This window comes from Miscanthus floridulus, chromosome 13, assembly GCF_019320115.1.
Source record: "Miscanthus floridulus cultivar M001 chromosome 13, ASM1932011v1, whole genome shotgun sequence".
NCBI classification, from domain to species: Eukaryota; Viridiplantae; Streptophyta; class Magnoliopsida; order Poales; family Poaceae; genus Miscanthus; species Miscanthus floridulus.
The window spans coordinates 72,018,975-72,090,476 of NC_089592.1; the positions used below are offsets into that span (position 1 = coordinate 72,018,975).

Consider the following 71,502-nt stretch of genomic DNA (forward strand, 5'->3'; position numbering starts at 1 on the left):
ATTTCATGGCAGGAAACCTCTGAGGGACACGTCAAAAGCATCTCCGTGGAGGAGACTACCCCGAGAGGCAACTACGGCAGTGCAATCCGAGAGGGGGACAGTGGCCCCACCTCACATTGGGGTGGAGCAGCTAAGAGCCTAAAAGTGGGAAATAGACAAAGCCAGACAACAGCTTGTTCGGGAGTACGTGAAGGTCGATGAGGAGATCAGGCGCCACGGAGATGGAGGGCATGCATGTGTCGTGGCCCACGACATAAACTGAAGGATCATCGCTGACAATGAAACCCTTCCCCACTTTGCTCGGGCAAGCCAAAACATCGCCACCGCAACGGCCTTGCTCCGTGGCCTTCTAGAGGCCGCAACGCCAGGCCTACCATGAAATCAACACGCTACTTGAGCGCGCGGCAGCATAGCAGGCGGAGAGCTCGTTGTCTCGGCGACACGAGCCCGACACCAGCTAGCATACGCCCTCAGTACGCCCCACTAGGGACGCATCCGTCCACCAAGCGCCACAAGGCGATTTGTAGCGCGCTACAATCTCGGTGCATCAACGTCTCGGCCATAACCGCGACACATGTAGCACCCTCGACGCCCACAGACATGCCTACAGTGACCCAAGGGAAGGAGCCCACTGTGGCTATCATCCTCAATGTGGTGGATGCCATGATAGCGCCAAGGACTGGAGCCCGAGCCCTAGCCTCTTAGGGCCTTAGGCCTTCAGCCGGCATATCCTCAACGCTGCATTCCCGCCAAGGTATCGACCACCTACTAATATCCCTAAGTACTCTAGGGAGACAAACCCTGGGCTTTGGCTTAAAGACTATCGGCTTGCCTGTTATGCTGGTGGTGCAGATAATGATGACTTCATTATCCGCAACCTTCCACTATTCTTGGCTGATTCGGCTCGGGCATGGTTGGAACACCTACCGTCCAACACAATCCAGAGTTGGGCGGATCTGAAGGAGATCTTCATGGGAAACTTCCAAGGCACGTACAAACATCCTAGGAACCCATGGGACCTCAAGAACTATCACCAAAAGGTTGGTGAGACCCTTCATGGGTACATCCGATGCTTCTCCTGGTAGTACAATGAGCTTCCCAACGTCGCCGACGCCGACGTGATAGGAGCCTTCCTATCCAGAATGACCTACGAGTCCTTGGTTCATAAGCTGAGATGCAAGGGACCACAGACCACCAAGGAGCTCCTTGACATCGCCACCAGCCATGCCTCAAGAGAAGAGGCGGTCGAAGCGATCTTTGATCGCCTCAAGGGCAAGGCAAGGCGGGATGAGGGTGCCAGTGAAGGCACCTCCAATCATTCCACCAAAAGGAAAAACAAGAAGCAATGGCGTGAGGACCCACTCGTGGCTGCTATTGACCGTAAGGATGGTTAGAAGCCTGTGGAGGGCGCTCCAAACAACTTCAAGAAAATGCTCGAGGGGTCGTGCCCGAACCATGCCTTCCCCATAAAGCATCCGCTCAAGGACTGCAGCCTCATGCGGAAGTTCTTGTCTGGAGGCTCCAACAAAGGGGAACTGGGGAAGGAACCTGCCCCCGCTACAGACGACGCCAAGGAGAAGGATGATGACTTTCCAATGCTAGACGGCTGCCTCATGATCTTCAGGGGATCAATGGACTAAGACTCCAAATGTCGTCAGAAGGTCGCACGTCGCCAAGTCTACACGGCCTAGCCGGTCACACCTCCTTTTCTTTAGTGGTCGGAGTCCGCCATAACCTTCGATTGGACCGACCATCTGGATGTCGTCCTGCACCTGGGAAGGTATCTGCTTGTCATCGACCTGATCATCGGCCCAACGCACCTCACCAAAGTTCTGATGGATGGAGGCAGCGGCCTCAACATCATGTACGCAAAGACGCTCGACGTAATGGGCGTCGACCGAACGCACCTCTGCCCAATCCGAGCGCCTTTCCATGGTGTCGTCCTTGGGAAGCAGGCCATGCCACTTGGACAGATCGATCTGCCCGTTACCTTTGGGGATCATTTCAATTATTGGACTGAGACCCTCACCTTCAAGGTAGTGGGGTTCCCCAAAATCTTCCATGCCATCCTAGGACATCCATGCTATGCGAAGTTCATGGCCATCCCCAACTACATGTACCTCAAGCTGAAGATGCCAGCCCCCACAGGGTCATCACCATTGGCACCTCCTTCCAGCATGCCTACGAGTGCGAGGTTGAGTGTTGTGGCCACGCCACGGCAATCGTCGCCTCCGGGGAGCTCGCCGCCCTTAGGGAGGAGGTCTCCAAAGGAGCACCCGACGCAAAGAGGTCGACTAGTCATTTGAATCGGCCGAGGGCTCCAAGGAGGTCCTCATAGATCCCAGCAGCTTCGAGGGTAAAACGGTACGTTTTGGTACTATGCTCTCCTCCAAACAGGAAAGCGCGCTTATCGACTTCCTCCACGACAACAAATACATCTTTGCGTGGAAACCCTTGGATATACCAGGCATTCTGAGGGAGGTCACCAAGCATACCCTAAAAATCCATCTAGGCTCCAAGCCAGTGAAGCAATGCCTACACTGCTTTAATGAGGAAAAGCGTAGGGCCATCGGTGAGGAGATAGCAAAACTGTCGGCCACCAGATTCATCAGGGAGGTACACCACCTAGACTAGTTAGCCAATCCCGTCCTTGTACGAAAGAAGAGTAGGAAATGGAGGATGTGTGTTGACTATATGGGCCTCAACAAGGCATGCCCAAAGGACCCATTTCCTTTGTCGTGCATAGACCAAATAGTTGACTCTACCTCTAGGTGCGAAACCCTCTGCTTCCTTGATGCATACTCCGGCTACCACCAAATCACGATGAGAGAGTCTGACCAGCTCATGACGTCTTTTATCACCCCCTTTGGATCGTTCTGCTACATCTCAATGCCGTTCGGTCTGAAAAACGCTGGGGCCACTTACCAGCATTGTATGCTCAACTGCTTCGAGGACCTCATCGGGCGGACCATTGAGGCCTACGTCGATGACATCATAGTTAAGTCCAAACAGGTTGCCGCTTTGTCGTCGATCTTGAGCAAACCTTTGCAAAACTCCGAGCAAATTGCATCAAACTCAATCCCAAGAAGTGTGTTTTCGGGGTCCTGAGGGGCATGCTGCTCGGCTTCATCGTCTCCAAGTGTGGCATCAAAGCCAACCTAGAGAAAATCTCAGCCATCACAAGGATAGGCCCGATCTAGAACATAAAGGGGGTTCAACGGGTCGTAGGATGCCTCGCCGCCCTCAATCGATTCATCTCGCGCCTCGATGAATGAGGACTCCCCCTTTATCAACTCCTAAAGAAAGCCAATCCGCTTTGAGTGGACAGCCGAGGCCCAAGAGGCGCTTGACATTGTCAAACTACTTCTGACAAAAACCCCGATCCTAGTTCCTCCAAGCGACGGAGAATCCCTCTTGCTATACATAGTGGCCACCACACAAGTGATCAGTGCTACCCTGGTAGTAGAGCGGGAAGAAGAGGGGCACGCCCTCAAGGTGCAGCGCCCTGTGCACTTCAGCAGCGAGGTACTGTCTGACTCCAAAACCCGCTACTCCTAAATCCAGAAGCTCCTATACGCCATCCTCATCACCAAGAGGAAGCAACGCCATTACTTCAAGTCACACCCTGTGACAGTACTGACGTCATCCCCCCTCAGAGAGGTCATCCATAGCCAGGATGCCATAGGAAGAATCACAAAGTGAGCACTCAAGCTGATGGATCAAGGCATCATGTATGCTCCCCGAACGGCGATCAAGTCCTAGGTGTTGGCTAACTTCATCACAGAGTGGACCGAGGTCCAGACACCACTGGCGGTCATCAATCAAGAGTACTGGATGATGTACTTTGATGGATCGCTGATGAAGAAGGGCACTGGCACGGGGCTAGTCTTCATATCACCCCTCAGGGTCCGCATGAGGTACATGGTTTGGCTCCATTTCCCCTCATCAAATAATGTGGCCGAATACAAAGCACTTGTCAACGGCCTACGCATCGCTATCGAGTTGGGCATCCAACGCCTTGACATTCGGGGCGACTCTTAGCTGGTCATTAACCAAGTCATGATAGAGTCAAGCTGCCACAACGCCAAGATGGCTGCGTACTGCCAAGAAGTCTGACGATTGTAGGACAAGTTCGATGGCCTCGAACTCAATCACATCCCAAGGTGCCTCAACAAGGCGGCCGACGCACTCACAAATGCGGCATTCGGTCGAGAACCAGTGCCAACGGCGTCGTCGCCAGCGACTAGCACAAACCCTTGGTGTGCTACGAAGGGTTAGAGTGGGCCGATGATGGCCCATCTAAACCAGCCCTAGGGGTTGACCAACTAACGGCTTCGCCCGGTCCTAATGTCATGGAACTTGAAGAGGATCCAACAACAGAGCCCAACCCTCTAGATGACTGGAGAATGCTCTACCTCGACTACCTCCTCCATGACACACTACCGATGGACATGACGGAGGCTCGATGGCTCACACATTGCGCCAAATCCTTCGTTCTTGTAGAGGGAGAACTCTTCAAATAGAGCCACATCGGGATCCTGCAGCTCTGTATCCCCGTCGATGCATGAACTCATTCGGTGGAAAGGAAGGAGAAGAGGTAGCGGCTTAGAAGTAGGCGAAGGAGTGGGGCGAGAACTCCCCTCCCACTCCCTATTTATGGAAGAGGCATAGCAACTGGGGAAAGGCGAAAGGTTGGGACAAAAAACTCTCTGCCTTCCCCTATTAAATACAGGTGGGAGATCAATGCTGATGGGAATCCAAGGGGACATGTCTAGACCGATAGGACGTGCTTTGATCGACAAGATGTCGCCTAGTCAAATAGGACGTTGCCTAGGAGTGGCCTGCCACTAATGCATGCCGGGCATGAGAACCAGGGCACACTCACATGCAGACGACTCTCCGCTTCCCCAGGCAGGACCATGGAATGACCCAACGGAGGAGCTCCCGTTGGGCCTCCTGGGTCAATCGAATGGCCTAGGCGAAATGACGAACGAACGGCCGTAGAAAGATAAGCACCTCTATTTCCTTGCTTTGCGCATTAATTTCATTACCGAGTTTCCAACCCCAGCAACGACAGGGGCACGAACATCGCTTGGGGGCTACCGAGAGTGTCTACCTATTTAGACATCCTCCTCACCCGACCCCTCCTTACGTTTAAAACCGGAAGCACGACGTGTGGGTATAAAACTTTGAATACAACTGGAAAAAACCGCTAGACCCTACGCCCCGACGGCTATGGTGTTTTTGTCCACCAGCATAATTGAATTCATAGTTCCCCACACCACAAGCTTCGGCTCCTGCCTTCCCGAGAGGGGTTTGGGGGGCCCTCCTACAGAATCTCCTTCGAGGAGAAGCCGTCAGGTCGCCTAAAATCAATCGAACGACTCAGATCACCACCGAGAGACAAAAACGAAAAATGGCAATGTTTATGCAGGTTACACCGACCTCGTCGCAGACATCGGACCCGAACCCTGCACTAACATATTTGGTAAAAGCTTCCCGTCACTCACACCACTAGGGTAACGTTATCAACCCTCATCTTTCATTTCAATTAAATTATATGCTAAATCCATACATCCAAACGTTGCATATGCAAATCCCTGCATCTCAACGCTTCGTGTCGCGTCACGAAGCGGCAGCCACCTCATTCAATATGAGCGGCAATCGAACGAGGTTCAAAGGCCAGCCTGTGAAGGGCATGAGGCCACCTCACGTCAAACAGAGCCAGGGGAGAAAAACAGAGATGAGCCCTAGCGGCCTTGCCCAATCCCGCTTAGAAGCAGACAGGGACATCTTGACCTTTCTTGTTCGATTCTAACCCTGAGCCAAACCCACAGAATCTCTATCGAGGAGAGGCCAACGGGCCACCTGAGCCAATCGAACGGCTTGGGCATTTGTCGAGAGGCGGGTTAAGAAGTAGTGAAATGCCACATAAGGGCTCTACCGACCCCATCAGCGAATGATGGACCTAGATTTCACACGAACATACCCGTTAGTGAGCTCATTGAGCGCGACACTCGAGCCATCAAGGCAAGTATCATCAACTCAGCCCCTCCGGTTGTGGAAACCGAGGATGAGGTAACACGCAAAACACAGTTGACCCCTATCAAACCCTAAGGGGCTTGGGTGCTCGAGCCGCTCGATCTAAGATCGAGAGACCGAGGTTCAAAGGCTAACCCGCGAAGGGTCCGAGGCCGCCTCGCGTCGTACAAGAGCCAGGAGAGAAAATGCAGATGAGCCTCAACGGCCTTTGCCCAACCCACATTGAGGCTGGTAGGGTCATCTTAACCTTCTAGTTTAATCCAGCCTCTAGCCGAGCCCATAGAATCCCCATTGAGGGGGAATTCATTAGAAGGCGAGCCAAGGAGCAATGGAACGCCACTCGAGGGCTTTTGCTGACCCTGTCGCAAAGCAAATGGGATCGGATTCCGTCTGAACATCCCCGTTAGCGAGCTCATAAAGCATGTCACTCGAGCCATCGAGGCAAGTGACGTCGCCTCAACCCCTCCAGTTGCAAAAAAACTGCTGATGGGGCGACAGTCGCAAAACAAGCTGGCCCTTGACCGAATCCCCACCACGCGTGGGGGCTCGAGGAAGGCTGGACCAGCGATAAGGCCAAATGCACGGTCATGCAGCGATCGCCAAAGTCCTAAGTAAGGGGTACGTATGAATACAAATGTAAGTTCGCTACCCTTGCTCTGGTCTCCAGTAACATCTGACCCTAGACACCACAAGGGGTCGGACCTCACTCTGGTCGAGACTGGTGGCAAAGGTATGAGTACCTCCTTTCTTTTTTCAAAACAGTCATTACATCAGACCTACTCCTCGTGTCGAGACTAGCGGCAAGGTTCAAGGGAATAGATAGGTAAGACTGCAAAAAGCCCACGCCCTAGACGGCTACGGTAATTTTGCTCACCAGCACAATTAAAACTTTCCCTAAATACCTTAGGCCCTACAGTCTTAACAAATGGTAGGGTCGGATCGCATAAATCTTTCCTCATTGCAAAAAAAGAAGAAGGTAAGATCAAACAAACGAAATGAAATTGCAAAACAAAGTCATGAATCCGTTTTTAGACACAAAAGTACCGACACTTGTTCACATATTACGGAATAAATGTTTATCAAACTTATTCAACTAACTACTTCCGTGGAGGGAGAACCGTTTCTTTTAGCCTATTCGCCAGGTTCCACGCAAGGGGAGTCACCGCCCTCTCAATCTCGTCTAGCTCAGGGTCTTCATAGACACACATGAAGCCTTGGCTCATTACCTCCAAGTTGATCTCTCGATCATAATGAGCATGGGCAACAGCGAAGGCTTGGGTGATCCTAGTGTGAAAGGCGTCCTCCTCAAGCTGGCCCACCCGCGCCATGATACCAGTGGCACAAATCGGGAGGGAGTCGATCCCCTCTCCTTGCACCACCTATAGGTCGTCATAGACCACCACAACAGTAGCACGCAGAAGATCGTGCTGATCGCTTTTGGCCCGAAGGATCCCCCGCACCTCGGCGAGTTCCATGCCTAGCCCGGTAGAAACTTCCTTGGCCTCCAGCCTTCGGGCCACCGTGTCTCTAAGATCCGCCCAGAGGGCCATGGCCTCCTGACGCACCTCGCTGCGCTCTCAGATGGCCTGGTCGCGCTCCTCGCTGGCCGTGCTGTGCTCCGAGCGAAGTCTTTCTTCGGTCCGGCGTAGCTCATCCTGCTCCCCGCACAGCTAGGAGATCACCTCGGCATCCTAGTTCGCCCTCTGCTGTAGGGCCCCGAACCTTTCCTCGGCCTTCCACTAGAGATCCTGCTCTGTCTCCAGCTTAGCCAGGACCTCGACGGCCCACTGACTAGCCTCGACATCCTTCTAGAGCAGCTCGTCCTGCTCCTTTCGGATCCTGGTGGCCGCCCCCTCGTCCAGCTTCACCCTCACTGATAGGTCTTCAAACATCCCATGGATCTCCTCCGTGTCCCGACGTGCCTCGGCCTCCCACTGCTGGGCGGCAGCGAGCTGCGTGCCCACATCTCCTCGCGGCCGGGCCTCCTCAGTAAGGCGATCCCTTTTCGCTTTTTGCTCATAGAGGAACTAGGATTTGTTCCGACTACGAGCAATGATACACTAAAAAGAGGACCGGTATCAAAAATACAAAAACACAAGAATACGTGAAGAAAAGAGAAAATGAGGGAGAAGATTAAGTGGATACCCGGCTAGTAGGAACGAGGATTTCGCGCAGGACGCCACTGGCCTGGCTCAAGGCATCCATCATAGCCGAGAACCCAATGTCAAGATTCTCCCGCTCCATGCTCTCGGCAGCATCGTCAAGTAAGAAAAGAGCCGACATTGGGTCCTCAGCGGCCATCCACTTGAGCAGTGGCTCGCCCCGCACGGGGAAGCGGCTGCCCCCTGACAACAGGGCCGAGGGCGACCTCCTGTTGATCCTCTCCACCACCACCACAATGCCTAGAGACCCTTCAGTCGTGTCCTCCTCCATCTGGCCCACCTCGGGCACCGCAGCCTAGGCCGCAGGTGGCGTAGATTGCTCCGCCCCCTCGGATGCCACCATGGCAACATCTAGCCCCGTCGGGCTTGTCGCGGTGGCGGTCACCTCCACCTAGGCCTCCGGTGGCATGGACTGCGCCGCTCCATCGGACGCCACAGCTACTGCATCCGACTGTGCCTGGCTCATTAGGGTTGGGGGCGATCGGGCCACGTCCTCCTCCGTTCGGCCCGCGTCGGGCACCATCGATTGGGCCACCGGAGGCACGATTTGTGCCGCACCCTCTGACACCACCATGGCGGCGTCTGGCTACTCCTGGCTTGGAGTAGTCTCAGCCACCACCACCGGCAACACCGAACCCTCGACTAGTGGTGTCGCGCTCACCACGGAAGACGCCCCTGCTCAGCGACCACTGAGGGCGCGGGCGCCGCCGGATCGGCCAACGAGGCCACAGCATTAGCGCTGCTCCTGCCCAAAATAGGGGCGATGTCAGGCAGTGCTATCCGTCCTGCCTAAAGGGCAAGGCTCTTCTTGGGCGCCAGCCCCAGAGAGCGGCCCCGCCGCAAGAATCTGCAAGAGGGAAAAAGGCATAAGGTCGAAAGAGAAGAATAAAAAGGGGGAAAATAGGGGAATCAGTGGCCTACTCCGACACCTTAGGGCAGCGGGAATGTTTCGGGGATGAACCCTTAGACCCCTGCCCCGACTCGTCTAGGCAGGACCACTTCGAGCCTACTCCCTGCTCCCGGGCAGGGGGCTCGCCTCCCTTATCTCTAAGGGCACGACGATGGAGCCGCCCCTCTTCGTCGATGCCTCGGGGGCGGTGGCCGATCCGCCTCCCATCCACCGATCCTCCAATGGCACCCCAGGTGACGGGCAGATTCTCTAGCTCCCACCGGCCCTGCGGATGGGCCGATGGTCCAACCCACCTCCACTGATCTCATGGACTCGCTTCCCTCCACATGGAACAGGAAGGGTCCTAGCATGGGTCGATGGGCGTCTATCAGCATATCCTCATCTGCCAGGATGTCCCAATCCATGCCGGTGGCTACCTCATTATCGTCATCATTGTCATCACTGCTTGTCTCCTCTCCTCGATCACACGCTTGCCGCTTCTATAACAGCTTCTTCTTCCTAAGATCCCTCGACTTTTTGTCCCACTCGGCCGCGATACGGTTTGCTTTCGCCAGGGTCCGATCCTTCTACAATGGAGTTGGGCTATCCTTGAAGAATAGTCCCTCGGCTGGTCCCACCATCCCCAGGGTCAGCTTCAAGGGGTCGGAAAATTCAAGTAAAAAAGGAGTACGGAGAAGGAAAACTTACAAAGTCAATAAACCCCGGTTCCAGCCGCATTAGGGGATGCCCTGGCACCGGGAACACAAAATCGAGGACGATGCCAGCGGTGTCCTTCAAAGGCTCCATTGTCTCCTTGATACGCTGTGCCACCTCGAACAGAGGCAATGCCTCATCGATAAGCACCGTCCCTTCGGACGGCGCTCCGGGCACCATCTGGTGTAGGGGAAGCATGCGCGCCATCAGTGGCGCCACCCTCCTTGCATGGTAGGCGCCGATGATCCCCGAACCCTTCACGCCCCCTATCCTTCAAAGTTTGGAGGGCAGCGAGAAGGTCGTCGATGTTCTTCTTCTCCTTGATCGGGATGCCCCACCTCCATGACCCTAGGGCCTCCTTGATGACGCACTCAGAGAAGACTGGCAAGGGGACGGCGGTGTCATCCTTGACATAGAACCATTGTGAATTCCACCCCTTGTTGGAGGTGGACAGACGCATTAACGGGTACGCATCTACCTGGTTGTTGCGGAGGTGAATGCCAACGTATCCCACTAGCGTGGGTAGCTCCTGCTTCCTGACCCGCCTCTTCAGAAGCTTGATGGCGAAGATATGCCACCATAGGTCGAAGTGGGGATCAATCCCCAAGAACCCTCACACAGGGCGATGAACGCCACAATGTGCTGGATCCTATTGGGGGTAAGGTGCTGCAACTCCACCAGATAGTAATCCAATAGCCCCCGAAGGAACGGGTGAGCCGGTATGGTGAATCCCCACTCATGGAAGTGAGCGAAGGACACAACATACCCTTCGGGCACCGACGGCTCATCCCCATCACTGGGAAGCCGCCACTCCTTAGCGGCAGTCAGCGGGCGAAGGAGGCCACGGCGAACGAGGCCCTCTAGGCACTAAGGGGTGATGCTAGATCTGCCCATGGCTCCATTAAAATGATTAGGAGGGGGTGGATACGAGTTCAACGGTGGTTACGAGCTTGACAGCGGCCGCGATGCGAGTATGGGAGGCTCTGGCGATTGGCGGCGGAGGTTGACGATGCGAAGGTGAAAAGGCAAAGTACATAACCCTAGGAGTAAACCCCGTGGTTTTATAGGGGCGATGGACACGAGAAGAGCAACCGTCTATCTCGATCTCCGAGCCTGCCATGACACACCGTCGTGTCACGCCGCGAGATACGCGCCAGCGATCCCTATCCCTTCCCACCAAAATCATGCCAGACGGTTTGTCATCCCGAGCGGATCGAACTCTTTTCCCACAGAGGGGACACGGGTCAGAAGATTTCCCCTCCAGCCTATATAGGCCTAGAAAGCCCAAGGGTCGGCCCAATAGTCTCGATGGCCATCCCAACGAGGGACAGGACCACGAGCGACTAAGATGTAGGTACGTGAGCATTAGTAGGGCCTTGTTCCACGATCGAGCCCCAGCCAGGTAGACCCTAGATGAAATCCCCGCGAATGGGATACCGGGGTTCCCTTAAAACTTTCCAGTTGACAAAAACCAAATCTCACAGCCTTACCCACGAAGGGTCCGAAATCACCCCCCAGACGATTCTATTCGAATCACCTGGGGGCTCAAGGGCTACTGTCGGGGACCTAATACCAGGGTACCCAATGAGGTGGGACTAATGACCATCGAATGTTAACGCTTCTAGTCAGACAAAGGGTAGTACTATGCTTCTTGCCTAAACGACGGAAGACTGGTTCCGCCTCGCCCGATGGCTAAGGGCTAGCTCCGCCTCGCCCGATGTTCGAGAGCAGGCTCCGCCATGCCCGACCCTCGAGGGTCGGCTCCTCCTCGCCCAACGTCTAAGGGTGGGCTCTGCCTTGTCCAACCCCTAAGGGCTAGACTCTGCCTCGCCCGACGGCTAAGGGCTGGCTCCGCCTCGCCCGATGATCGCACCCTACTCCTTCACGAGGACGAGCACAGGATACGACAGGACATTCTAGTCAACTATGATATCGAGGGCCATGCCCTGTGCACCTGTAGGAAGGTACCATCAGGATACGATGGGATGGGCGCTTTAGGTCCTTTCCGACGTAACAGTGCCTAAATAGTGTTGAAGGCGCCGACTTTTGTCCAATAGTGTAGTAGGCGCCGCCTTCAGTCCTCGGGCGCGAATACTAACACAGACATACGATAACCATTATGGTCCAAGATAGAAATCACATCATCTACAGTGATGGACGTATGGTCACTTCCCCTGTTACTCCCCAAGGGGTCACGGCGTGGCTCTCCGAACGCGCCGCACCGTCCACCAGCGTAGGATGGGACGCACCCACTTGCTAAATAAGGCTAGGGCATGACCTACGAAGATCAGTGAATACGCCATCTCTAACACGGTCTGCCATGTTAAGCAGGGCAGGCATAGGGAAAAAGGAAGACCTGGCTCTCTCGAAGGACCTTCGATACCTTTGGTATTTTCCTCTTTCTCCGATCTGTAACCCCTGCTCCCCCTTGGTCTATAAAAGGGAGGGCAGGCCCCCCCACCAAAGGGACCGACGTAGGATGGATAAGTTCAACACACATGACACTTCACACACGGCTGAGCAGCGACCAAGCTCTCGACGACCTTTTCGATCATTCCATCAGAGACTTGGGACTCGTCCCTCTCTCGACCGTTTGTACCTCTACTACGAACCATTTTCGATACTAATAACACGAGCAACAGTAGACTAGACATAGGGATGTTCAGCCTGAACCAGTATAAACCTCATGTCCTTTAGTGCACCATCTGGGCCTAATACACAATAATCATAAATTTACTAGCCGGTGTTTGTTCGAAACACCGACAGTTAGAAACTTCACCGGTGGAGTGTCCGCCCATAGAGTGCAGACAGCCAGACGGTGCCACTGACGCCCTATACAAAAAAGACTGGGTCTCACAGAGTAGACCAGACGCTGGCCTCAACTGGACCGGCGCATCCGGTCAGTAGAAACAATGAAGACGCTGGCTTCGGTCTTCGACCGGACGCTGGGTCACTTCGTGACCGGACGCTGAGTGGGTGCGTCCGGTCCCGCTGACGTGCAGCGCACAGAGGAGACGTTGAGTGACTGGACGCTGGGTGAGGCTGGCCGGGCATCATGAATTTTTGCGAATGGAACCTTACTGGAAATGATCGGACGCTGGGGTCCTGCGTCCGATCACTTTGAGCAGCGCGTCCGGTCACTACTTAAATGTACTGATGACCATTGAGATCGAGCGATCAGCATTTGAAGCCGATGACACGTGGCAAGCATCGGGCGACCAGACACTAGGGTCCTATGTCCGGTCGATATGACCGGAGCGTCCGGTCACCCCGTGTTGTGTCCAGTAAAGGGGTACAATGGCTCTATTTCGTGGGGGCTTCTATTTAAGCCCTATGGTAGGGTCTAGCTCACTCTCTTGGCCATTTGCATTGATATAGCAACCTTATGAGCTTAGCCAAAGCCCTCCCACTCATCTTCATAATAGATTCAACATCTTTGTGAGATTGGGAGTGAATCTAAGTGCATTGCTTGAGTGTTTGTATCTAGAGGCACTTGGTGTTCGTGTTTCACTATGGGATTCGCTGGTTACTCTTAATGGTTGCCGCCACCTAGACGGCTTGGAGCAGTGAGGATCATCGAGCTGAGGTTGGTGATTGTCTCCGGCTTCGATCGTGGTGATTGTGAGGGGTTCTTGATCTTTTCCCGGCGAAGAGCCAAAAGGTACTCTAGTGTATTGCTCGTGGCTTGTGTGATCCTCATCTTGTGTTGGTTGTGCGGCACCCTATTGAGGGTTTAGCGTGTGATGCCAATTAGCGCGTGAACCTTCAAGCGAGTGAATCGCCACAACGAGGACTAGCTTGCCGGCAAGCAAGTGAACCTCGGTAAAAATCATTGTGTCATCATTTAATTCTAAGGTGATTGGTCTTCATTGATATTGATTCTTGTGATTGATTGGTTCATTCCTCAACACGGTGGTATAACCATCTTACTCTCTCTCTCTGTACATTACCGCAAACTAGTTATCAAGCTCTTTAGTGTAGCTAGTTGTGAGAGCTTGTTAGTTTGGTTAGTGTGGCTCTTTAGTTAGCCTTTGAGTGCACACTAACTTAGTGTAGTGACATAGCCATTGTGTGGAAAGAAACTATAGAAACTAGAATTGTGGTAGGTGGCTTGCATTTTTAGTAGGCTAGCGCAATACTTGCTTTGCCTCATAATTGTCTAACCGGTTTGTTAAGTGTTGTTGTAGAAATTTTTAATAGGCTATTCACCTCCCTCTAGCCATTAGGACCTTTCAGTAGCATTGTCATTTGCCTTGTTTGGATCCTTATAGGTAGAAGTTATCTGCTAATAATTATTTCTTTCAGGTCTAAATAGGTATAGATAATAGACTAGCTAATTGATAACAACTAGCCCACTAGCTGATCAAATCAGACAATAAGTTATTGGTCAACTAGTTATTATCAGATACTGAATCAAACAGGCCTTAGCCCCCACACTGATTCTCCCCTGCTATATTTGCTTGCCACGAGATGTTTATAGAGGGCTCAAACGTTTGAGATATCACAAACTAGCCGGCTATCTACTGTAGCTGTCGTTAGGTCGAGCTAAAAGACACCTACGACATACGTGGTCCCTAGAAGGATCTGATGTAGGTTGTAACTGTTTTATTAGGTTGTGTTTATTTCCTCTTTTTTGTCGAAACTTTTACTATTTTAGCCCATCTTTTGACAAAATAGATCTAAAAATGCATGGAAAAAAGCAAAACCTGAGCTACTAAACTTTTGGCAAAACCTGGCTACTGAGGAGGGGTAGGGCACGCCGGTGAGGCCGCTGTTTGCCCCTCACGCACGCCGATGTGCACGAGCTCGGCGTACGGACGAGCAGAGGAAGAAGATGATGAGGGCAAAGCAGTCTTTGTTTGGTACAATGCTAAAGTTTTGTCATACATCTAAACACCGAGATATAAAGTTTGAACGCCTAAAGATTTGCAGCCAAAAGGTTAGGACCAAAAGTTTTGCCATTCCAAAAGCATCTAATCATCCTCTAAGTTAGATGGTTAGATAGCTACTAGGTTATAAACCGACAGGTTTGATTAGCTAGAGTTTTTAAGCAGTTCTTTATAAACTCTAGGTGGTCCAAGCAGACAATTCAATTTATAGTTGTCCGCCAAAAATAAGCATGGCTAGGCAAGCTTGGGAGGCACGTTGGGTTGTGACTTTTGGTGTTTTGCCCTATTCGCCTGGCTGATAAGCCATGACTGAAAGTAGTATTGATGATTTGTTGTGAGAGAAAAATACTGTTTATTGGCTGAAAAAGTATGACTTACAAGCCAAACGAACATGGTGTTAACTGCACGAGCTCAAGCTGTTTTTTTTAATCTTTTTAGAAGAGAGGTTTCCCATGCTTTATACAAAGTAAAATTCAGACATTAGGTTCAGTATGTATTCGAGGCGCGTCTGCCACAAGCATGAGTAAGAAGTCTACTCTGAACACTAAACAAATTTAACATTGGACTGTCAGCTAGCTACAACTTCATTTAATTAATTTTCTATTTAACACTTATCAAACTTTGTTAGACATGCATGTAATCGTGTTGTTGTCGTTCAGTCCATCAAAACTCACTAATTAAAAGACTAGATGCACTTACGACCATAAAGCTAAAACTCTTTGGGTAAGCAAAGATGCTCTAAATGTAAGTGTTGTGCTACTAGCCTACTAGCTTGTTTGCCCTCGGATTAGTAAAGACTAGGACATTAGATAAACAAGCGCTTCGTGATAAACAATGGAGAAAAGGACGTCACTGTTTCGCTCACCGTTCCGGCAAACTGTGAATATAGTACATGGCCTTTTGGCAACGAATAGCGCACTCAGCTTCAGCCAAGAACAAAAAAACACATGATAGCCTGGTGTGGACTGGGTACGTACGAACCAAGTCTAGTTGCCACGTCCTCTACCTATACTACAAGGTGGTCTTCAAAGTTCCAGGGATCCATCAACGGAGACACGGAGTCGGAAAGCTTGGGCAGTTGGGCCTTGCACTGGGGTGAAGGTGAAGGAACACATTTGGAGAAGCATGGGCACCGCCAGAGTTAAAATATTGGCTCTGACCTCTGTTGCAGTTCATTTGTATCCATCGACAAGACGACAACATATATTGTGCAAACATATTGCACTCACTGCATATAGTATTTCCACCGCGTAACAAGATCCGACCGGCAAGCTAAAAAGCTATCTAGCCATAGCCCATTAGGCCATTAGGTTTTCGAGATGCATGGACGGGCGTGCATGTCGTCGTCATACCATGTGGCTGCAGGAGTACGTACTATACTCCGTATGTGTGTGTGTACACACACACTGATATACAATGGCCGGCTGCCGGCAGCGGTAGTCTCTGTCAGAGTCGTCGTCTTCATAGGGATGCTCGCGCAACGCCATGAACGAGTTCAAGCAGGCCAAGGAACGCAAGCTGTCATCAACATATATGATCTCATCGACTAGCTAGCTCATATATAGGAGTTGGAGTATATGTGCTGCGGTGCTGAACGCACTGCAGCCCCGCTCGCTCTGCAGCGGTGTCCACCAAGCTAAGCTAAGGCATCTATCTATCATAATCATGGCGTCTCTGAGGCACCGCCGCGGCATCGGAGCGGCCAAGGGCTACGACGATTACATCCATGACAACGGCAGCGGGACAGCACCACCTGACACCGACACCGCCACGGATCCGGAGGAGGAGGACGATGACGAGGAGGAAGAAGAGGAGGAGGAGGAGGAGGAGGACGGCCGCCGCCTGCACCTGGGAGTCCAATCCATGACTGCAAAGGTTAGTACCGTTCCGACTCCGAGCTAATGGTTGTTGCCTACATGCATGCTCTACTCCGATGTTCGAATCTATTCAGAGTTCCTTGACAATTGGCATGTACACGGCCGCACGAGTTCAAGGGTTTCTGACTGTATGTTTCCGTTACTGCTCCAGGGCATACAACACCTGTGCTCTGAGCTCCTCGAAATCAAGAAGGCCTCGGAGCAAGACTTCAGCGCTAATGTTTATCTCAGCTACCTCTCCTTCATTAGGTACATACATAAATGGAACCCTCCTTCGTTCCAAGAACACCGCATCATACATACGAGCATGACCTGCTAATTAATTCGTTATCATATCTATCTTGATCGACGGCGGCCCAGGATGTTCCAAGAAGCTGGTGATCTGGACAAGGACGTTCATCACCTGAAGCGTCAGGTCGTGGCACACAGGCGGCTGGTCCAGCATCTCAGCACCAACTGCCTGTACTCATCGTCGTCGTCATCGATGGTGCTACCTGTTGGGGTTTAGTCCCACATCATGTAGCGATGGTGGGGGAGCACAACATATAAGGCGGAAGAAGCCCCCACCTATAAGGCTAGTCTTTTGGGTTGAGAAGGCCCAAAGGCCTTATATGTTGTCAGCTTCAGTGGACCTGGACCTGTGGGAGCGCAGGCTCGTGGTAACGAGCTGGGCCAGCTGTAAGCCAGCTCCAAGAACGTGAACTCGGTGGTCACCATCGGTTCCAACAATTGGTATCGAGCCCATGGTAAAAAAAAAAGCTAAACCCGATAAAAAATCTCGAGCGTCACATATGGCGGGGGCACCCCGATGTGTGACTAAGGGGGAGATTGTTGGGGTTTAGTCCCACATCATGTAGCGATGGTGGGGGAGCACAACATATAAGGCGGAAGAAGCCCCCACCTATAAGGCTATTCTTTTGGGTTAAGAAGGCCCAAATGCCTTATATGTTGTCAGCTTCGGTGGACCTGGGACCTAGCGCAGGCTCGTAACGAGCCGGGCCGGCTACAAGCCAGCTCCAAGATCGTGAACTCGGTGGTCACCACCGGTTCCAACAATTGGTATCAGAGCCGGTACCCATGGTCAGAAAAGTTAAACCCAATAAAAAATCTCGAGCGTCACATATGACGGGGACACCCCGATGTGTGACTAAGGGGGAGATTGTTGGGGTTTAGTCCCACATCATGTAGCGATGGTGGGGGAGCACAACATATAAGGCGGAAGAAGCCCCCACCTATAAGGCTAGTCTTTTGGGTTGAGTAAGGCCGAAAGGCCTTATATGTTGTAGCTCCGGTGGACCTGGGACCTATGGGAGCGCAGGCTCGTAACGAGCCGGGCCGGCTACAAGCCAGCTCCAAGATCGTGAACTCGGTGGTCACCACCGGTTCCAACACTATCTAGTTCCGGTTCCGGGGAGGAGGAGGCCGCCGACATGGACGGAATCCTCCTCCCAGAACATCAAGGCGAACGCGACGAGGAGCTGGAACTGGACGTGCTTCTGTCCGAGCACCGGATGGACGAGGCCCTCCAGCTCCTGGAGCTGCAAGGCCAAGCGCTGCAGACGATGCAGCAGCAGGCCGCTGGCGCCGACGACGACGCCGAAGCGATCGCGTTCGCGTCGAGCGTGCGCGCGCTGTCCGCCAGGAAGGAGAGGGTCGCCGGCAGCCTGGTCTCCGTGGCGCAGAACCAGCGGACGCCGCGGCCCGAGCTCCTCAGGGCGCTCTCCGGCCTCTGCAGGCTCGGCGACGAGGAGCGGGCGAACCACCTGCTCTTCGAGCTGCACCGCGCGAGCGTCGCCCGCGGCGTGGAGGAGCTGCGCGCGTCGCGAGGTCACCACCACAACAGCGGCGGCGGAGGCGGCAACTACATCAAGGACCTGGCGCGCGTGGTCTTCTCCTCCATCGTGCGGACGTCGAGGAGCTTCGTGGCACTGCACGGGCACCCGTCTCCCTACACCCCTCGGCTCGTCCGGTGGGCGAGGGAGGAGATGGAGGACCTGAGCGCCGCCTTCTCCGAGTACGTGAGGTCCATGTCGTCGCCCGCTACTGCCGCCCATAGCTTGGCTCTGGCGCTGGAGGCTGCCGAGTGCGCGGTCTCCTACTCCCCCCTGCTGAGGGCCGTCGACGTCGTCGCCTCCGAGCGAGACGTGGTTGGCCTCGTCGTGCCCTGCGTCCGAGACGCCGTCGCCATGTATGGCAGGCATCTCAGGGAGGTGGTCCGGCTGTTGGTGGCTTCCGACGCCTGGGTGCTCGGCAGGTTCCTCATGCCACCTGGAGTCGTGCAGGGTGCTGCTGGAGCACCGCAGGCTGAGTACTGCCTGCTCACAACCAACGGAAGGAAATTTGTCACCCTTATACAGGTACTATTACATATTTATATATAATGTATTGTTGTTCACAAACAATATGTGTGTATAATTGATGATTTGACTGGATGAACAGGAGGTTGTGGAAGACGTAGCGTGGCCGTTGCACAGTCTTGGGATTGGGACGAACGATTCATCAGTAGGCTTGCAGCTTGTGGCGGAGCTGTTCAGGGAGTACATGCACTCCATCGTGGAGCTCATCCCCAGAAAGGAAGCAGCTGCTCTCCAGCTCCAAGACGAAGCGACCGGTGACGAGCGGTACACGTGGCAGCTCGCCGTGCTAATCAACTGCACGACGTTGGTGTCCCTGTTTCCGGTCATGGCGTCCGGCGTCTTCAGGACACCATCACCACCGACGTCGGATTTTCCGGCGTCAGCGCAAAGGGAAGTCGACAGCCTCATCTCGCTGGTCAAGGAAGCGGCCGGGCAGGTGTGGAGCTGCTTCTGCCAGCAGTTCATACGAGACACCATGTCGTCGTCAGCGCAGGGCCGCCGCTTCGGAAGCGGAACACCGCCGCCGCAGGCGCAGGGCGCGATGACGCCTTCCGTGGCTTTCCAGGTGGTGTTCCTCCGGGTGAGGCGTCTGAGCGAGGTGTACGGCACCATCTTGAGCGGCGAGGACGGGACCATGAAGAAGCTGCTGCGGGAGCTGATGGAGGCGATGATCTGCTGGCTCTCCATCAACCTGGACTCGTGGGCCGTCCATGGCGCCGCCCAGGTCCAGCTCGATGTTCATTTCCTGCTGGAATTCGCGCGGCTCGGTGGTTTCTGCTCTGAGAGCATCAGGAGCGGCGCGATGGACTTGCTTATCAAAGCACAAGAGAAGGTGGCGGGTGGCGAACTGGATGGCGTCGATGAGGTCGGCGGCGGCGGCTGGGCTGCCGATGCTGCAAAACACGCCGTGCAGGTGCTGCTAGCAATGGGGGATGGAGACGTGGCAGCGGCGGACGCTGGGGAGGAATCCGATGAGATGGCAAGGAGGAACATCAGTGACGAAGAAGCAGGCCAAGAGGAAGCACCCGAGGATGAGGACGAGGATGAGGATGAGGACGAGGATGAGACAGGGGCTACCAACAAGTCCAGCGACGAGTTCATAAGCCTGGAGGACGAGGAGGACGAAGATGACGGCGTAAGAATGCCTCCTCCTGCAGCTTTGTCATCAGAGATTCAAAAGCCCGGGTATTCAGAAATGGACGATGGAGAAGAGAGGACGAATATTCGATCAGGCCATCATCCCGAGCTTGAGCAGGGCGGAGGTGACGGCAATGTGCGAGTTGGTGACGAGACACAGGATGAAGAAGGGATGTGCCATGATGCCATACAGCAGCAGATTGAAGAGCAAAGCAGCAGTAGCTGGGAGGACATTATTGATGGCGAAGCAGGCGGCGGTGGGAGCAGCAGGACGCGGCGTCAGTCATCAGCTCTTGTGATGGCGGCAGGGAAGGATGCTCCTAGCCGGAGCAGGAAAAAGAGGGAGACAGTGAGCAGAAGCAGCAAGCCCAGATGGCATATATAACTGATCATCAATCGAACTATAATCCTCCTAAGATTTGTAGGGTGGATAGCTGCATAGACATGTATCTGTAATATTATATGCATTATTCACAGGATGCATGGTTCTTAACGATGATGTTTATAGTGAATCTTCTTCTTATTAAGATGCATGGATGCATCATCCGGTTGGTAAGCAATTTCTGCAGGAATGAAGAAGCAAGCAGCTAACTGATCGATAGGCTCAAAGCCCAAGCATCTGAATTCTGAAGCTAAATTGAAGCATAATCACGTCCATAATCACATAAAACGGGTACGAAAGCATCGATCCTCGACCCAGGAACGTCCGAATAGAGGGGGGTTCTCATTTTTTAATCCTGCAGTGCAAAAATCTATCGCACGTAGCGTATCACGCTTCCAGATCCTGTTCTTCGACCATAGTTCACAATTTTAACAAAATTTCATCGAAATTCGTAACATCACTTTTTCGTTGGGTTCGAAACTTTCTTGATGCATTCTAGCACTGAGTGAACCAAGGGAGTTCCTTCTATCGGCGTGTTCGTTGATTGGTTTCTGGGCTGATTTGAGTTGAATGGTGCTGGTTTATTGTAGGAGAAAAACACTGTTGGCTGGTTAAATAAGTCTGGCGAAAACCATCAAGCAAACAGGGTGTATATCAATACGAGTCCGACAGAGCTCCTGCCGACCGTTTCAAAAAAGTGAATCGAGGGAGTACTAACTTTGCTAGTCATTGGTTGACCATGTAATCTAGCGTCGCTCAAACTCTTATTGTAAACCTGGAAGGCACTGTCCTTCCCACCCACCGGGTCACCCCGTGGAACGAAAATAAGTGAGGATTTGTTGACCCCTCAAAGCTTGACCTAAAAAATTCCACCACGATAAAGTCAAAATGATCGATCCAGAGTTAATTCCCTCCCAGGCTTAGGCTTTTAAGTTGGTTCAGTTTTCCTTCAGATTCTGGTATGGACTAAGGCCCCGTTTAGTTCCAAAATTTTTTGGATTTTTGCTGCTGTAGCACTTTCGTTTTTATTTGGCGATTAGTGTCTAATTATGGACTAATTAGGTTCGAAAGTTTCGTCTCGCGATTTCTCACCCAACTGTGCAATTAGTTTTTTTTTCGTCTACATTTAGTACTCCATGCATGCGCCGCAAGATTCGATGTGACGAGTACTGCGCAAAAAATTTTGGGTTTTGGGGGCATCTAAACGGGGCCTAAAGTCTTGTAGCTACAGTGCTCAGCAATTCGGACCGGCCCAACTTGGCCCATTTAGCGAGGTCTCACAGTAACAAATAAGAGTAAACTACTTGAGCCACAAAAAAGCCTCCCAAACTACGAAGCCTAGCAGCGTTAATCCACAGCTTAACAACTTCTTCACAACTTAACAACTACGAAGCCTAGCAGCTTTAGAAAAGAAAAAAAGAAGAAGCTTTGCTAGTGCATTCTTCTTTGTAATACAAATTGGTCTTCATTAGTTTCAGAGGAGAATCTAATCAGTGTATGCATGGCAATGCATGTACTCTCCTATAGGGAGGCATCTGGTCTTTTTTGCATCCCTTTCTTTTTCTAGCCAGTGCTTGCTGGGTCCCGATCATTCCCCGTTCGCTTGGTTTACACAGCCTTTGCGTACTGCCTGATTGCATTGCACCCCTACTTCAATATCGTACGACGTACGTTACGTCGACTTACGAAAGCAGCAGGCAACACTAATCTACAGTCAAGCTTAAGAGAGCCACACAAGTACTAGGGAGTATGTACATGCACTGGCCTTTTAGGAAATAGTTTAACCCTGTAATGTAGAGCATGTACATTATTGTGTCTGTGTCACCCTCGCATTTAGTATTTGTTTTTTTTTTAAAAAAAAACATCATGTCTCCCTTCTGGGCCGAGCCGACGTTGCTGTGAGCAGTACATGTTACTGGGCTAAGCTATTGCTAATTGGCCCATCTTTATGAGCAAAGCAGAGCGGAAAAAGTCTACGTTACCTCCTCAACTTTCGCGAAAGTCCGTTTTTCCTCCATGAACTCTAAAACCGGGCAAAACACCCCCTCAGCTTTTAAAACTGTTCATCTTACCTCTCTGGCTCTGTTATAAGCAGTTTTGAGGGCGGTTTTGTCTTTTTCTTTTTTATTTATTTTGGCTGAATCTTTAAAAAATCATAGTAAATCATAAAATAGAAAGTCTAATTTTGTTGGACTCCACATGAGTAGATTTACATAGTGAACTTATAATATGGTATGCTTTAGTACAAAGTTTTTACTGTGGATTTAGATCTATGTTTTTCTGTAATTAATTGGAATAATTCATAGCTGCAGTTCTATGGTCCAACTGTGATGAAATTTTTAAGATGAGCTAATTATTGTATGATTGAACTGTAGTAAAAATTTCATACTCACTGGATCATGTATAGCTTAGTTATAGATTTATTTATATTTAACATGCATAAAACTAAGTAAAATCTATAACTAAGTTATACATGATCCAATGAATATGAAATTTTTACTACAGTTTAAGCATATAATAATTAGCCCACCATCGAAATTTCTTCACAGTTAGACCATAGAAACTGCAGCTATGAATTATTTCATTTAATTACAGAAAAACATAGATCTAAAGGTACAACAAAAACTCTGTACTAAAGCATACCATATTATATGTTTACTGTATAGATCCACTCATATGGAGTCCAACAAAATTTGATTTTATATTTTATGATTTTTTTGTGATTTACTATGATTTTTTAAAAATTCAGCCAAAATAAATAAAAAAGAAAAATACAAAATTGTCTTTAAAATTGCTTATAACAGGATTAGGGAGATAAAATGAATGGTTTTAAAAATTGAGGGACGTGTTTTACCCGATTTTAGTATTCAGAGACGAAAAATGGACTTGGCTACAAATCGAGGGAGGTAAGACTTTTTTCCGGTTTCTTTTGCTCACTGCCCTGCACACACACTGCTGTAGTAGACTACTGGTCTAGAGGGACTACAAACTCTTCCTCCTTCCAGTAGGTTCCACCCCGTTTCCATCATCAAGGGATCGAGATGAACAACTCCACCTCGCCGGCGGTGGACTGGGGTGACGACTCGGCGGGGGAGATGGACTCTGAGGACGCAGCGCCTTCCTCCTCCGTGGGCATGGTCGTCGGCATCGCCATCAGCAGGATGATGGAGGTCGACGCCGACGGCCGCCACCCCCCGTCCGCCCCCGACGCCGACTTCTTCAACGCCTTCCCCGACGACTTCGACGACCAAGACCTCGACTGACTGCTGCCGCCGCCTCTGCTTTGCTCGCCCGGCCCCCTTCCACCAGGTACCTTGGAATTGGATCTAGGATAAGGATTCACGATCCGATGCACAGTACTGTAGCACGTCTTCTATTCGCAATCTAGCTTCACCGCATTACTTTAGCCGCACAAGTCAATTGTCCAGCACCTGAAGCTTTGCGCTAGTTGAATTGTATGTATGGTCAAATTGGGAACCTGCTCAGTTGCTAGTTCATTGTCTGGAGGAAGCGCCTAGCAGTACAGTATTTCCTTAGCAGACACTTATGCTGGGCGAGGTGTCTTCCCGATCCCCGCCTTCATAGCTGGGATTGATGATTTGCTCGATAGTGAACTATTCGTTTTTTTTGGAATAAGGGCCTGTTTGGTTCGTCTAGTACTACTAAATTTAGTGCTTTTAGTCACTTTAGTAACTTTTTAACCAAACGCTATGACTAAAAGCTACTAAAAGAGCTTTAGTCTTCTCTAGTAACTCTAGAGTTACTAAAAGTGATTAAACCGTTTAGTAGCTACTAAAGTTTAGTGGCTCGAACCAAACACCCCCTAAGCCTATGATTATGAACAAGCTATCTGTATTCATCTTCCATGCCATAGTTTGGTATGGCGCTTTAACTTGCCTTCGGAACACTTGTATATGATGGATGAACACCAGCAATACTGTACGGTACAAGTGCGGTGACTCATGATCCAGGTCTCATCATCCATGGATTACTTTGTGCTTGTTTAAATCTAAGGGATGGGGATGGTTGCTCCAATGGGTATCCGCAGTTCTCCTCTAGTTCAACTCAAAGAACTAATCAGACAAATTATTACCTCATTTCTGTTTATATAATTCATTAAGTTGAACTATTGGAGATCCGTGGATCGCTCCACCCTGTCCTTATTTCAATCCACTTGCTCTGGTTTTTCCATGAACACCTGTTGTATTGTATCAGCATTTACTTCCATTTACGTAACTAGGGCTGTTTTTGTGTCTTGTGAACACTGAATTATAACAATCGACATAGACGGTCGCTGAGGCATGTTCATTTTATCCATTCTCAGTTGGGGGTTGTATATGAACCTACCTACCAAGGAGGCAGGGAAGCACCAGGCATCCATCTCATTGTCCTCGTGTTGCAGCTCTAGTGGTGTTGTATTGTCAGCTGTGATCATGTAAGAACCTGACCTGGTACATTATGTATATAAGAAGAATAAAGAACCTGTTAACTTCTGTGGTATATAAGTTCATGGCAGAATGTTCTTGTTGGTTGGATGCTTTGCACGGTTGAGCAGTGTTGTAATGTGATGGTGGGATGAACTCGCGACTGCGTTGGTCGCATATGTAATGGTGTTGCTTTTTATTGGTGAATGGTGAACACAGATCTGAATGTACTTACTGATCATGAGCGTTTTTTACACGCTCAGCTGCCCTTGCTTTCTCAGTTCCTCTAGTGTTCCTTACTAACTTGATGGAATGATATTGGAGTGAGTAGTTGATGCCGTGATGCCACGCAGATTTGTTTACCAGAAAGGCCTGCTTTATCTCCCTCCTATCCTAGATCTCGTTTTTTATGTTGAAAATATATGGGGAAACAAATAGGACAAAATCTTTCTTTGCCTGTAATATACCTGAGATATTACTGCAAAAAATAAGGAAATGATGAAATGCAACAATAACAGGCTGCTAGTACATCCAAAATGAACGATTGGGCTTCTTTTGCTGCTTAGCCTTGGGCAGTCGCATCTGGCCCAATGGGCTACATAACGAATTGAGATTTTCCTTGCTTGGCCCGCCCGTCGTCCTCCCTCTTCTACTCCTTGCATTGCATCCTCTGTTCTTCTCTTCTCCACTACGCAGTTCGGCTACCAAACGAAAACCCTAGCCGCCGCCGCCGCCGCCGCTCTTCGTCGAGATGGGAGGCAAGTGCCCGCACCGCAAGGTCAAGAAGCGCCGCCTCTCGCACAAGACGGCTCGCCGCGGCAAGTTCCTCCTCAAGGCCGACGATGCCGTCTACGACGAGCTCGTCAAGCTGGCCGACCAGGGCAAGGACGCTGAAGCCAAGGAGCTCCCCGTCGATGAGGACCTCCCAGGCATGGGACAGTTCTACTGCCTCTACTGCGAGTATGATGTCCCCCTCTCCTCTCCTTCCTGTCCCTTCCTTCCACCGTTCTGCTATTTCGTATCCTCTGCTAGGTATGTGCCCGTACGTTGCTACGGGCAAAAAATCCATGCCATATATATTTCTCAATGAACACATTCAAGCAACGCTTGTGTTTATCATGGTTCCTAATTGAGCATTGGTGGAGCATGTGCTATAATTCATTCGTGGTAAAAGAACGACTAATCTAGACCAGATGGACTCTAGTGAATGATAAATCATGTTTATGTTTGCAAACTAATTTGAATTTCCATGTATGCATGATGTAAACCTTATCGTACTATCATGTAAAATGATCTTAAAATACTGAATGCTCATAGGTCATAGCACATATTCCAATCTCTTGCTATTTCATCATCCTCATTTGCCAACAATTATTATTTTTTTGTTTCCCTTCCTGGACACAAAAGAAAATATGCAATGGGATTCAGCACTGGAATTAGGCAACTGGGAATTTTCATGCACCCATTCTAGGATCATCAATTTGGTTTACTTCATCAAAGAATGGACGGGATAACTTTTATTTGTGATTTTCCTGTGGCACAAAATTGAATAAGTTTTGTATCTATGATGTAAACATCTACTATAACGGTATGTAGAAACTGAGAACTGTTCCTGCTGTACCGACTATAAAGCCGGCATATTTGAATCTGTAGAGCTTCTTGTTGATGGGGATGTCTGCGAGAGCCGACCATTTGATATTTACATTGAGGATGGACTGTGATTTCTTTCTTTGATATGCTTCACAATATCCAATTCTCTATTTGGGGGTAAACCCCCTCATAAATCTGCTAAACCCTCCTTGAAGTCTCTCTTTCACTCCTCTTTTCTCCCCCCTTATTTCTAAACTTTTCATACTGTTTCACCTTCCCTTAGTTGGGGGCCGGATCCACCGCCGGGGACGAGGTGGGGGCCGGATCCACCACCGGAGACGAGGTGGGGGCCGGATCCGCCGCCGTGGACGAGGTGGGGGCCAGATCCGCCGCCGGGGACGAGGTGGGGGCCGGATCCACCGCCGGGGACGAGGTGGGGGCCGGATCCACCGCTGGGGAGGAGGTTGGGGCTGGTTCCGCCGCCGGGGAGGTGGAGCGGGCCGGATCCACCACCGTGGAGGAGGTGGCGGCCGGTTCCATTGTCGGGTAGGAGGGGGGGGGGGGGGCAGATCCGCCGCCGAGGAGGAGGTGGCGGCCGGTTCCACCGCCGGGGAGGAGGGGGCCGGATCTGCCGCCAGGGAGGAGGCGGCGGCCGGATCCGCGCCCCCACGCGCGCCGCCGGGCGAGACGGGCCGTGCTCACTACCATGGTCAAGCCGCGCCGCCTTGGTGGGAGTGAAAGGGAGGAGGGGTGCCGCCGTGGTTTGAGGGAGGAAGGGCACCGCCATGGTGTGGGAGCGAGGAGGAGCACCGATGTGGTTGGAGGGAGAGGGAGGAGTGGCCGGTGTGTGAAGGAGAATCTGACGTGTGGGGCCCACACGTCAGTGAGTGGAGGGAGAGAAGCAGCCGGGGGTGTTTTGGTCCATACGGAAGATGTGTACACGTATACGGCCTGACAGTGGGCCCAGACACCCGAAAGACGTAGAAAATGGCAAGTATCAGGTAGAAGAAGAATTGTAATGGCAAGTTTCAGAATAGCTGAATTATAATGGCATATCACCAAAGTTGAATTATAATGGCGTAGATCCAAATAACCCTTTTTTTATCGCAGCCACAGGGGCTTCACCGCGCCTGTGGTAGATGGGTCCGTTTCATTCTTTTTAGTGGTATATATATACAGAAAAAGATAGAAGAAGATCATACTAGCTGTTCCTGAACACTCTTGTATTGTCTTATCCAAACAGTAGGGCTATTTCAGTGAGCTAGGGTTGGTTCATTTGATGAATTAGTTGTATGTACGTGCACAATTTGTAAGCTGCTGCCAACTTTTGTGCTGATATTAATAAACTGTGTGTTTCAGTTGAGTTGTCCAGTTTAGAGTAAAATGGTGAACTTTGGGTGATGTTTAGGTGGTTTGATGCTGCCTGGAATTTAACTGATAGTAGATGCCTTGAATTGATTTAGAGGGATTAGTAAAATGTGGCTACAGAAGGGCAGGCCTGGTGCAGTGGTGAGAGCTGTCTCACTGAGTCACCAGGTCGCGGGTTCGAAGCAGCCTCTCCGCAGATTTTGCGGGGGGAGGCTTGCCTCGGTTTTTCCCTTCCCCAGACCCCACTCATGTGGGAGCCTCCGGCACTGGGTCTGCCCTTTAGTAAAATGTGGCTACAATTTAAGGTGTGATTGCTGGCGTTACCATGCTTGTGATGAACTGCACTTATCTTGTAATTGTGCTATCTATAGTCTAATCTTCTACTGATAATCATATATATCTGGTATTGGCTTTGGCTGCAGTCGCTACTTTGCAAGTGAAAGCGTGAAGGATGACCACTACCGCTCAAAGCGCCACAAGAAAAGGTGATTCATTCTGTTTGCTCTAAGTAATATTGCTGTACTCATCATTCAGAGATAATGTTGAAGAAAATCTTCCCTGAACACATTTGATTTATGCTACCAATTGGCAAAACATGTGATGACCTGCACTTACTATGCTTGTTACATGGTCATTCTCAATTTCAATTGAAGAAAAAAGAACCGGTTGGTTGATATTGCTAGGACCAATGAATTCAGATGGTTAGAATACTGTAATACAGCTCTCTGCAGTTGACCTGTTATCTAGAGTAGAACAGATGATAAAACTTGGAGGGACCTTATTGTGTGGTTTGATATGATACCATAGCTAAATTAGTGTTGGTCCTGTGATAGTAACTGAAGGTTGAAAGCAGATATACTACATTACCAGTATGATCTTTCCCGTTGGCGGAACATGTGAAAAATCTGATGTAGGACATGTTCTGGTACACGTGAGCAGCATGATTCTGTCTGCTGTGGCGTGTGCTTTGTCTAATCACAAGCTTTGGATGATTGTAGGGTCAGGGTAATGTCTGGGCCAGCCCCACACACGCAACTTGATGCTGAACTTGCTGCTGGAATGGGAAAGCCTGACAATGGCCTGAAGCTTATGTCCATGTGAAGGAACCTCTTGTTAGTACTTGTTCCGTGTTTTTGTTGCTGTCGTACATCTGACGCTGCTTTGCTCAGTAATAGCAGAGTTAGTAGATGGTTTTTATTGTGCACAAGACTTTTGAAGTGGGGCTTGATCAGGAGGGGAGTTGTTTTAGAGAGGTGTCATGGGTCAATGTCTGTATCATGAAATCATTTACCGACCCATACTAGTGATGATGATGTCTCGTATCATTTGGCCTCAGATTGTGCGTTGTCTGCTAGGACTATGAAACACTAGAGTTGGTTTTACAGCCTGTCTGGTTCGATGAACACAAGCTACCAAATGTCACTGGTAGGGTTCGCGCTAGAGGCGGCCAGGACAGCAGCACTTGTCAGCTTCCATTCTTTGTGAAGATTTCCTAGATCTGTATGTATATTACATTATTACATGATTCTGCTTGTGCTCTCCGTGACTCTGGTTTTGGCTGCTGATGCTGATGGCAGGGCCCATAATTGTCTATTTTCCGTAGAGAGGAGAGATTCCTTGGGCTGTGTTGTGCTCATTTCATTTTGGATCTATCATTCTGTACCGGGCAAACGCCATCCTTGTCTGTCAAGCTCTTCGAAGGATGTCCTCCAGCAGGACGGGACCATGCACAGCACGGCACGTCGGCACGAGTGAGCACATCGTAGTAATGGATGGAAATGACTGAACACATGTACAGCTAGGTAGGTAGCCAAATCCCTCCTCTGCTCTGCTCTGGAAAGAAGAAGCGTTCAGTACAAATTATGATGCAGTTTCTTTGATCTCAAGCAAGCAATGGCTGGCTATGGCCTCGTTCACTTTGCAAAAAAAAAGTGAACCCGATGAATAGTACCACTTTCGTTTTATTTGGCAAATATTGTCCAATCGTAGACCAACTAGGCTCAAAAGATTCATCTCGTAATTTCCAACTAAACTGTGTAATTAGTTATTTTTTTTACCTACATTTAATACTCTATGCAAGCGGCTAAAAATTAATGTGATGGAGAGAGAATGAAAAAACTTTTTTGAATTTGGATGGCATCAAGGCCTATGTGTGTCTGCGCTAATGATAAGATACATCCATCTGCCATTGGTTGCGTCTGCTCTTGAGAGTTCAGACGCGCACACGGCACACATAACACATGCGCCGGTGGCTTGGCAAGGTCCTTTGTGTATGTCTGACACTCTGATCCAATCTAATCTCTGCTTCCCTGTACTGCTGCTGCTGCTAGTTGATGTGGCAATGAATTCAAAAGGTTGCTTGCCTCTGGTTTTACGGCTTGTGCTGCTGCATGGGGCATGGCCCAGAACTTGCTGGTGCTGATGGAACTCCAGATCCAGATCGCTCTCGATTCTCTCACTACCAAGGTTGTCTGTCTGTCTGTTAGGGGGTGGGTGGTGTTGCTACCAAGAAAGCCCAGCGAAATTCTAGGAGACCAGCAAATGCCATATGGAACAAAGAAATGCACTTGGCACAACTCCTATGGAATGCATTTATACACCTCAACCTCAATCTCACAGGAGACTTAGGGCAGTCCCAATGCTAGAAACTACGTATAGTTTCTATACCTATTAATTTTTATAGACACTATGTATAGAAACCATGGGTCCAATGGATAGTTTCTACAGAACAACTTTTTATCCAATCACATACACTCTCTCTCCATTCGCTACCAATCACATCCCTTCGTGTCTTGGTTCTCGTATAGACATGGTTTCTAACTTAGACCCGGTTTCTATGATTTTTGTTCTCTCTCTTCAATAACTATCTTGCCACATCAGCAAAATGCTTAGGTGGCAGTACAATTAATGCCCATAGAAACTATAGTGGTTTCTGCATTGGGAGTGCCCTTAGGGCCTACAATTTGGTAGAGTTTCTCTTGCTCTAGATTCTATGTAAAAGCTAATTCTCTAGGAGAAGTGATTGATGGAAAATGTTTTTCTACGATAGAATAAATTCTATGAATACAATGACTTTCAGCTTGTTCGTTTCGGCTTAGTCGCTCGTATCTGGCTTATAATCCATGGCTTAAACAGTGTTTTCTCTCACACCAAACCAGTCAATAGTACTTTCAGTCATGGCTTATAAGTCAATTCAACCGAAACGAACAGGCTGTTTTTGTGGGATGATGAATCAGGAGAAACTATTTTTTTTTGCACAACTTCACCACCAACTTCAAGAGCTGTGTTGAAGCTGTTTTTCGCCAAACAAGTATTTTGCAAAAAAAAAAACTTTATATAAAGCTCCTTAAATCATGCTCTAACAAAGAAATACGATAGGATGAAGCTGAAAATAGTAGATTTTCATAGTTTTACCTCACACTTGTTGACCATGATCCTATGAGAGCATGTTTTAAGAAAATCTATATGTAAGGCTGTTTTGTCAAACAGTTCACCAAAGCAACTTTAGCTTTACTGGTAAAACTGCTCGTAGAGCCGAAGCAAAAAAATGATTTATTGTTAGGCTAAGCTATAGGTGGTGTTTAAATCAAGGGAGTAAAGTTTAGGGATGTCACATCAGGATGTCGCATGTGAGTGTTTGATAGTAATAATAAAATAAATTACATAAGTCCCCAGTAATCCACGAGACGAATTTATTAAGCCTAATTAATGCTTCATTGGCACATGTTACTGTAGCAACACGTTGCCAAATCATGGACTAATTAGGCTTAAAAAATTCATCTCGCAAATTAGTCGCAATCTGTGTAATTAGTTATTTTTTAATGTATATTTAATACTCCATGCATATGTCAAATATCCAATGTGACGGTGAGTAAATTCTAGAAGGAGAAACTAAATAAGGCCTTAGTAAAAATCTGTTTAGCAGAGCTTATGCCAGATTCAGGTTGGAAGGTGCTGAAGCTCCCGCTAAACAAACAGGTTCTTGAAACATGACTTTCATGTTTTGAGAAGACCAATGCACACTCGCTCCTTCCGTTGTGCTACTCCGTACTATCTCATGATTCATTTCCTATGAACCATCCAGGGTCTGTTCGTTTGGCTATGGCTTATCGTAAATGATCGTAAATTTTTAGCTGAAATAATATTTTTCTCTCACACAAACCAGCCAACAGTACTTTTCACGAACCAGCAACGAAACGAACTAGCCAACCGAACAGGCCGCCAAACTTCACCACATCTCACTCAATCCTATAGGATTGGATTGAGGATTGGACATCATCAGGAGCATTATATTCGTGTGTTGCAGAGGAAACCTTCGCTTGGTTGTGTTGCCAGGTAACAGTGACAAGACAACAGTGTCTGGTGAATGGCAAGGACAGGGGCAACTTCGACGAGGATAGGCTGGCTGGATTGGACACATCGGCGCTTGAGATTTGGACCGGGGAGGGACAGGGCAGCGCAGAGCAGACCTCTTTTTCGTTCTGTGAGCCTAGGCCCAGCCATGGTATGGATGGTCCTACTCCGTCCGGCCTTGGGCGTCCATCTTCATGAGCAAGGGACCATGCGCCGATCCCTCAATTCATCCATTCTCTCAGTCCTACTATGCCTGTTGGTGCCAGTGCTGCTGTTGGGGCACACCATCATGTGCAGCGAAGAAGAAACACACCAAGAATTAGTGGATTGGCAGCAGTGAAAGCAACCACTGCCGGAAATCAAATGTCCCTCCGGACCGGTGTCACGGTGTGTGTTGGAAGATGAACTCTGCATTGCATGTGACTCCTCCTTACCATAACCTCATCAGGTCAAACCCTTGGTCCCATTTTCCAGCAATCCTGCCATTTTGGTCTTTGCACTAATGGTACTACGTCCCTGACCCTTCCCGTGTCTTCTGCAAATCTGCAGCGCAATTGACATCAGGAACACAGGCTCAATTCATTAGGCAGATAGAGATCACTGACAATTCGGTAGATATTCCCGGGATCCTGTCGAGAGCAGCATAGTGTAGAGAATGCTCTTCTTGGGTGTGCAGTTTGAGGCGTGCTCACTGCTCACCAGTAGATCCGCTTCCTGTCTGCCTGAAAAGGATGGAGTGTCCTTGTCCTTGTAGAGAACGAGAGAGAAGAGAAACGAAAAAGGATAGATACTATTCAGCTCCTCTGCTGCTCGCTGAAAATGGAGATTCTTTTGTTTTCAGACAGAAGTGGAACTTGCCATTTCTTTCCTGCTACTGACTGATAGCAGCAATCATTCATGCATTATTACTTTATTTCTGGTCACTATTTGTTTCTGCTATTGCAAATAACTGAATAATAAGGAGTAAATCTGCTATTTGGTACCTGCGTATATAAGGGGCTAACTAAGTACAGTACTAGTACATATGATCTGAGGTTCCTTGGGAGCTAAGCCGTTGTCTACTTACAAGCAAGGATCAATTCCCATCTCTGACACTGTATATAGATAGATGCTGTTGCTTCTATCTGTTCCAAATCTCAGTCCCAGCTAGCAGATGAGAAACAAGAAGAATGAGAAGCAAGAAGAGTCAAAAAAAAAAGGAAGTGAAGGTTTATATCATCCTAAAACCTCAACTCAAAGAGATCATCATCAAATTGTACAATCATATGAACCACCGTGTTTTCTGCTTCTTTTTTCTCTCCCCTTGTTGCGCGCATGCAGTATCATCATCTGCAACGGAACTTCAGCTTCCTCGTCCATCAATCTCTCAAAGAACGAAACTCATACATGATCCATACATCCATCCTACGCGGCGGCCCCGTTAGACGACGACGACGGCCCGGGCGCGCCACCGCCTGTCAGCCGCTGCAGCTGCAGCATCCTCGCGTAGCACCCGTCGGGATGGTGCTTGAGCAGGTGCGAGTGTGACCCTTGCTCCACCACCTTGCCGTCGTCGATCACCGCGATGGTGTGCGCGTTGCGCACCGTGGCCAGCCGGTGCGCCACCACGATGGTGGTGCGCCCGGACCCGGCGCGCTCCAGCGCTTCCTGCACGCACTGCTCCGACTCGGCGTCCAGCGCGCTGGTCGCCTCGTCCAGCAGCATGATGGGCGCCTGCTTCACCAGCGCGCGCGCGATCGCGATCCGCTGCCGCTGCCCGCCCGACAGCTGCACCCCGCGCTCGCCCACCTGCGTCCGGTAACCCTCCGGCAGCGCCGAGATGAACCGGTGCGCGTTCGCCTGCGTCGCCGCCTCCACCACCTCCGCCTCCGTCGCGCCCTCGCGCCCGTACGCGATGTTGTCGTGGATGCTCGCCGCGAACAGGAACGGCTCCTGCGGCACCACCGCCACCACGCGCCGCAGCGCCCGTAGGTTGTACTTGCGCACGTCCTTGCCGTCCAGGAGCACGCGCCCGGACGTGGGCTCGTAGAACCGCTGCACCAGCGCCAGCACCGAGCTCTTGCCGCACCCGCTCGGACCCACCAGCGCCAGCGTCTTGCCCGCGCGCGCCCGGAGGCTCAGGTCGCGGAACACCTGGATGTCCGGCCGCGACGGGTACGAGAAGTCCACGTGCTTCAGCTCCACCTCGCCCCTGGGCCGCTCCGGCACCGGCGCCGCGTCCACGTCGTCGGGCTCCACCTCCGTCTTGCGGTCGATGGTCTCGAACACGGAACGCATCGCGCGCCCGCCCTTGATGAAGTCAGGCGCCAGCGTCAGCGTCTCTGCGGCGCCGTTGGCGGACACCATGAGCACCATGAACACGCGGATGGTGCGCGAGAAGTCGGAGATGCCGTGCTTCACCAGCCACGCGGCGTACCACAGCCCCAGCGCGTAGGACGCGTACAGCAGGAACTGCGCCACGCCGTAGCCGCTCCCGGCGATCTGCCCCTTCCAGAAGCAGCGCCGGAGTGGGCCGCACAGGTTGGCCTCGAAGAGCCCCGTGATCTTGCGCTCCGCGTTGAACGCCGCCACGGTGCGCAGGTTGGCGACGGCCTCGCCCGCGATCTGCGTGGCCCTGGCGTGCGCGGCCTCCAGGTCCCCCGAGAAGCCCTTCATGAACATCTTCTGCAGGACGGTGGCGCCGACGACGAGCGGGAAGACGGCGAGGAGCACGAGCGCGAGGCGCCACTGGAGGACGAATCCCGCGGTGCAGGCGACGAGCATGAGCGCCGAGTTCTGGACGATGACGGAGATGCGGTCCCCGATGGCGGAGCGCACGTTCTGGGCGTCGAGTGCGAGCCTGGCCGCGACGCGCGCGCTGGAGTTCTCGTCGGCGTCGAACCAGGCGATCTCGTTGCGGAGCACGGCGGCGAACATCTTCTCGCGCACCCGCTTGGTGAGGTTCTCGCCGACCGTGTCCCAGAACACGTGCTGCACCGTGTTGAACAGCAGCGCCGCGGAGGACATGCCGATGAGCAGGTAGCAGTACTTGGCGATCTCGCGCTTCATGTAGCGCGGGTCCGGCGCGTAGTAGACGCTGAGCACGGCGCTGAGGATGTAGGCGAAGATGGCGCTGAAGGAGCCGCAGACCATGGAGCCGAGGGAGCCGACGAGCGCGTAGGCCCACTCGGGCGAGTTCATCCTGGCGAGGCGCAGGAAGGAGCTGGCCCCCGCGCGGAACGCGAGCTGCTTGTCGGCCATCGTCCGGTGGTGGTGGTGCGGGTCGTGGATGGAGAGTGTGAAGTCGGAGGTGGAGAAGTCGGAGAGGCGGCGGGAGTAGGGGGAGCGGCCGTAGGAGGAGTTGCGCGTCATGATGGGCGAGCTGACGGAGTTGCGGGCGCTGGAGGGCCTGGCGCTGCTGCGGCGGGCGTTGACGAGCGCCGCCTCGTGCGCCTGCTCCTGCATGCGGATGAGCTTGGCGTAGGTGCCGTTCTCGCCCTTGGCCATGAGCTCGTCGTGCGTGCCCATCTCGGAGACGGCGCCGCCCTGCAGCACGGCCACGACGTCGGCCTTGCGGATGGTGGACAGCCTGTGCGCGATCACCAGGGTGGTGCGCCCAATCATGAAGCGGTCCAGCGCCTCCTGCACGAGCTTCTCCGACTCGGAGTCGAGCGCGCTGGTGGCCTCGTCCAGCAGCAGGATGGCAGGGTTCTTGAGCATGGCGCGGGCGATGGCGATGCGCTGCTTCTGGCCGCCGGAGAGCTGCAGGCCGCGCTCCCCAACCTGCGCCGGCCACCACCGCCATGCACGCAAGGTCAAACAAACGGGTTGACTTTGACCGCCAAACTTTTCATCAAATAATAAACTAGTACTACTACTCCAGCATAATTAATAACAACAAAAATGAAATCATTTGTTAATACAGCAAGTCTTATGATGGTGCAGAGTGTTTGACCAGGGACGATGCATGGGCATGCGAGCATTGCTTAGCAAGGAATCAAGCATGATCAAGTCAGTCATGGGAGTGTGGGAAGGCGAGCTGCTCTATGTGGCCCATATCCCATGTGCCTCTTAGATTTCATTTGATTTGATCTGATTTGATTAAACCCTTCCCAGATGTTATTAACTAACCAGACTGCCTGCCATTGACAGTGATTAAAATAAGCAGCAGCATGGGCTTGACTGACTCTCTTTCTCTCATGACAGATTATATTAAGAGAAGTGGAAGATACCTACCACCAGTAGTACCGTAGTGCTCTAAGTAGAGTAGGAAGAGCTGGACTGTACAGATAGGACGAGTGATTGATAATTCTTGCTTGCACTGGGATCAAATCAACTTGACATTCCTGACAAAATACCAGCTTGGAATCTGTTATTCTTAGGAATTCTACCTCTTTCTACGTACCCCAGGTTGATTCTTAATCTTTTTACTATTGTTATTAACCTTTTTTGGCTCTTCCTCTAGCTGCTCATCATCCATTCATCTCCCTCTGCACTCAGCACCCAGCAGCAAGTGCTAGTAGAGTATTGTGTTGAGAAAGGGACCTCTGCTGTCCTGTGTGTGATAGCAGAGCATCCTGGCATGTTACTTGTTGGTAACCCACACAGCAATTGTGATAGCAACAGGCTCCTAACAAGCAATTGCTCGCCCATCCCTAGTACTAGCACCAGTGTCTGTCTACTGGTATCTATGTGATGGATGAGTAGTGCCGTGCTGTGATGGAATGGACCCGACCCCTCCACGGCGACATGGCGTTGGTGGTGCTGCCTGTCATGAGCTCTCATGTGCCGCTGCTGCGGCCTAACAAACACAAACAGTATCTGATCTGAGGCTACCCGGGCAGGCACGAGCGCGACGCATGAATGAAATGGATGGCAAGATGCTACATGCATCCTCTCATGACATGGAGAAAAGAAAAGGCTGCATGCAGATGAGAAAAAAGCTAGTAAAAGGCAGGGTAGGGAAAAGAAAGGAAAGGAAACGGGGAGCAGCGAGCACCTAGGCAGACAGGCATGGTGGTCTAGACACTGACAAATGGGTTGGAGAACAACAGGCACAAACAGGCAGCAACGGTGGCGAGCAAGAAAAGGCCAGCACAGTGCTGCTAGTAAGCTAGCGCTACGGACGGACCTGCGTGTCGTAGCCGTCGGGGAGCTTGATGATGAAGGAGTGCGCGTTGGCCACCCTGGCCGCCTCCTCCATCTCCGCCTGCGTCGCGCTCTGGCTGTCCCGCCCCAGCAGCAGGTTCTCCTTGATGCTCGTCGCGAACAGCGTCGGCTCCTGGCTCACCAGCCCAATCTGCTGCCGGAGCCACCGGAGCTTCAGCGACTTGAGCTCGTGCCCGTCCAGTAGGATTTGCCCTGCCAAAACCAACAAATTTCAGACTTCATTTCTTTCTTTTTGTTTGATTTGAAAAATCTACAGGACTAGTATACTAGTAGGAGTACGTGTCAACAAAACTGGAACCATTCTATCTCACTGAGGCCTTGTTTAGTTCCTAAAGAGAAGTTTGCACCATGTCTCATCGAATGTTTGAGACATACATAAAGTATTAAATATAGACTACAAAATAAATAATTGCACAGATTATGACTCCTTTACGAGACGAATCTTTTAAATCTAATTAGTCCATGATTTAACAATAAAATGCTACGGTACACGTATGTGCTAATAACGGATTACGTAGGCTTAAATTCGTCTTGCCCAAAACTTTACGTCCGGGAACTAAACGAGTCCTGAGTAGTCAGTCAGTCGGTCAAGGCTCAAAGAGTGGCATGCATGTGCGAGGCAACAGTAGCATCTTGCCAGGCAAATAGTTTTCCTTGTCTCGCATTGCAGGCACCACCTAGCTCTAGCTGTGTGAATGCATGACCACAAACACAACCACAAGAAAGAAAAGAAACAGGATGGTTGGTTGACTAGCTAGCAGGTAGCAGCCCATGAGGCCGGCCAGCTCTGCTCCAAGCATTCACTTCATTTCCTTGTCAACGTGAATTCACATCTGCTTGCAATGTACTCCTACTCTACTCCTACAGTGGAAGCTTCTTCTATCTAGTACTACCCAGCAAGGCAGCAATGGCAGTTGGCAATGGCGATGTATGCTGATGTGTGATGGCCATGGCAATTGGCAAGCAGGTGAACTCCTCCAACACTAAAAACCCAGTTAATCAATGCGCTAAAGCTAGAATTGGTACGGTACTAGGTATACCTGCGCTGGGGTCGTAGAACCTCTCGATGAGCGACACCACCGTGCTCTTCCCGGAGCCGGAGCTGCCCACCAGCGCGATGGTCTTCCCGGCGGGCACGCTCAGCGAGAAGCCGCGCAGGATGGGGACGTCCAGCCGCGACGGGTACGCGAAGTCCACGCCCCTCATCTCCACCCGCCCCGTCACCGACTCCAGCTCCACGCCGCCGCCGTCCTCGCCGTCCCGCGAGGAGATGCCCCGCCTGTGGTCGATGATGCGGAAGATCTTGGCGGCCGCCACGCGCGCCTTGGCCAACGCGGCCATGCTCGGCGCCGACTGCCCGAGGGCCCTGGACGCACGCGATCCACAGACCAGTAAGCTAGCGTACATGCTGTGTCATGACGGAGAACAGGAGAGGGAGGAAGCGATCGATCTTACAGCCCGCCGATCATGACGGAGAACATGGTGGCGATGGCGAGCCCTCCGTTGGTGTGGTGGCCGCGGACGAGGTGTCCGCCGTACCAGAGCAGGAGGCCGTAGCAGCAGAAGACGGTGAAGTAGGTGCCGCCGAGGCCGAGTCCCTTGGCGAAGCCGCTGCGGTATCCGATCTTCTGCGCGACGGCCAGCGCCGCCGAGTAGGCCCGCATTTCGCGCTCCTCGCCGACGAAGGCCTGCACGATCCGTATCTGCGCGAGCGCCTGCTCCGCGATGCCGCTGGCGCCCGAGAGTGAGTCCTGGCTCCGGGAGGAGAGCTTGGCGAGCGCGGCGGCGCTGAGCCCCCCGATGACGGCGATGAGCGGCACGGCGGCGAGCGTGACGAGCGCCAGCTGCCACGCCGCGGTGAAGCCCACGACGAAGCCCGCCACGAAGGTGGCCATGTAGTGGACGAGGTTGCCCAGCTTCTCGCTGATGGCGTCCTGCACCACCACGGCGTCCACGTTGATGGCGTAGATGACGTCCGAGGCGCGCACGTCGGTGTCGAAGAAGGACACGTCCTGCCGCAGCGCCGCGTCCAGGTAGCGGATCCGCATCCGCGTCGACTGCCGCTCGCCGGTCCACATCCAGCAGGAGATCTCTGCGAGCGGAACGAGCGAGCGGTTTGAAGATCTCATCTCAAGCCATGGCGATTGATTGAGCGATGTGATGCGTCATGCAATCCGAATTGACAGACAATTCGCGACGCGAGCAGCAGCAGGAGGAGGAGGAGGAGGAGGAGGAGGAGGAATAACGTTGGTTACCTGCCCATGAGGACGCCCAGATTGCGGCTCCGACGACGAGGAAGTAGAAGGCGTACTTGACGACGAGGCGGACCATGGTGTCCGGGTCGTCGGCGTGGGAGCCGAAGGAGTCGACGAGGTCGGCGAAGAAGCGGAGGAAGACGGGGAGCGAGCAGCCGTGGACGAGCGCGCCGAGGGTGCCGACGAGCATGAGCGCGCAGTCGAGGCCGTCGGCGAAGCGGAAGAGGTCGCGCAGCGCGGCGGGCGGGGTGGGCTTCTTGTTGTCATTGGCGCCGGCGCCGGCGGAGGAGGCCGGCCTGGCATTGGGCGGCTGCTCCGTCTCGAAAGGAGCCGGCGGCGGAGGCGGAGAAGGAGGATCAGCAGCAGCCGGAGCAGCACCACCAGTGGATGTGTCGCTGCTGCGGCGGCCAGCAGGAGCAGGGAGCGTGGGTTGCTCTGCAGCTTCCGGTTGTTGCCCGGCTAGGAAGCCAGGAGGCTGGTGGGCGGGAGAGGGCAGGTGGAAAGCCTCGAGCTCGGGGCGGGCCCACTCGTCGCCGGCGGCGGCATGCGGGGCGCCGAGGACGACGACGCGCGCCCTGATCTCCTCCGGGTCGCTGCTAGACATCGATCGGGGGCCGGGGAGGGACCGAGGGAGGGAGGGGGAGCTCTCCTCTCCTCTGCCCCCACCTCGGCAGAGTGGCTGGCGCCTGGCGCAGAGCAGAGGATGCGGAGAGGGAGGAGGGGTGGATTGAATTGGGAGTTTTGCTTGTCACGCCTCTTTATAACTGTGCAAGGCAGCTCACGTCTTTGTACGAGTACGAGTAGTAGAGACTGTGAATGTACGGGGGCCTACTTGCACAGTACTCCTCCCGTACCGTCGAAAACGAACGAATGGATGTACGCTGCGCGTTGCGTTCTACGGTTGTTAGGCCCGTGAGAGCATCGTCTGGCTGGCGGTAAGGTTTTTTTTAGTTTTTTTTTAGCTCATTCATACAGTAGTTAGCTTTTTACCGTTAATACATAGCCCACTTATCTCTCTTACAGATTTTTTTGGTTTTTATGCCCAAGCCAGCTGTAAGCTTACAGTCCGCTTCTCCTCTCTCTCCTCTCCTCTCTCCTCCACCTCAGCATTTAGTCGGCTTACCGCCGGTTATTATACTTGCTCTTACCTTCGCTGGAAAAAAGTTAAAATATTGTTCCGGCTGATTTGCTGTGAGAGAAAAATATTTTTCTGACTGAAAAAAAATAAACCAAAAAGTATAGATTATAACACAAGCAAACATGGCTTCTCATCACGAAATCTATGGCCGATTGAAAACCTCTTGTGCTTTGTGCTCTACAAGAAATTCGTATTTCTTCCTTCGCTCAGGGCCTGTTTAGTTCCCAAAAGTTTTCAAGATTCTTCGTCACATCAAATCTTTGGACGCATGCATGAAATATTAAATATAGATAAAAAATAAAACGAATTACATAGTTTAGACGAAATTTACGAGACGAATCTTTTAAGCCTAATTAGACCATGATTGGACATTAATTACCAAATAACAACGAAAATACCACAGTGTCATTTTGCAAAATTTTTTGCCATCCAAACTGGGCCTCAGTTTTGTTGCATTTTTTGGACAAGACTATGGGGAGTGGGAATTAACAGAAGGAGAAGGATCAAGAACTTGTGCCGTGCTTTGGATATCATTACAGCGAAGGTCTTTGCTAGGTTTGGGTGGGTTTTAGCAGTGAAGTATTCTAACGGCTTTAGATCTTTATCATTAACCATTTGTTTGCTTTTGTTGCATATGCACCTGTTATAATAAAGAACGGCTAAAGCATCTCACAAAACGGGTTCATTCGCGTGTTTTTCAACATTCTTTGTGTCTCTTTGTTCATCCATTCCAAATGCATCATTTATCTTTTTTCCAAAAAAATGCATCTTTTGTATACAAGCCTCGATCAGTTGGTTAGGTTTCTCCTAGAGGGATATGTCCATCTATATTGACCTTCACGATGTAACATAGGTGGTGTTTTTCTATTTTTGTTTCAAGAAAAAAATGTTTTTGTTTGGTCTTAAGATCTACTGGCTCGGCTTGTTGAAAATGTTTGTTGAGATGGAGTATGGGTCGCTTGAGTCTATAACATACTCTGAAAACAAAGGCACCATTAATGTATATGGGTCTATTTACTAAAAATGGACTTTTCCATCAACAATTGTCAACAAGACGATTAGGATATGATCATCATTGAGTTGTCTACCTCTTTATCACGCATTGTTTCTTTACCTACAACTCCACATGTAGCCATCGTACTAACTTCTGGTGATGTTCCTGATGCTAAGTTTTCTCCCGCCAATACTTGCGTCATGTTCGTTTGGCTGATAAACCACGGCTAAAAGTATTGTTGGTTGATTTATTATGAGAGAAAAATATTGTTCGTTGGCTGAAAAAGTACGGTTTCAAGTCCATCTCGCAACCACCCACCGATCAGCCTTCACCAATTCACGAACATGGGATTCACCGTCGCCTCACCGGTCACAGTTGTGTTCCTCGTGTCCACTACCTCCACGAACCCGAATCCTTTTGGGCCATAGTAGCTATAACCCTCAATCTCATGACAGCATTCCTAATGCTATGTTTAGTTGCTCCCAACTCCCAATTTTGGCACTATGCAAAAAGAAGATTCCCCATCACATCAAACTTGTGGTACATGTATGGAGTACTAAATGTAGATAAAATCAAAAACTAATTGCACAGTTAGGTTGTACTTTGCGAGACGAACGTTTTGAGCCTAATTAGTCAACGATTGGACAATTATTACCAAATACAAACGAAATGCTACAGTGCGCTACATCGGCGCACAGTGAATCCGGTGGCGCCGAATTCAGCCAACTAAACGTGGCCTAGGTTTGCTCCCGCATTCTGTGTTTTCCAAGCCCATCTCCTAACCATCAACTGTTCATCCTTGCACCACTCCAAACCACGTCCATCAGCTTCGCCACCTCACCACTCTATCTCCATGTCCACTGCCTCGAACTGTAATCCTTTTGGGCCATGGTAGCTGCACCGAAACCTCCCAAAGCCTTCCACTAATTCAATGGAGAAGATGAAGCTATTAATAGAACAAAAACAATCAGCTTGTTCGCTGGTTGATTTCTAGGCTGATAAGTCCGGCTGGTGCTGGTTTATTATGAGAGGAAAATACTGTACCATGCCTGATAAGCTATGGCAAAAACCAACAAGCGAACAGACTGAATGTGTGCTCAAGAAGTTTTCAACTTCTGTATGCCTAAAGTTAGGTTTATTTGACTAGCTTAAATAGTTGTTCACTTGTTAGGCCCACCACCTTAGACGTGGCAATAGTTTCACGCGTCAATCGGCCTGTTCGCTGGTTAGTTTCTGGACTAATAAGCTTGACTGGTGCTGGTTTGTTGTGAGAGAAAAACACTGTTGGTTGACTAATAAGCTCTAGCTGAAACCAACAAGCAAACACGCTGAATGCCTTAAAAAGGTGTGTCTTCCTCACCTATCAAAATGTGTCATTTATTGTGAAGGTGTGTTTCAGTCATTCCTCGTTAGAGAAGATCATGACAAGCGGGGTTACGTGCATCTTCAGAGCATCTCCACGAAATTGGCAAAATTGTTAAAAATTCAGTTTTGGTGAAGATGTGTAGAAACTGAAGTCCAACAACTAATCAACGTTCCTCATCTTTATGCGTGGCGCAAATCACCCTATTCAGCATGTTCGCTTGTTAGTTTCAGCTAAGACTTATTAGCTAACCAATAGTATTTTTCTCTCACAACAAACCAGCATCAGCCGGACTTATCAACCCAGAAACCAGCGAACGGGCTCATTGACTAATCAGCTTCTACGTCTTTCTGATCAGAGATTTGGTAGCACTCGACGCATGTCGCCACTATCCCCACCGGTTTGCCCCCCTAGGAGCCAATGGTCGTGCCTGCCCTTAGGCACTGGCCTTGTCTAGCTGCACTGATGTGAGAAAAGATTATACAAAAAAACATTAGGCGGGTAAAAAAGTTCGTAGGCAAATAAAAAACCAAAGTCGTGGCACTAAGGTTTTTTTAGAACCTAGTCTGAGGAATTGCTAGCGAATGGTATTTATTTGTTTTGTCCAATAGTGTTCCGGGATATGTGAAATTTAGGATTTTTGGTGGCTTGTTTGAGAACCTTTGGGGATGGGTACGGTATCCTTCTCTGTGGTACTGTGGTACAGCTTAGGTTGGCTCGTGACTTAGAGCAGTTATAATAATTGGTTTATAGTCAAGCAAATATTAATGTGGAGGAGGAAAAGGAGGAGAGAGATGAGAGCTTGGCTCTCATGCAAACACACGAATACATAGGCAATGGTGGATCTATACACTAAATAAATGTGAGGAGGATTAGAAAAGAGGAAGTGGGACATGGGTAAACCTAATAATAAAAAAGTTTCTTATAGATAGATAAGAGACCACTATTATATAGCTTGGTTCTTGCAACCTGACTAATAGCCCGATACTTAGCTTTATTATTGAACATGCTCGTAGGAGAGTCCAAGGAAACACTACTCGAGAGGAGGAGTACTGTGTAAAAGGATAGGGCTCTTGTACCCTTTGACCAGAACATCTGAACACGAACACGTCTCTGGCTGAATCTCCGACAGACAGGGCAGAAAACAAGGAGGAGCAGGGCACCGGCGAGGCCGGCAGTCGTGGAGGTTGGACGTTGGAGCGATAGGTCCTTCTCCTCCAAGCCACGACCACGAGGCCCCCGAGGCGCCCGAGCCCGACCGATGACGATGAAGAGAAGAGAGATGTGGCGCGCGGCGCCCAAAATGCTGCCAATCGCCAATCGACGTGCATGCGTGTGGCCGCGAAAGTCAGGCCCTTTGTCCATTGAGGAGTGTGTGCGCAACAAGCAAAGCATGCAGCTCAGCAGCTGCACCATGTGGCATGTGCATTGGCTGGAATGGTCGGGTTGACCTGCGCGCACTGCAGAGCTAATGCTCTTCATTGTCCTACATTGGAGTCGTTGCATTCAAACGTACGTGTCAGAAAAAGTTGTTCACATTTAACCAAATTTAAGTGAATAATATTCATATTTATGGTTTCAAATCAATTTATTATAAAAATACATTTCGTAATTAATCTAATAATATTTATCTGATATAATAAATTTTGATACTTTTTTATCTATAATTAGTCAAATTTAAAATACTATAACAGTGTTAGAATTGGACGGAGGGAGTATTTATTTTACCCAGACATAGGCCGACAGTCAGCGGAGCCCAGAGACACAGGCAGCATCTTAGTCTTTGGTCAATGAGTCGTTCGTCGATTTTTGAGCTGATAAGCCTAACTGATGCTAATTTGTTGTGAGAGAAAAATATTATTGGCTAACTAATAAGCCTTGGCTAAAACCAACCAGCAGCGAACAGGCTGCTCATGGACGCCAGCGATGTCGATCGATTTCATCCGTGATCCATCTTGCATTGGACGCCAAGAGTGGGACCTAGTCCGACGATATATGGTCGGTGGTGAAGGTAAAAAAAAATAGACATGCTATGGTTTCATACTGGCAACAGCAGTTGCACCGCCTTGCCGGGCCAGTGCTGCCCATGTTAGGCCCCGTTTAGATTCCAAAAAATTTTACACAGTATCTGTCACATCGAATCTTACGGCACATACATGGAGTATTAAATGTAGACGGAAAAAAAACTAATTACACAGTTGGTCGAGAAATCGTGAGACGAAACTTTTAAACCTAATTAGTCTATAATTAGACACTAATTACCAAATACAAACGAAATGCTACAGTGAGCCAAAATCCAAAAATTTTTGGATCTAAACGGGGCCTTATACACATACCGATGGTGCAAAAAGATGTAAAATGTCCTGTTGTGCAGCACTACTTAAGTAGTGTTTTTTAGTAATTAAACAATATTTTTCTCTCATAATAAATAAGCATAAGCTAAATTTTAGCAAAACGAACAGAGCCGATGCTTTACTTTTTCTCCTAATACTTATACTGATTTATTATGAGAGAAAATGATAGAAACAGTGTTTTCCATTGCGTGCATACGCTACGACCACACCGGACCCATTACGTACCATTGGAGTCGTAGTCCATATATATATATATATATATATATATATATATATATATATATATATATATATATATATATATATATATGAGGGAATTGCCGCATGTGCGGTTGGTCCTGTTCGGCTTATTTTAAATTCAGCTTGTTTGGGGGTTTTTTAGTCAGAACAGTATTTTTCTTTTACAATATTTTAGCTAGAACAGTATTTTTCAGTCACTTTTAGCCAAGTTTCAGCGAGCCGAACGGGACCATAGCCTGCAATACAGAAGTAAGCAACCAATATACGCCCTATTTGCTTGGCTTATAATATACCCCTGTTTGTTTGGCTTATAATGTACCCCTAAGCTAGCAGAATAGCAGTAATAATCGGTCCGACCGTACGTACAGTACGCTGTACGCACTTACGTCTTGGGTAGTCGGGTTGTTTGTACAGCAACCGAACCATGCACCGCCAATTAGCCGTAAATAAGTGCTAGAAATTTGAGCGAAACATCGCTTTCTTATCTGCCCGTTAGCCCGTACCGTACCTAACTGCCTACTCATGATCCATGGGTTAAGCTAGTACTCCTAGCTAGCAGCATCCATCCATCAGTAAACAGGTAAAGGTTGATTGTCGCCGCACGTACGGCGACTCTGCGCGGGTAATCTCTTCCTCGCTAAATAACTGTCGCCGTTGATGGGTGCCATAGGTTTGGTTTGATTTATAGAAAATACATATAATCACCATGTTCTGCTGGTGGTATTTCGGTTGATTTCGGCTGATTCAATAGTATTTTTGTGAGGGAGAATAAACCAAAATAAGCACAAGCCGGCTGAAAAGTAGACGAGCAGAATATGATGATTCAAAGATCTTTTCAATGATACTAATTATGTACGTGTACCATAAATATTAATATTTTTAATATATATTTAGTTAAAGTTGTTTCTTGAGAAGGAAAAACGACAGATATTTAGGGAGAGGAATACGTGACACGACATGTCCTGCCATCTCCCATCATCGATCTCACTATTTATTCAGATATAGAGAGAGTATAACGATGTCTATGCTATTTCTTTTTTTAGATAAAGGAAAAATCTCGGCTTCAGACCTCTTTAAAAAAGTGATATGGGTCCATGCTATTTCTAATAGCATGATAGTACTCCATCTGGCCTTAAATATAAGGATTTACGTTTGTGCTAAGTCAAACTGTATTAATTTTGATCAAAATTATAGAAAATAAGAATAATATTTACAACATCAAATTAGCATCATAATTTATGTCTTTGATGTGATAGATATTAATACCCTTCTCTATCATTTGGTCAAATTTTGTATAGTATGACTTAAGATAAATTTGGATTCCTCATATTTCGTGACAAATGGAGTACATTTGAGAAGGATTTGTAGCTTCTTTTATTCAATCAATCAATACATATACCTTTTTCGTCGTGAAAGCATATATATATATATATATATATATATATATATATATATATATATATATATATATATATATATAGAACTACTATTCTGTAGCTGGCCATAGAATAACTTATTCTGTAGCCACTTTGAGTTACGATAATTACTATGTTAATTTACAGTAACTCCTTACTAAGTGGTTTTACTATAACGTTATGGTAAATATTCTCATGTGTTATAGTAACCCAACTATTGTAAATATGCATTGACATTATGGTAAATTAGTATATAAAATTATGGTAAATAGAGGTGGCTACAGAATAACTTATTTTGTAGCCGGCTGCTGAATAGCCTCTCCATATATATATATATATATATATATATATATATATATATATATATATATATATATATATATATATATATATATATATATATATATATATATCATATATCTAGCTTTAATTTGCTTTGCGTTTCTGCCAGGTGTGTAAATTAAAGCATGGTCGAGCATAATTGTAGCTATTAGGCGTCGGTAGATGAGATCGTCCCGGTACGATGCTTTATTAGGAAACGATCGATCCATAGATGTTCAGGGCGTTGCTTAGCTTACCTGCGATGATCAATCATGCAACAAGCCTTATAAAACAAATCATGCAACAAGCAAGTGATGACCATCATCGAGATCTCAGTGACATAATCAATCATATTAACTCTCGATCTGTATCCTCCTTTAGTTTGTCATCTACTACTGTCCTGTAGCAGCAGCAATATGATGTGTGGCACGCTCTTTCTGCAGCTGGGTGGAGCTGGCAGGAAGGCTTAAAGCCATTTGCAAGACACTCGAATGTATTATCTTACTCTTACTAATTGCAGATCCTAAAGTAGTCTCCATGTTAATCCTCAAAAGCTGTGTTTGAAAAAGTTAGAAAATCCTCATAAAAATCAGAAGCACTAATGCCATTAAGACAAAGACTTATAATTGTTCAATCTATCCTCTTCCCCTAACAATTACCCACCTCTACATTAAAAAGCATTAAGTAACCTCATATATCTGCGCCTAAATTACCAACATATTCTGTTATGAAAGACAATCTCTCTAGAGTAAATAAAACCCAAAGTTTGTATCCGAATTATGTACATATGCATGGTAATAGATCATCTAATAACTCTTTTAGTTTTCATCTATGTTGCTCACATCTGGCATTGTTAAAAATAAAGTAAATATCATATCAAATCTACATTTATATTTTCAGCATATGCTATAAATAACCATAAAATAGACCTATATATATTTTTATCTATAAACTAGCAACATCTACCACTATTAATATAAAAATTAATACAGAGTGGGTACAGGACAAGCGGATGTGGGTACATGACATACGTGGTGGACTTTCTCTTAATGGTCTGGTAGAGTTCCTCAAACTTTGGGATGCTCTTCTAAATTTTACCCTCACAAATGAAGACGATCAACATATTTGGAAGCATGCCATATTGGGTTCTGTCTCATCCAAGACGACATACAATGCATTCTTTTATGGGTCTATTCAGTTTGAATCATGGCGCCGTCTTTAGAAATCTTGGGCACCAACAAAATGTAAGATGTTTCTTTGGCTTGCCATAAAAAATAAATATTGGACCACTGATCAGCCAACAAAGAGGGGGCTTCCTCATCCATATAATAAATGTCTACTCTGTGACTAAGAAGAAGAAACTGTCCAACCTATTCTTACAACATGTGTGTTTGCAAGACAATTTTGGCATAGTGTGCTCTCTCCACTTAATTTACACCGGAGAGGAGTAAACTCTCTCAACATTTTGGGGGCTTGGATTTTGTGGAAGCAACGAAACGCCTATGTGTTTGATGGCGATTCACTAAGTGTCTCAACCTCTTTGTGAAACTTGCAGCTGGAGGGACATCTTAGGGTTCTAGCTAGGGCAAGAAACCACCTGAACCTGGAACTCGGCCGTCTTGGGCTCTAGGTCTAGTGCAATTGCATAATCGGGTCAATTATGTCAGTATTTTTTACCAGTAGATATTTGGTTTTTGGGGAACCCTGCTTGGTGCGAAGAACAATCGCAATGGAGACACGAGACTTATACTAGTTCGGGTCCCCGGAAAGCGAGTAAAATCCTTATGTCCAGTGCTACTGCTTGTATTATGTGTTCGGTGAGATTGCGATTACAATGTAGCTAAAGCCTATAAGAGATTGAATGAATACAACGAGGGGTATTGCTAGCTATTTATATCCGGGGTCAACTTGTCCTATAAGCTAAGAGGTCGTTTCCTAGTCGGAGTCTTGGCGCAATCCTGAGGCATCGTAAGCCATCAGGTCTTCTCTGATCCGGAGTCACTGTACGATGATTCTTGTAGTCGGGATACCCAGGGTATGTCATCAACAGATTAGTTGTAATATTAGAAAGGTTTTTTCTGGTTTGTTTTGTTTTACCCCCTCTTACCTTGGTCCTAATAAGAGGGCTTCTTGTATGGACCACTCTCTTTCCCTATAATACAAAGATAGGGAGCTCTCTTGCTTGTTCAAGAAAAATTAATACAAATGAAATGTAAATGTGGTCCACCACCATGTAGACTGTGACGTCCGACCCAGTTTGAAATTTGGCCCATATGCATGTTAATGAGATGTTGTGGGGGGTTTAGTCCCACCTTAGTTGTTAAAGGTGGGGTTAGACCAAAATATAAGGTTTCTAGAGTTCATCCTACCATCCTCGGGTTAATCCTTTTACGCAAAGTGAGAATGAAAGCGTAAGTGGGATGGTGGTAGGTGTGGTTCACTCAGCATCCAGAGTGGATCTGAGCCGTTTGGACTGTAGGGCGTTACACAGACTAAGTATATATATAGTACTCTATGACAGTAAATTTGTTAGAACAAACATTAAATAATAACTACTCGCAAGTTTGCTTTGTATAGAAGAACATAGGAGCTAAGAAGCTTCGGGGTTTAGATTTTTCATAAGCTAAGGCTTGTCTTTAATTTTTAGAGCCCAATTCTCACCTCTCTTGGGTCGTTCGTTCATTATGGAGTTGCATGTAAGTTTTATCTAAAAATCAAATTTTAGGGGTGAGCAAATCTTCTAAGGGCATGTCTAGTATGATGGCCCTAAGGACTTATTCTGAATGTGATATTTTTATTCCTAGACTTCTATCATGCATGCAAAGAGGTGAGCAGTTTTTGCATAGACTAAGATTATTGTATTTAGTTTTGAGAGTCCAGTTTATCCCCCTCTTGGACCATTCGGCCATTCCAATGGGTGTTCATTGCAATCAGTCACCATTGAGTTTTCCAAAGGAACCATGACTTTTGAGTGTGTCTGATAGAAGTGCAATGGTGTATGCAAGCACTACGTAAAAAACGATTTTTAGCAAAGGAACGAATTTTTTATAGGGGCGTCTAGTGATGGAGCCGCCCCTATAGTGGCGTGCTCAGGAGCCCAGACACCAGCCGCCCCTACAAATGGAACAGCAGGGGTGGCTGGTGATACGAGTCGCCCCTATAAATGGGTCTGATTTGTAGGGGCGGCTCACTCACCAGCCGCCCCTGGTGTTTCAATTTGTAGGGGCGGCTGGTGATTGAGCCGCCCCTACAAATGACCGCGTATTATTACCTGCTATTTGTAGGGGCGGCTCAATCAACAGTCACCCCTACAAATGACCCACATATAAAACAGCTGCAACACCTTCTTCCTCCTCGGATCACTCACTCCAACCCGTGAAAGAAAGGTGGGGAGGCCTTAGGCACCTTCCAAAAATTGCTCTACTAAGGGGGGAAGGTTTTGGTCTCAAATCCTTTGATGGAGAGGTTGTAGAAGGTAAGAAAATGCTATTCCACACCTTTTTTGAAGTTTTAATGTTGGTTAGTGAGTAATTAAAGTTTTGTTTTTCTCTCTCTTCTATGGTGCTTGAGCTACTTATGAAGAAAATTAGACCCAAGTTTTAAATGTAGTAGGGTAAATTTGGGAGGAGAACAAAATTATACCCTTATTTGGTCCATGTTTCTTGATTTTAGTGAACAATTAGTTAGTTTTATGCATGTTTCATGTGCATGTAGATCTAGATCTAGGGTTTGGTTTTTTTATTAATTTTGTTTTTGTAAATTTATGTTTGATAAAATTGGACTAGGGTTTGTATGAAAGATATTGAGTAAAGTATAATTGTTGCTAATTATTGTCTTTAAAATTGTTTATTGTAATCAATAAATATGTATTTTAATTATTTATGGATAAATAGGCCATTAATTAATTTTCCTCTACCATGGTGTGTTTGTATGCTTCATGTAATTATATTAGATTTATATTCATATATATCTGAAGTATATACAATTATTCTCAAGTAATTATTAATTTGATTCATTTTTATATATATCTGAATAAGTAGTCCTTTAATGTTTGTTTTGTTGTTGTTGTAAAAGATAGAGTATAGGAACTTTTGGATGTATGGTTCGTTAAGGTTCAAGGCAGGTTTCCGTGAAGAGGTGGATAAATTTATTGAAGCCGCAAAGAAGCATGCAACGACATTGAAAGAGAATAATGATACAATTATTTATCCCTGTAAAGATTGCAAGAACCGTATGGCATGGACAGATGTGAATATCATCAGATCACCTTTTATTATGCGAGGATTTGTTGAGAACTACACAGTGTGGATTCATTATGGTGAAACGGTTATTGTTAACGACGAGGATGAGGAGGAATACGATGACGAAACCATAGAATCGCTGTTCCAATATTCAACAGACCTTGATGCACGAATGGATTTTGAGTTTGGCAATGAACAAGGTGGTGATGCTGGTGGTTGGGATGGTAACGATGAAGGTGGTGCCAATAATGATGGTGGAGCACGTATCAGGGATGAAGATGATTTGGAGGACATGATTCGAGCCCTTGGACCAGAGATTTTACTAAATAGCCCGAAAGGTCTAGAAAATTTGAAAAGTGTGACAAAGGCATTGAAGGAGACTGTGTATGGTGTTGAAAAGGGTTGTCTGACACATTGAATATTGCTACGTTTTGTGCTTGAGCTGCTCATCCTGAAGGCTAAGTACGGCTGGTCAGACTGTAGTTTCAATGATCTATTGCGTCTCCTGTCATGGGTGCTGCCACAACTAAACTCAGTTCCCGCCAACACATACCAAGCGAAGAAGGTCATAAGTCCATTGGCAATGGGGGTTGAAAAATCCAAGCATGCCCCAACCACTGTATACTTTTTCATGGCGAAACGTTTAAGTCACTAGATAAATGTCCCTGGTGTGGGGCCAGCCGGTACAAGTACAATGACCTTTACGGTGGGGATGAAGCCTCCATGGGGAAAAAGAGGAATAAGAAGGGTACAAAAAAGGTGGTACAAAAATCTTAGCCCCCAGAGGACACTCCATTAGGCAACAATGCAAAGCAGAGAAGAATTCCTGCCTTAGTAATGTGGTATCGGCCAGTGACTGACCGCTTGAGACGTATCTTTCTAAACCCTAAAGAAGCCGCACTCATGAATGGTGGGATGATGAGTGCAAGGTGGATGATGATAATATTGCACACCCGGCTGATTGTAGTCAGTGGTAAAGGTTTGATGAGAAGCACAAAGAATTCAGCTATGACCCAAGGAATATACGGTTTGGCTTGAGCACCAATGGAATGAATCACTTCAATAAGAGGATGAGCGACCACAACACATGACCAATGATCTTGACCATGTACAACATCCCAACATGGTTGTGTCAGAAGAGAAAGTACCTTCTCCTCACTATTCTTATTTCTGTCCCTAAACAACCAGACATTGATATAGACGTGTTCCTCGAGCCTTTGATGCAAGAAATGGAGAGGCTATGGAGGCATGGGGAGCAGATGTATGATGCGTTCTGAAAGGAGGACTTCATACGTAGAGCAATAATATTTGTTACTACCAATGATTACCCCGCGCTGTTTGCTTTGTCTGGACAGATCAAAGGGAAGATGGGATGCTTGGTTTGCTTGGATGGTACTACATGGGTGTACCTAGATGCATCCAAGAAGATAGTTTACCTAAGGAACTGTCGCTTCGTAAAGACAAGTCACAAGTACCACAGCAAATTGTTCTTTAGATTTTATGACAATGCCCCAGAGATTTAACCCCCTTCAGAGAGGCGTCATAACGGAGAACACGTGTACAAAATAGTGAAAAATATACGCATCGTCTATGGAAAGAAGAATCCAGATGGGATGAATAGAGATAGAAGCACACCTCCTGTCGAAGGCGTACCTTTCAAGAAACAATCGATCTTCTTTTAATATCTGCCTTATTGTCCAGACTTGGAGGTCCCACATGCCATTGATGCTATGCACGTGCAGAAGAATATCTTTGAGAGTCTCATTGCTACCTTAATGGACATAGGCAAGTCAAAGGATGGTCTAAAAGCATGGAAAGACATGGTGCAGCTAAACGTGATGCCACAGCTTCACCCGGTACCTGAGGCTAATGGAAAATACACTCTGCCCGCGGCGTGCTTCAACCTAACACCAGACGATAAGAGAGCTATATGCACTTTCCTAAGGAGGATCAAAGTCCTGACTGGGTTTTCAGTAAATGTGAAGAAGCTAGTGTCGATGAAGGACTTGTCAATAACACACTGTAAGGCTCACGATTGCCATGTGATGCTGGCAGTGTTTCTACCTATTGCAATCAAGGCTATAAAGCTAGAGTTCTTGAAAATGACCATCACTCGCATGTGCTACTTCTTTTTGAAGATCTCATAGAAGACGATTGGAAAGCACGAGCTGAGTGACCTACATGAATTTGTGGTGGAGACACAAAACCAACTGAAGATGTGTTTACCTCCTGTTTTTTTTATATAATGCCACATCTCTTGATTCATATGGTTCATCAGATACAGGCGCTGGGCCCTTGCTACTTGCATGAAATATGGTCCTATGAGCGGTTCATGTTGGTTCTAAGTCGATACGTGCATAATCGAGCATACCCAGAGGGCTCCATGATAGAGGGTTACAATACTGAAGAAGTCGTCGAGTGCTATCAAGAGTACCTAAAAGTACATAAAGGGATTGGTAAACCCGATTCTCGTCACAAGGATAGGCTAGCTGGGAAGGGCACTAGTGGTAGAAAAGTGTTCATCGACCATGATTACAAAGAGGTGAGTCAGGCGCAATACAGTGTCTTATAGAGTACACAACTGATGCAACCATACATTGATGAACACTTGGCTATCATTATGACGGAGAGAAATGGCCGTTCGGATGATTGGGTCATGAAACAACACAAGCAACGACTAACTACATGGTTGAAGGACCAAAACATATCGTATGGAGAAACCATAGACTCTATTACCATCAGAAGGTTGACGGAGGGGCCATCGAGACAAGTGACATCTTGGAATGCTTATAACATCAATGGGTATACGTACTATACCCACGCAAAGGATAGTAAATATGTGAACCAAAACAGCGACGTTTGAATAGAGACTTTCGATGGATTGGGGCAAAAGATCCAATACTTTGGCATCATTGAAGAGATATGGGAACTTGACTATGGAAGGGATATAACGATGGCCCTGTTTCGATGCCGCTAGATCAAACAACACCAACTGAACGAGATCAGATTAAGAGTCCTAGACCTCGAGAATCTAGGCTACCAAGATGACCCTTGGGTGCTCACTTCATGTGTCGCACAAGTTTTCTATATGTCTGACCCACAAAGTAACGTCTCCCCGAAGAAGAAGACAAAGCACGTGGTTGCCTCCGGGAAACAGCACATTATTGGAGTTGATGGTGTGGACGATGTTGAAGCTTACAATAATTATGATGAGATGCCGCTATTCACAGACTTTCCTAAGATCAGTGTTGTGGAAAAAAACCTACCCAAAGACATATTGCCATGGGAACGAAAAGGTATCAAGGAGAAAGTCGTTACAGCGGGCTAGCTAGTTGTTGAACGTTGAATGTTTGTAAGACTTTATTTATACATGCGTGTGAGACTATATATTTATGTATGTGTGTAATACTACATATTTTTATATGTGTGTGAGACTATATTTATGCATGTGTGTGAGACTACCCTTTGCAACATCCAGATGATTCTATTTGATCCACTCTATTACTACTAAAACTTTATAAAATCACTAACACTTTATGAAATGAAGAAATGACCAAAATAAAAGTAGGAGATCTTGACGAGTTATACAACTTTTATATTCATCACCTTTACAGCTGAAATCATTTAGTGTTTAAAAATCAGGTTTGAAGCTGTCATTTTCTAAAATTCAAAATTTAAATTGTTCAAAATTAGTGACAAAGATAGATGACTAGACTAAAATGATAGAGCATGATTTTAGAAAATTTTAGGAAAAACCATCACATTTGGAGTTAGTATGAGGGAGAAAAACTAGTTACAAGTTTTAGCCATAAATTAAAAAGAGAAATCACACTTGTGCATCATTAATCATAATGAACAGTTGTGATTTTTCTTTTTAATCTCTGGGTAAAATTTGTAACTAGTCTTTCTCTCTCATACTAACTCCAAATGTGATGATTTTTTCCTAAAATTTTCTAAAATCTTGCCCTATCAAGTTAGTGTGTTGATTTAGTCATTCTTTTTATTTGACAAAGTTTGAGCACTTTAAATTTTCAAATTTAAAAAAAATGACAGGTTTGAATAAGATTTTCAACCATTAAATGATTTCAGCTAAAAAAGTGATGAATACCAAAGTTGTATAACTCATCAAGATCTACAACTTTTATTTTGGTCATTTTATTCATCTGACAAAGTGATAGTACACATTGTTCACAAATCAACATGTCTCTCGTATAGTTCATGAAACTATGAGTCATGTGTGAATTTGTGAACAATGTATACTAATACTTTGTCACTTGAATAAGTGACCAAAATAAAAGTTGTATATAGTGATGAGTTCAACAACTTTTATGTTCACAACTTTTATAGTTCAAAGCATTTAAGGTTTCAAAATGACCTGGGTGCTTTCTTCCTCTTGGACGTCGTCAGTCTGTCGATTTTTTTTCTCCGCCGCCTCCATTGCCGCCGCTGCCGTCTTCATGGCCTACAACCGCCTTCTCTGACCTCCTCCATCCTCCGCCTACAACCGCCGCCGTCTCCGTTCCCTAACCGTCGCCTTTCCGTAGGCCGCCGGGGCTAGGGTTTGAGCTTCACCGGCTCGGCCGCGTGTTATCTAGCTGGTGTCCCCGCCACCGGTGCCCCCTCTCCGACCTCGACCACCGAACTCGCCAATGTCAATGCAGGGGTCACTCTCGGGCGCTCCTCCACCGCCGTTGTCTCCGTTCCCCAACCGTCGCCTTTCTGTAGGTTACCAGGGCTAGGGTTTGAGCTCCGCCGTCTCGGCCGCGTGCTCTAGCTAGTGTCCCCGCCACTGGTGCTCCCTCTCCAACCTTGACCACCAAACTCAACGACGTCGACACGGGGGTCACTCTCGGGCGCTCCTCCACCGCTGCCGCCTCACTCATCGTCCGCCGTCGCCATCCGTCTCGAAGGTCAGTGCACCTCATCTCCTTCATTATAGTAGTTTGTGTAACACCCTAGGTGTTAGCCTTGCATAAATTTGACTTGCATTGCATGAGCATGAGCATCAAGCATTCATATTAAGCTTTTACATTTGAAACATGTGATTGAAACAGATGAAACATGCTTGTTATTTTATGTTTCCTTGTATATATGCATATGATCATGAGTGAATACATGTAAATGGTTGATGTGAGTCACTAAAACATCATAGCTATACTTAGGATAACTAATGGAACATAGTTCATGAAGATCACTTAGCATGATCAAGTACTTAAGTGATGCTATGCATGTTGACCTGGAAAGCTTTATGTGTAACCAATGTATGAAATGATTGTGTGACCTTATAATTAGCTTAAACATGTTTAGAATGTCATTATGAACAACTTTGGTATTCATGGCTAGGGCTAAATTGGTCACTAAGTCATAGTTCAAGTACAAGTCATCATTTGAATGTAATAGGTTTGACCAAGTTTGAACTATATCATAGAGACCTTGCATGGATGTGGTCACTAAAGCAAAGTTGTAGTATTTGAGTAGAGGAACAACTTTTATTTTTGGGTCATGAGATAATTATGTGCATAGCTTAGTCTTTTTGAGCCCACAAAAATCAACAATGCACTATTTTCAACACTTAGAGAAATTTTCTAAGTCATGTGCACTGACAGTTTAACAAGCTCGACTTTGAGATGATATTACTCGGTATTGGTTGAGAATTTGCACATGATTCTTTAAGAGTAATTGGAGCTGGTACATAGGTCTACAAGTTCCATTTAGATTGTTTGCACTATGGAGCTACGGATTAGTAGTTTGATCGCCTTGTAATCGCGTCATTAGGCTCGGTTTCGGGCGTTGATGACTGAATCGACTAAACCTTTAGTGGTTGACCGACGCCAGCATTTGGCCACCGCATGGTGGTCGTGAAGCCGCACATCATCGCCGGTCTACCTAGCTAGGCTACGCCAGGCCAGAGCACGCCTTTAACACCCCCAGCGCTCGCCCATGACGCCCGCACTCCTATTTTGCATTTCACTGTCTCCTCCTTCGCTATCCGTAGCAGCACAGCAGCTGCCGTAGCTCAGGCAGCACCGCTGTCGCCATTTCCAGCGCTAGCTCGCTCCACCTCGCTCTTTCACCACCACAGCCGCTCCACTATCACCCTAGAGACTCACCGCGCCCACCGTTGCTCACTAGCTACACCGGTAAGGCCTCAGCACCGCTCACGACCTCGCCGGAGTTCCGCCGCCGAGCCCCATCGTCGTGGCTGCACCATCTCCATCCACCATTCTCTTTGTTTTCTTGTGCGCTAGGTTCTCCATGGTCAGTAGATGCTCGTCTGAGCCTTAGCTTGGGTCACCGTGGTCACCGCCAGCGTAGCGCTATCGACCCGCACCGCCACGCCGCCATGGTCGCCATCGTAGTCCTTCACGTAGATAATTCGTCCACCTAGATACCTTGGTGTGTGCGTAAGGTCGAGGAGGTCACAGTAGTAGAGGTGTCATCGCCGGTGAAGCTCACCGTCGACGAACCTTGGCCACGCAGCATTGAGCAGCACCTCCTCCTCTATTTTGCTGTCGCTAACACATGGGCCCGTCGGATGCATGGGTCCCGACTGTTAGCGGCTCAGCCCTGAAAGCTAGTTCATTCAATTTTAGTTTTGATGCAAACTTTAAAAAATGATAAGTGGAGTTCTAGAGCTCCAAATCTTGTGAACCAAATTTTATAGTGTTCCTTAGGAAGTGTATTTTTTATAAAAATATGAAATATGCATTTTCTGGTATTTTTCATGGTGATTTAAATATAGTTAAATGTGTGCTTTAATATGGTTACCATTTTGTAAATTTGATATCTTGAGACAGAAAAATGATAAAAATGTGATTCTAATTTTGTTAGGACCTTGGTGAAGTATAGTATTTAGGACAAATATAATACTAGCACTTGTAGTAGAGTTTCTGGAAGAATTTAAATGAAACTTGAAATATGTTTTTAAATTTATGTAAATTTGTTTAAATTATATCTAGAGTTCCCGTGCTCCAAAATTATGAAATTTATATGGTGAGCTTTTCTTGATAAGTATAAGCTCTGGTAAAAATTTGAGGGTTAGTGCATGAATAGATTTTTAGTTATAGAATTTTCTTTTATAATTAGGTGATCCTTGTGTGAATTTTTATAAATTATTTATGAATCCAATACTCATGAAATTTATTGTAGGTTGTCCTAGTACTTTATGGATGCTAAGAAAAATATAAAATCTATTGCTTGACACTTTTCACTAGGGTTTCCTATTTATGTTATTTTAAGCCTTTATGCCTTGTCATTTTTGCATAGGATGTTTTACTTGGTAAAATGGCATGAAACTTTTACAGTAGTCTATTGGTAACACTAGTAAGCCACTATAAATTTCTGAGAATTTATGATGCACATTTGGTATATGTTTATTTTTTAACCTAAGTATCTTAGTAAATTGATAAAGGCATTTAAATAAATAGTTTGGGCATGGCCATCATGTTTTATTGAGTGTATTTGATGTCCTTGTACTGTTGGTATCATTGGTGAGGTCAAATTTGGAATGGCTATATGCAATAGAAATATCGTTGTTTTATAATTCGGATGAGAAGAGTTTTCAGACAGATTCTGTGATTTGGTATGTTGCATAGTAAGAATGATGTTTGCTGTAAAAATAGTTAATAACAAAGTTGTAGATAACTTCTTCATATATCTTGTGTCAAAATTTCAGGACAATAGGCCAAAGGGTTTAGAAGTTATAGCTGTTTAAAGTTAGTATTCTGAAATGCTTGCTCTCTAGAAATTCTGGACAGCACCGGATTATTTGTCTATTTTGGCTAAGATAGATTGCAAATTAGCTTTTGGTGATTAAATAAGAGTTGTAGACAAATTTATAAGCTTTCCAGAAAGTTCAAGATCACAGCATTTGGATAAGTATAACTTCAGTTATGAGTAAAACAAGTAGCTGCTGTTTTATGGTATAGTAAATAAATTGTTGAAGTAGTTGATTAAATAATCAAGAAGAGATATGCACATACTCAGTAAAGTGTGATGCACTTGTTATTACTTTAACACCATGCTGTTAAGAATACTTACAAGAATGCATTCATCATGTATCATCATACTATATTTGTCGGCATGTATGCATTCACAATATCTTATGCCATATCCATGCATATAGGATCGACAGAGGAGATAATGTTGCTGGAATTCAACGAAGGAGAGAAAAGGGACCAACAGGAGATTCCTCAAGCCATAGCTCCTGAAGGCGAGGAGCAGACCCCAGAAGAGCTTCTAGAGTGCCCTAACCACCGCCCCACTTCCTTTCTGAAAGGCAAGCCCCAGAGCATTCTAAGTCTCCCAGTATTTTACTAAATATTACTTGAATCCTTTATGATTGATGCATTAGGTTATAAGAGTTGATTGGAACCACTTGATGCATATAAATTCCTTGTCCAGAAATATATCTTTAACCCTGTTTAGGTCCAGGATCGAATATATGCTTAGCCATGCTTAGACCTGTAGAAGTCGGGTGATTTCCTATCACCTACGAGATATAGGTGGATACCGAAGCACGGTTGGCTATATTTGCTATCGTGGAAAGAACCACGGAGTAAAAGTAAATTAAGGCCAGACGGAGTTTATTTGTAGGTTGACTCATGTGATTCCGTCTGTGCCTATTAAGGATCATACCGTTGTTGGCGCTTCTAACAAGATTGAACGCATGCCTATCACTTAGCTGGTCGGATAACTCGTTCCGACCGCGAAGCCGAGTAGCTCAACTCAGGCTGGGCTCCGCTCTGTAAGAGTGCACACTCTGGATGGTAGTAAGGATGTGCAGGGAGCCAGACTGAGCCCAAGGGCAGGCTGGGCCTAAACGTCCTGGCATTTGGTTGTCCCTGATTGTGCAGCGCTGGGCGAACACACGAAATATATACTTGAGTTGTACTAAAGGTGACCTAAGGTGACTGTTGATCTGGTCTGCTTGGGTTTGTGTTAGGAATAAATTCCTAGCTGGTTGAAATCGATTCGAATCGCCATCTCTCCCGGATAGTGAGAAACTTGGCTAGTCCCAATATCATAGTAATTGTATTATAGAATATGACGGTTTGGATAAACATGGAATTACAATACCTGCTATGGTTACTATTATATGCTCTTAAATGATATACCACATGTTTGGCATAGGATAGTTGCTAATTTAGAGATGGATAGTTATAATTAACTTGATAACAGAATTATAATTGTATAACTGAGTTAATCGCTTTTTTATGCAAAATGTTATCAAGCTACCTCTACTTATACAGCCTTGCATAATCCTTGGAGTTAATTTATTTCTGGTTTATGATGGGTAAGTCTAGCTGAGTACCTTCTCGTACTCAGGGTTTTATTTTCTATTGTTGCAGATGGCACTGTGTATCATGGTTATTGCAAGAGTTGCTTCTATCCCACTGTGGATGAGGAGTAAGCCTTGGGCAGGCTTCTTTATTAATCCTTCTACATGCTTTTGTGGAATGTGATCGTATGTTGACACTGTATTAAACTATATTGGCAAATGCTACTTTCAAACTTAATTTGCTTCCGCTATTATTTATTAAACTTGGTTTGTAATAACTTTGTTTCATACTCTGATGATGAAAATGTATCTGTGAACTTTATGTAATATGTGACATGTATGTTGAATCATGTACGATCTTGGTTGTTGTGAATCGTTTATCGAGACCCGTCGTGGTACTCGACGGACTACCGGGTTTATATGGATTCAAGTATGATAGTGTGACCGCTTGCGGGCTGCAATTGTACTTGTACTCTTATAAATTGGTCAGTTCTACGATAGTTTGTATGATAAGGATCTGTGCTGCGTTTGTGTTCGGATTGTGGAGGATATCTGTGCTTTGTTGGTCTTCTGCTCCTGCTCGATGGTGACCTAGTATGTTTGTATGATAAGGATCTGTGTTGCGTTTGCATTCAGATTGTGGAGGATATCTGTGCTTTGTTTGCTAAGGTGATAGATCTGTGCTACGTTTTTTTGTTTTTGATATAGACCTATGTTGGGGGTTGTTGTTTTTATTATAGTTATTTTTTCACTGCACAAAGCAGCATATTCTGCACTGTAGTTTGGAAAATTATTTACAACTTGGAGCACTGTAGTTTGGAGCAAGTTGTTGAGGTCGGGAAGATATTTTCACCGTCTCATGACCACCACATTCCTGAGATGCCACATTCTTCCCCCTCCTAGTGAGCATGTACCTGATGAGATGCCACATCCTTCTCCAGCTCGTACTGAGCAAGTGCATGATGAGATGCCATAGTCTTCTCAATAAGCACAGCCGATATATGAACAACGAGTGCCTCCTAAAGAAGGTGATGCACAAGAAGATGAGGACGTGCCTGAATGGGAACTTCGAAAGAAGCATCCAATCACCATAAGGCCAGTTTATGTTCCGATGAAAGACGTCTCGTTGGTGTCCAAGTGGTATTCCCATGACTAGTTCAAGCCTGAGAACCAAGTTAAAAAAGTCCCATCACGGGGTTCTGAGGAGGCCGTCACTAGCAAACTCCACCAAATTGCAAAGCGGTATCCAAATGTTGATGCCATCAAATGGTCAAAGGATTGCCCAAAAACATATAAAAGAGGCAAGCCCTTCCTACCAAACTAGGACATTCAGTGCCTACCACTTGGAATGAGAAGGTTCCATGATTGGTACTTGCATCCCAACGAGCATAGACCTCATACAAGCATGCTTCCCCACTGGCATATTTGGAAGCCCAGCCGGGAAAATTATTTTGACTTCAATGACATGCACACATGCTTTCACCTGGGAGAAATGGAGATGAATCTAATTCGCACGCGGTGCCTATAAGTCCTTGTCCTCCTGATATAATATGAATGTAATCTTTGAATTTTATTGTAACTAACCCATACCATGATTTATAGAATGCAAGTACACATTGTCAAACAAATGCCAAGTGTGAAAGCTGGGTATCTAGACCCTCAAGCTATAGCCCAAATAAATTTTAATTACCCTAAACAGTGGAAACTGGATGCCAAAGAGCTAGCTGCTGCAAAGACTCTTCAGGAGAAAGAGCACATCCGTACGGTGAAACTAAGGGAAGAGTCCCTTAAGGTTGTGGCATATATTGCCATGGCTTTCAAAACTCTCCAACAACACTCTACTATATGGCTACCATACAACTTCGAGTAAGTTCAACTCTATACTTAAAGCTTTGCTCGATATATTTTATTCGATGCAAAAGAACTTATCTAGTTCTATGATTAAGTCCATGCAGCAACCACTGGATTTGTATAGCCATCGATGCCGGGAGGAGCATGGCATGGGTCTTTGATTCAATAGATTGGGACCCGGTGACATACAAAGACTTCATATTGATTCTCAAGACGTATACATATCGACAATCTTCATTAGCTTATATGTTTGTATACATACTTGTAACGTTCACTTTTGGATACTAACAAGTTGTATTTACTAAAATAATTCAAGCAGGGCATTTAGGTTCTATGTCACTAATCATCATGGAAGGCATGATCCAACAAGAAAAGGCTGGCTATAAAAACACTATGTGCGGTAAGTGTAACTTACTTCTTCAGTACTCCATTACATGACTGTCAAAAGCATTACTTAACATTTTTATATGCAAAACATACAGTGCCCCAAGCAGAAACCTGGGAGTGTACATTGTGGATACTATATATGTTCTATGATGAGTAACACCGGTGCCTACAGGAGACACCCCTTAAGGATAAGTTTGAACCTCTTCACCCATAGTATAAAAACTTCGTACATGGTATGAAATACTAAACCGAAACTTGTTCTCTTATAGTGGAAAGAAGAGAAAGGAATGAAAAGAGACCCATACAAGGATCACCAACTCTTAGAGCTCGTCGGCGACCTTTGCAATTTCATATTGGACCAGATTGTACACGTCAAAGGCGCCTACCATGACCGAGAGTCTGACTTAGGTAGAAATCCTCAGTACCAACACCTTCGTGAGACTGAAAGGCTGGCTCTAGGACGTTGATAACAATGTATATGGAATTTATATATTTAATGATGGATTGTATATATTCTTGTGAATTAGACTTCTAATTGTAGTTTATATAATACTCTTATGCTTGTAGTCTAAGAGGTTCGGAACGCTGGTCGCGGGGCGTTCGGCAACGCGAACGCGGTTCGGAACATTGGTCGCGGGGCGTTCGGCAACACGAACGCTTTGACTGTAATACGCGGAAACAAACAGTGTTTTGGTCGAATTTGAATTATAAATTTGAATTTTTTTTACGGGAAAACATACTGTAGGGGCGGTTCTCGATTGAACCGCCCCTACAAACAGGTATTATAGAGGCGGCTAGTACTACAGCCGCCCCTACAAATCGATTTGTAGGGCCCCCTACAAATCTATTTGTAGGGGCGGCTAGTAATACGAGCCGCCCCTGAGAACCGCCCCTGTGAATGCGTGATTTGTAGAGACGGTTCGGTAGGGCGGCTGGCCAAATCCGCCTCTACAAAGGGTTACGAGCCGCCCTTAAGAAATAGTTTCTGTAGTAGTGAGGGTGAGGGTAGTAACGAATAGAACGATTTGAATCTTGTTCCTACATAACAAGATGAAATCGGTCAAGCAATGATTTGAATCTTTTTCCTAAGATCAAATAGATCAAGCAATTGCCCATCTATCTTTAATTGTACAATGCTTTGATGAAACTCTGCTCTTCCATCTCTTGGATACACTGAGCGGGAGGTCCGGGCATAGTCCTTTTAATTTTGTAGTTTGTGCCTTTGTTGTGGTTGTAAATATTATGCGGTTTTTCATGCGGCACATCACTATCATGCATTTTTAAACAAAGGCAGGAGCTTCTACCGCTCAGTTAAGATGAAAGAATTTATGTACAAGAGGGCTAGCCAATGGGATTTCAAAAGGGCACCCGATAGGCTACCAACCCACACGCGCAGTTGAGCACTAACACGGCACACTAACCATGGGTCATCATTGCCGAGCATGGCTGAAGACGCTAGCATCTGACTTCTTATGGCAGTCCACACACAAGCCACCACCAACGAGCCTGAAGCAAGCGGCCGCAACCGATCATCGTTGCCAAGCTCAAGCACCCCACAAAGAGCAGCTCTGACTTCTAATCACGGCCACACACCTCACCTTGAGCGCTTGCCGACCCCTAGCAGACCCAGCCTACGATGAAGGTTGGGGGTTCGACGTGTGTCATCGTTGTCAAGCCACGTCTTGACGCAACAGCTTTGACTTCTCGCAGCAAGACCCCCCTCCACGCGTCATCGAGGCGCCAAGAAGCAAAGAACAATTACTGAGGAGACATCGAGGCCACGACGAAATCCAAACGCGACGCCTTTAGGAAGGTAGCGACGTCGATGGCGCTACCGTCGCACGTCCAAAGTGGACCGGCTTTCACCCTTGGATGATAGTGCTAAAGGGGATACACGACGTCCCCAACAGAGAAAGCGGCACCCACAGGTGTCGCCATCACTAGGCTTTCGCCCAGGAGTCCTCTAGCATGAACGTTGGGCCAAGAAGCAAGGCCTCTTGCCATCCATCACTGCCTTCGCCGTTGTCCTGTCGCTCCACAGTAACCCCTTCAGAGGGGCCTCGACGGGCCAGTTGCACACAGCAGCCGCACAGCTGCGTCGGCCGTCACCCCCTCCGGCCGGGCAACACGAAGCCAGACCTGACTCCGCTGCTTGCGAAACACCGCCGCACGACCAACGCCTTAGCCGGCCGCTGTCGCCGGCTCATGGCACGTGCTGCCGACGCTGCGACCTGACGTCAGCCACCACCAAACACGTGCCCCACCCCCGTGGGCGCCGCCCCCTGCCCAGTGGCGTTAGAACCGACAATAGAGCACCGATGCCGACACCCTTTGCTGTTCCCGCCGCCTCCGCCTTGGCCAGCCACCGGCCTCGCCAGCCCTCCGAGAGAATACCGGATCCAGGTGTCGGAGCTCCAAATCCAGCCGCGTGGACACCGGATCCAGCCACCCAGGACTCGATCTAGTGATCCGGGCCAGCGCCGCCGCCGCCGCCAAGTCTGGAGGAAGGGACGGGCGAGGGAGAAGGGGATCTGCCGCCATCCCCACGCGCCAGCCGGACACCAGCCGGCGCCGCCAACAGCCGCTGTGGACGCCCTCGCCGGGCTCCATGCATCCCGTGTGGGAGGAGAGCCGCCGGCTCGCTGTCACCTGCGCCACCAAATCTCGAGGGAAGAGGAGCCCCGCCACCGCCATCCCGGCGCAGCGTGGCCATGCCGGCGGCCAGCTCCGGTGGCGGCGTGGCATGGGGAGGGGGGGAAGGGGCGGCTGCTAGGGTTTGGGAGGGAGCGGACGCCCGTGTCGCCCGCGTGGGGGAGCGACGCGGGGCAAGAGGAAGGGTCCTCATGCGGTTTTATACAATTGGTCTTCATTAGTTTCAGAGGAGAATCTAATCAGTGTATGCATGGCAATGCATGTACTCTCCTATAGGGAGGCATCTGGTCTTTTTGCATCCCTTTCTTTTTCTAGCCAGTGCTTGCTGGGTCCCGATCATTCCCCGTTCGCTTGGTTTACACAGCCTTTGCGTACTGCCTGATTGCATTGCACCCCTACTTCAATATCGTACGACGTACGTTACGTCGACTTACGAAAGCAGCAGGCAACACTAATCTACAGTCAAGCTTAAGAGAGCCACACAAGTACTAGGGAGTATGTACATGCACTGGCCTTTTAGGAAATAGTTTAACCCTGTAATGTAGAGCATGTACATTATTGTGTCTGTGTCACCCTCGCATTTAGTATTTGTTTTTTTTTAAAAAAAAAACATCATGTCTCCCTTCTGGGCCGAGCCGACGTTGCTGTGAGCAGTACATGTTACTGGGCTAAGCTATTGCTAATTGGCCCATCTTTATGAGCAAAGCAGAGCGGAAAAAGTCCACGTTACCTCAACTTTCGCGAAAGTCCGTTTTTCCTCCATGAACTTTAAAACCGGGCAAAACACCCCCTCAGCTTTTAAAACTGTTCATCTTACCTCTCTGGCTCTGTTATAAGCAGTTTTGAGGGCGGTTTTGTCTTTTTCTTTTTTATTTATTTTGGCTGAATCTTTAAAAAATCATAGTAAATCATAAAATAGAAAGTCCAATTTTGTTGGACTCCACATGAGTAGATTTACATAGTGAACTTATAATATGGTATGCTTTAGTACAAAGTTTTTACTGTGGATTTAGATCTATGTTTTTCTGTAATTAATTGGAATAATTCATAGCTGCAGTTCTATGGTCCAACTGTGATGAAATTTTTAAGATGAGCTAATTATTGTATGATTGAACTGTAGTAAAAATTTCATACTCACTGGATCATGTATAGCTTAGTTATAGATTTATTTATATTTAACATGCATAAAACTAAGTAAAATCTATAACTAAGTTATACATGATCCAATGAATATGAAATTTTTATTATAGTTTAAGCATATAATAATTAGCCCATCATCGAAATTTCTTCACAGTTAGACCATAGAAACTGCAGCTATGAATTATTTCATTTAATTACAGAAAAACATAAATCTAAAGGTACAATAAAAACTATGTACTAAAGCATACCATATTATATGTTCACTGTATAGATCTACTCATATGGAGTCCAACAAAATTTGATTTTATATTTTATGATTTTTCTGTGATTTACTATGATTTTTTAAAAATTCAGCCAAAATAAATAAAAAAGAAAAATGCAAAATTGTCTTTAAAATTGCTTATAACAGGATTAGGGAGATAAAATGAATGGTTTTAAAAATTGAGGGACGTGTTTTACCCGATTTTAGTATTCAGAGACGAAAAATGGACTTGGCTACAAATCGAGGGAGGTAAGACTTTTTTCCGGTTTCTTTTGCTCACTGCCCTGCACACACACTGCTGTAGTAGACTACTGGTCTAGAGGGACTACAAACTCTTCCTCCTTCCAGTAGGTTCCACCCCGTTTCCATCATCAAGGGATCGAGATGAACAACTCCACCTCGCCGGCGGTGGACTGGGGTGACGACTCGGCGGGGGAGATGGACTCTGAGGACGCAGCGCCTTCCTCCTCCGTGGGCATGGTCGTCGGCATCGCCATCAGCAGGATGATGGAGGTCGACGCCGACGGCCGCCACCCCCCGTCCGCCCCCGACGCCGACTTCTTCAACGCCTTCCCCGACGACTTCGACGACCAAGACCTCGACTGACTGCTGCCGCCGCCTCTGCTTTGCTCGCCCGGCCCCCTTCCACCAGGTACCTTGGAATTGGATCTAGGGATAAGGATTCACGATCCGATGCACAGTACTGTAGCACGTCTTCTATTCGCAATCTAGCTTCACCGCATTACTTTAGCCGCACAAATCAATTGTCCAGCACCTGAAGCTTTGCGCTAGTTGAATTGTATGTATGGTCAAATTGGGAACCTGCTCAGTTGCTAGTTCATTGTCTGGAGGAAGCGCCTAGCAGTACAGTATTTCCTTAGCAGACACTTATGCTGGGCGAGGTGTCTTCCCGATCCCCGCCTTCATAGCTGGGATTGATGATTTGCTCGATAGTGAACTATTCGTTTTTTTTGGGAATAAGGGCCTGTTTGGTTCGTCTAGTACTACTAAATTTAGTGCTTTTAGTCACTTTAGTAACTTTTTAACCAAACGCTATGACTAAAAGCTACTAAAAGAGCTTTAGTCTTTTCTAGTAACTCTAGAGTTACTAAAAGTGACTAAACCGTTTAGTAGCTACTAAAGTTTAGTGGCTCGAATCAAACACCCCCTAAGCCTATGATTATGAACAAGCTATCTGTATTCATCTTCCATGCCATAGTTTGGTATGGCGCTTTAACTTGCCTTCGGAACACTTGTATATGATGGATGAACACCAGCAATACTGTACGGTACAAGTGCGGTGACTCATGATCCAGGTCTCATCATCCATGGATTACTTTGTGCTTGTTTAAATCTAAGGGATGGGGATGGTTGCTCCAATGGGTATCCGCAGTTCTCCTCTAGTTCAACTCAAAGAACTAATCAGACAAATTATTACCTCATTTCTGTTTATATAATTCATTAAGTTGAACTATTGGAGATCCGTGGATCGCTCCACCCTGCCCTTATTTCAATCCACTTGCTCTGGTTTTTCCATGAACACCTGTTGTATTGTATCAGCATTTACTTCCATTGACGTAACTAGGGCTGTTTTTGTGTCTTGTGAACACTGAATTATAACAATCGACATAGACGGTCGCTGAGGCATGTTCATTTTATCCATTCTCAGTTGGGGGTTGTATATGAACCTACCTACCAAGGAGGCAGGGAAGCACCAGGCATCCATCTCATTGTCCTCGTGTTGCAGCTCTAGTGGTGTTGTATTGTCAGCTGTGATCATGTAAGAACCTGACCTGGTACATTATGTATATAAGAAGAATAAAGAACCTGTTAACTTCTGTGGTATATAAGTTCATGGCAGAATGTTCTTGTTGGTTGGATGCTTTGCACGGTTGAGCAGTGTTGTAATGTGATGGTGGGATGAACTCGCGACTGCGTTGGTCGCATATGTAATGGTTTTGCTTTTTATTGTTGAATGGTGAAGACAGATCTGAATGTACTTACTGATCATGAGCGTTTTTTACATGCTCAGCTGCCCTTGTTTTCTCAGTTCCTCTAGTGTTCCTTACTAACTTGATGGAATGATATTGGAGTGAGTAGTTGATGCCGTGATGCCACGCAGATTTGTTTACCAGAAAGGCCTGCTTTATCTCCCTCCTATCCTAGATCTCGTTTTTTATGATGAAAATATATGGGGAAACAAATAGGACAAAATCTTTCTTTGCCTGTAATATACCTGAGATTTTACTGCAAAAAATAAGGAAATGATGAAATGCAACAATAACAGGCTGCTAGTACATCCAAAATGAACGATTGGGCTTCTTTTGCTGCTTAGCCTTGGGCAGTCGCATCTGGCCCAATGGGCTACATAACGAATTAAGATTTTCCTTGCTTGGCCCGCCCGTCGTCCTCCCTCTTCTACTCCTTGCATTGCATCCTCTGTTCTTCTCTTCTCCACTACGCAGTTCGGCTACCAAACGAAAACCCTAGCCGCCGCCGCCGCCGCCGCTCTTCGTCGAGATGGGAGGCAAGTGCCCGCACCGCAAGGTCAAGAAGCGCCGCCTCTCGCACAAGACGGCTCGCCGCGGCAAGTTCCTCCTCAAGGCCGACGATGCCGTCTACGACGAGCTCGTCAAGCTGGCCGACCAGGGCAAGGACGCTGAAGCCAAGGAGCTCCCCGTCGATGAGGACCTCCCAGGCATGGGACAGTTCTACTGCCTCTACTGCGAGTATGATGTCCCCCTCTCCTCTCCTTCCTGTCCCTTCCTTCCACCGTTCTGCTATTTCGTATCCTCTGCTAGGTATGTGCCCGTACGTTGCTACGGGCAAAAAATCCATGCCATATATATTTCTCAATGAACACATTCAAGCAACGCTTGTGTTTATCATGGTTCCTAATTGAGCATTGGTGGAGCATGTGCTATAATTCATTCGTGGTAAAAGAACGACTAATCTAGACCAGATGGACTCTAGTGAATGATAAATCATGTTTATGTTTGCAAACTAATTTGAATTTCCATGTATGCATGATGTAAACCTTATCGTACTATCATGTAAAATGATCTTAAAATACTGAATGCTCATAGGTCATAGCACATATTCCAATCTCTTGCTATTTCATCATCCTCATTTGCCAACAATTATTATTTTTTTGTTTCCCTTCCTGGACACAAAAGAAAATATGCAATGGGATTCAGCACTGGAATTAGGCAATTGGGAATTTTCATGCACCCATTCTAGGATCATCAATTTGGTTTACTTCATCAAAGAATGGACGGGATAACTTTTATTTGTGATTTTCCTGTGGCACAAAATTGAATAAGTTTTGTATCTATGATGTAAACATCTACTATAACGGTATGTAGAAACTGAGAACTGTTCCTGCTGTACCGACTATAAAGCCGGCATATTTGAATCTGTAGAGCTTCTTGTTGATGGGGATGTCTGCGAGAGCCGACCATTTGATATTTACATTGAGGATGGACTGTGATTTCTTTCTTTGATATGCTTCACAATATCCAATTCTCTATTTGGGGGTAAACCCCCTCATAAATCTGCTAATCCCTCCTTGAAGTCTCTCTTTCACTCCTCTTTTCTCCCCCCTTATTTCTAAACTTTTCATACTGTTTCACCTTCCCTTAGTTGGGGGCCGGATCCACCGCCGGGGACGAGGTGGGGGCCGGATCCACCACCGGAGACGAGGTGGGGGCCGGATCCGCCGCCGTGGACGAGGTGGGGGCCAGATCCGCCGCCGGGGACGAGGTGGGGGCCGGATCCACCGCCGGGGACGAGGTGGGGGCCGGATCCACCGCTGGGGAGGAGGTTGGGGCTGGTTCCGCCGCCGGGGAGGTGGAGCGGGCCGGATCCACCACCGTGGAGGAGGTGGCGGCCGGTTCCATTGTCGGGTAGGAGGGGGGGGGGGGGCAGATCCGCCGCCGAGGAGGAGGTGGCGGCCGGTTCCACCGCCGGGGAGGAGGGGGCCGGATCTGCCGCCAGGGAGGAGGCGGCGGCCGGATCCGCGCCCCCACGCGCGCCGCCGGGCGAGACGGGCCGTGCTCACTACCATGGTCAAGCCGCGCCGCCTTGGTGGGAGTGAAAGGGAGGAGGGGTGCCGCCGTGGTTTGAGGGAGGAAGGGCACCGCCATGGTGTGGGAGCGAGGAGGAGCACCGATGTGGTTGGAGGGAGAGGGAGGAGTGGCCGGTGTGTGAAGGAGAATCTGACGTGTGGGGCCCACACGTCAGTGAATGGAGGGAGAGAAGCAGCCGGGGGTGTTTTG

General features: G+C 47.5%; 4 protein-coding genes across 4 annotated transcripts in view; 3 read left to right on the top strand and 1 right to left on the bottom strand.

The window, feature by feature from the left end:
* The first annotated feature begins 16,361 nt into the window (after window positions 1-16,361).
* LOC136500012 (exocyst complex component EXO84B-like) lies at window positions 16,362-20,452 on the top strand. The gene is made up of 5 exons (XM_066495462.1): window positions 16,362-16,571; window positions 16,725-16,822; window positions 16,934-17,060; window positions 17,992-18,930; window positions 19,013-20,452. Exons 1-5 carry the CDS (start codon window positions 16,362-16,364, stop codon window positions 20,450-20,452), a joined length of 2,814 nt encoding a protein of 937 aa, XP_066351559.1.
* A 5,088-nt stretch (window positions 20,453-25,540) lies between these two features.
* Window positions 25,541-29,372, top strand: LOC136500419 (zinc finger C2H2 protein ECU02_0310-like). Its single transcript, XM_066495762.1, has 3 exons — window positions 25,541-25,833; window positions 28,254-28,316; window positions 28,830-29,372. Exons 1-3 carry the CDS (start codon window positions 25,625-25,627, stop codon window positions 28,930-28,932), a joined length of 375 nt encoding a protein of 124 aa, XP_066351859.1. The 5' UTR covers window positions 25,541-25,624; the 3' UTR covers window positions 28,933-29,372.
* Window positions 29,373-33,379: 4,007 nt separating this feature from the next.
* LOC136500418 (ABC transporter B family member 1-like) lies at window positions 33,380-40,317 on the bottom strand. The gene is made up of 5 exons (XM_066495761.1): window positions 39,588-40,317; window positions 38,788-39,424; window positions 38,373-38,698; window positions 37,295-37,524; window positions 33,380-35,946 (listed from the first exon to the last, which is right to left on the bottom strand). Exons 1-5 carry the CDS (start codon window positions 40,189-40,191, stop codon window positions 33,589-33,591), a joined length of 4,155 nt encoding a protein of 1,384 aa, XP_066351858.1. The 5' UTR covers window positions 40,192-40,317; the 3' UTR covers window positions 33,380-33,588.
* A 29,344-nt stretch (window positions 40,318-69,661) lies between these two features.
* Window positions 69,662-71,502, top strand: part of LOC136500420 (zinc finger C2H2 protein ECU02_0310-like) — a 3,819-nt gene continuing 1,978 nt past the window's right edge. The window contains exon 1 of the mRNA XM_066495763.1: window positions 69,662-69,954. Coding sequence (XP_066351860.1) covers window positions 69,746-69,954 — 209 coding nt within the window. The 5' untranslated portion in view covers window positions 69,662-69,745. The remainder of the gene's footprint in view (window positions 69,955-71,502) is intronic.

Bases quoted from the DNA above. Each gene is read 5' to 3' on its own strand.
- LOC136500012 (XM_066495462.1), top strand. From the start codon at position 16,362: ATGGCGTCTCTGAGGCACCGCCGCGGCATCGGAGCGGCCAAGGGCTAC. The intron at 16,823-16,933 runs GTACATACATAA...ACGGCGGCCCAG, and splicing joins AGCTACCTCTCCTTCATTAG to GATGTTCCAAGAAGCTGGTG. The intron at 18,931-19,012 runs GTACTATTACAT...CTGGATGAACAG, and splicing joins AATTTGTCACCCTTATACAG to GAGGTTGTGGAAGACGTAGC.
- LOC136500419 (XM_066495762.1), top strand. From the start codon at position 25,625: ATGGGAGGCAAGTGCCCGCACCGCAAGGTCAAGAAGCGCCGCCTCTCG. The intron at 25,834-28,253 runs GTATGATGTCCC...CTTTGGCTGCAG, and splicing joins TTCTACTGCCTCTACTGCGA to TCGCTACTTTGCAAGTGAAA. The intron at 28,317-28,829 runs GTGATTCATTCT...GGATGATTGTAG, and splicing joins TCAAAGCGCCACAAGAAAAG to GGTCAGGGTAATGTCTGGGC.
- LOC136500418 (XM_066495761.1), bottom strand. From the start codon at position 40,191: ATGTCTAGCAGCGACCCGGAGGAGATCAGGGCGCGCGTCGTCGTCCTC. The intron at 39,425-39,587 runs GTAACCAACGTT...TTCCGCTCGCAG, and splicing joins CTGGGCGTCCTCATGGGCAG to AGATCTCCTGCTGGATGTGG. The intron at 37,525-38,372 runs GTATACCTAGTA...TGGTTTTGGCAG, and splicing joins GTTCTACGACCCCAGCGCAG to GGCAAATCCTACTGGACGGG.